This window comes from Amia ocellicauda, chromosome 14 (assembly GCF_036373705.1).
Source record: "Amia ocellicauda isolate fAmiCal2 chromosome 14, fAmiCal2.hap1, whole genome shotgun sequence".
Taxonomy (NCBI): domain Eukaryota; kingdom Metazoa; phylum Chordata; class Actinopteri; order Amiiformes; family Amiidae; genus Amia; species Amia ocellicauda.
Genome location: NC_089863.1, coordinates 34,033,286 through 34,105,374, shown reverse-complemented (window position 1 = coordinate 34,105,374; position 72,089 = coordinate 34,033,286). Strand labels below are relative to the sequence as shown.

Sequence of the window (72,089 nt, the reverse complement as noted above, 5' to 3'; positions counted from 1 at the left end):
AGCATGCACCTGTCCTACATCCTGTGGCTCTGGAGCGTCCTTAATTGCCTTTACCTTTTTTTGAGAGGCTGTAGGTCCCTCACGGACAACTTGTGAACCAGATTCTCCACCAGCTACCTGGAAAACACACTTGGACTGCTTTAGTCTCAGTCTGGCATTTTCTAACCGAGAGAAGACAGCTTCCAGGTTTTTGAAGTGCTCCTCTTCAATGACACCAGTCACGAGGATGTCATCAAGGTAGATAGCAACATGGTCAATGCCAGGCAATAGTTCCTCCATGGCCCTCTGGAAAATAGCACAAGCAGAAGAGATTCCGAAGGGCAAACGAGTGTACTGGAACAAGCCTTTGTGTGTATTAATGGTAACTACACTGCAAGACTCTTCAGCCAACACCAACTGTTGATAAGCATGTGACATGTCGAGTTTGGAGAAACCGGTACCACCCGAGAGCTTAGTAAACTGCTCATCAATCCACGGAAGGGGATATTGCTCCAGACAAGATGTTACATTTGCAGTCAGTTTATAATCTCCACAAATCCTGATTGTGCCATCACTTTTCAGTACTGGCACAATGGGTGCATCCTACTCTGGATAAGAGACAGGCTTTATAATGCCTGCTGCCTGCAGTCTTTGCAGCTCGGCTTCCAGCTTTTTCTGCATGGCCATGGGCACAGGTCTCGCCTTGTCTTGTATGTGAACTTCTGTCCCTTGGAGCTCACCCAGCTCATCGCAGAACACAGCAGCATGTTTTTCAAGAATGTGGGATAGTCTGCTCTCGGAGACCTTATGGATGCTGTTGAACAACTCCTGCCAGTCAAGCTTCAACTCTTTCATCCAATCTCATCCCAGCAAGTTGGGACCATGACCCGGGACAATCAGAAGCTTGTGGCAGCTCAGGCTATTGTACAAAACTTGCACCTGGAGTGAGCCCATGAAGACTCTGTGTAGGAAAGTTGAAGAAAGTGTTTTGTGATAATTATATAATGTTTTATACTGATGTTAGCATTAGAAATTGTTTGTATACAGACTGAGCAAATTAGCTTTATCTAGCCTAGCAAAGCCAACGAGGTGGTGGTTAAAGATGCATCCTATTGAAATTATTTTCTCTGCTTCCAGTTCTGTTTAATCTATGATTAGGGAAATGGTCTGAATGTATCGCCCATGGGTATGTCCGTTTGTGGATTTCCTGTTTCTCCTCTCTAAGCTCAAGATGTTACCAAATTGTTAAGAAAACGACAAGATCGTACAGTTTGTATGCTGTAACAGGAACAGACATCTGCCTCCATGATGGCCTCCTCCCTTGGGAAGGGCAGCCTACAAACTTTCCAGAGCTTGCATCTTTTGAAGCTTCTTTTTGGATGAATGGCCACAAGATTTCACATAATTTTTCCTATAAAGATGCATTCATGTTTCCAAGCCAGCTTGATTAAAGTTCTATTTGTTTTATCTCAATGACTTTTCCAGTTATTTCAGAGACGGGTTCTACAGTGCTTGACAGAAATATGTTCACCTGTATAAGCTCTGAGGATTGTAGAGGAGGGTCCTAGTTGCAGCCCAGGGTTTCTGTCCTGCAGTTCAGTAAAGGTCTTATGACCAATCACAGTACAAGAGGCCCCAGTGTCCACTTCAAATTGAACCTGGCAGTTGAATCCCAAGATTTAGCTCTACCATGACTAGTAAAGGCTTGGGAGACTGCACTTTCACAGTTGTACCGTTACGTGTGGGGGGGTGTATTTTGATAAGAGCAATTTAGCTCTGATCTGAAGCACTGATCTAAAGAAGACATCTCCCCCAAAGTTATCAGATTTCCTTGGCTCATCAACATGTGAACTGATGGCAGTCTTGGGAGGATGGCACCGAGAATGGGCCAAATTGCTTGGAATCCCTGCTGTGAGATATCTGGGGAAGGGGGCCTGTAGGTAATAAAAACTCTTTGAAATGGACGAGAGCCAAAATCCCGACACAGAGCTACGAACCCGGGCAAACCGGCATTTCCAAAAGATGGCATAGATTGACATCAGTCATAAATCAAGCCCCCCTCCAATAGGACACTGGGAGCTGAAACCGAAATCCAATCTCACAAACTCAAGAACCAGTCATTTATTGATCTGACAGGCATATAAAGGGTAGCGCACGGCATATATATCTCTCTCTCTCGCTCTCTCTCTCTCTCTCTCTCTCTCTCTCACCTGAACCAGTAACTCGCTGCCTCAGTTCAACCTGTAGCTCTGTTGCCAGAACCAGAACCAGAAACCAACCAAGTCTTTGCCAGTAACAGAAGCGTTAAACTGGGAGAAGGAGATTGAGCCATACGAATAATTCTTTAAAGAACTTTATTCAGTTAAAGAACTTTACAGACTGCGCATGCCCGCCTGTGCCCACCTGATCAGTGGAGTTTTACAGCTGGACAATTGACTAAGTCGACTGTATATGCAAGTGCTCAGTCATTTAAATAGCTATTTGAGTCTTAAGAAACTTGACCCTTAGAACGAACAGGGCCCTGCTTTCCTCAAAGACTTTGTCTTCAACTAATTACGGTGGAAACCCTGCTTGCAAAGAAGATTTTGTGCACAACCTTGGAGCCTTCAAACCAGTGGAAAATCTGTTTGGAAAAGACTCTGTTTCGCAAAACCCCAACTTCCAGGTGCATCGACTGAGGGGAAGTTCTTGGACAAAGCCGAACCGGACTGCCTTTGTTCCAAACCACACGGACCTCGTGCCGTGTGCTGTTATCTGAGCCCGAAGCCAGAGAGGCCTCTCTGCGACGAAGTTCAGATAAGTTTAACAGTTTGGAGTTTATGATTCATGACATTTGAGAAATCAATTAGACATGTTAATCTGTGATTCATAGAATGTGTAATATCATTTAGTTTTGCTTAAATATAAATGTGTGTTGAATTAAACTGTTTTGTTTGACAATTTTAGGAATAAAACCTGTCAACACCGAGAAATATCTTCTCATTCCTGTTTAACTGTTTTAGTCTGAAATTAACGCACGTTAATAGACATTAGATTATTGGTGGCACTGCCTATCCTTAATCATTGACTAATAATCAGTTAAGGGAAACTGTGGTAACAAGTAATGATAGGATCTTTCTCTGCACCTAAACGTAAATTAGACTGATATATATATATATATATATATATATATAACGAGAAGTTACCTGACATAAATACTAACCTGCGTAGTTATTTGATGTCCGACTAACAATACTAATGAGAGACTCACCTTCGTCTTACTAACCGGTATTGTAGTCAATGTGTTTATAACCTTTTTTGTTTAACAATTTGTGTGATATCATATGCGATCCCATGGTCTTTGATTTGGTCACGGAAATGATTTGTCTTTGATTTGTTGATTTGGAGTTGAATTTTAATTAGTTTTTCCCTTTTGTATAATTAGTGTAGTGCTACATTTAGTCTTTGTTTTTAATAAATTTGACAATTTATATCTTTGGAATTGGTGTCTGCGTCCAATTATTACAGAAATTGAGTTCTACAAGATTCCAGGATTTGTGATAAGGTGATACTATAAATTCACTTCTTTAATTGAAATTTGTAAGTGTACCTTACGCTACACAGTGAACAGAGAATATACTGCCTCCGCCTGTTCCTCTTCCCCAGGAGGAGATTCCTTTGTCTCTGTAACTCTGTGTGCCCTGAATCCAGCCATCTGCTTGACCAAGAGTGGCTTGCCATTCTCCTGTGATTTCTTGCGGCACGCACATGCTAAATGACCAAGTTTTTTGCAATAATGACACTCCACTTCTTCGAAACAGCAGGCATCTACTGTGTGGTCTTTGCCACACTGGTAGCATTGCAGCATCCAAGCTGAGTGCTTAACCCTATGCTTCACCCACTCGTGTGGGAGTGTCAATGCAACCTTGTTGACAGTTTTCGTACATTGTAGGTCTCCTTTTCTGACTTTTCCATAGCAACTGTAGTCTCCCTAGCCTTCAACCAAGTCAGGTCTGGCAGCAAAACAGCAACCAGCTCAGCAAAAGACACCGCTGATGGCTCTTGTGGGGATATCAAATTTCTCAGCCATATAGAAAGCCATATATATCGCTGCCACAGGAACATAGAATAATGGCTCTTTTCTTCTTATCTTCAGTAACCCCATTAGTTTCACAGTAGAAATCCAGCCTCTCTACATATCTACTCCAGGGCTCAAGATTAGAGTCATAAACATCAATCTTCCCAAAATGTGCCATTTTGTGCGCCTAAGTCCTTTTTTCTTTTTTTTTATTATTATTATTATTGTGATTATGTGTAGGCACCCTCTTGACCATGGGGTGGCAGTGGCGCTGTTTCGCTAACTCTTGTTGCTCTGGGTTTGCTGGTATCTCCTCGAACAGCAGGGGGAAATGTCACTGACCTAAGCAGTGCACAGCATCGACAACGCAGGGCAATTCACAACAGGGGCCAGTCACATAAGCTTGGAAACAACCTGTTTATGTTCTGGGGGCTTTGTTTAACCTCTGGGGAGTCTTCATAAGGTTTACCTCATCGCCAAAATGTTATAAGGGCGGTAAACTCTCCCTGCAAAGTAAGAGCATTGTCTTGTTGTCTTATCTAGGGGGCTCAGTCACCCCTTGTCCCCACATAACTCAAACCCAGACAAACATTAAGGGTATGTCTGATTTAGAAATATGCCATAACATGAATTCTATGCATGGGTTTCCTCCGGGCACTCCGGTTTCCTACCACCATCCAAAGACATGCAGGTTAGGTTATTTGGCCATGCTAAATTGCCCTGTGAGTAGGTTACCCAGCGATGGCATGGCATCCCGTCCTGGGTGTGTGCCTGCCTTGTGCCCTATGCTTGCCAGGATCGGCTCCGGCATCCCCGTGACCCTCACCAGGATAAGCGTTTTTGAAAATGGATGGATGGAAATTAAAGATTTAAATAAAAAATATTTTCCCATCGTGGTTACACTCTACATTAAGTGTCCGTAATTACTGTGTAATTAGGCATAAATGTAAAGTGTTACCTGGGGACAAGATGTTCATTGCTGAACTGTAGCCAAGCTGTGTTCTATACCTTTGTACGATATTTTAGTTTGGGGATTTGGGCAGTTGTTTCAACAGTCATTTCGTTTGTAATGTGATATTCTTGAATGATGGAATAAATTGTAAGATAATTGGAATCAAGCATCTATGTTATATAAACAATATACAACAATATATACAGGCCATTTTGTTGGGGATTTGTGTGTATTTTCTATTTGTTCTGCCCTCACCTTCCCATAATATCCTGTACATTATTATCCCTTGTATCACCGGTACCTGTAGTGACTGCACAAGTTTAGCCAATTTGGTAGATCAGGTGTTCCTGGTACTTTTTCAACAAATATCAGGCTACTGTTTACTAACAAGAGTCCTTAAAACTCACTAAGCTTCGCTGCACTGGAGCTCTAAAATGGTGCTGGTGCTGTGACGTCATGTTGTTGATACATGTCTACACTACCGGTCAAAATTTTTAGAACACCTAATTTTTTCCAGTTTTTATTAAAATGTATGCAGTTTAATGTCTCAATGTACTCTGAAATGAAAGCATAGAACAAATTACAATTAGAGATAAAAATAAATCATGGAATCGTTTTGTTCAACAAAATGTAACCCCTTAAGCTGACAAACCCCTCTGGTACCCTTAAAAGGGTGCCAAATCCATTTACACCCCTGAAATGGGGGGTGGGGAGGATACTTGGTCTGAGTAGGAAAACATAAATTCAGAAAATATTGACAATTATGACATATTCTGGAACCAGTTTTCTTCAAATGTGCTGGTAGCCAAGAGAATAAGCTTTCAAACGATGTGCGTATTGTAGGAATAGAGTGTAACTTCTATGCACAGGAGCTGTGCATAACACTGCCAAATTATGCTTAAGAGGGTGTAGTAACAGTTTATAACTCTGAAATGTACATTATGTTTTAGTTTTTGTTAACCTAAACTTTTTTCTTAACCTCTGGCAATTTACCACTTACCTTTGTACCTTTTCAGGTTATTCACTGGACTGGAAAATTGGGGGTGTTCTAAAATGAAATACCTTTTTAGTTTACAATGTTATACTTTATAATAAAAAACGATTTTTTGAAATACTAAAAACAATGAATACAATAAAATCCAAATAAACAAAAATAAAATACTGAAACACAAATACAAATAATACACAATACATTGGAACTTGTATGAAAATAATAAACAATACACTGAAATGCAAATGAAAATAATACACTAAAACGCAATAATAATAAACAATGAACAGTAATGACTCAGAACAATGACCCAGTCACTATCAAAACCTGTGACATCACCCGCTTTCTCTGTGCTATTTATTGAAATGTTCAATATAACAAGCTTGGAAGAAGCTTGCATTGCACAGCATTTTGATGGATCTGTTGCTGCGATTCAGCACTGTTTTCTCATCACAGCACTGTATAGCTTTTGCTACCAACTACATAAACTACAACTTAACAAGTATAACTAACAATAGAACTAGCAATAATAATATAATACTATGTATATATGTATATACTATGTAAAAGATGACTGGATTGTCGCAATATATATATGAGACTTCTAGATGCGCAAAGGTACAGTGGAAGCTCTAAATGACATGTGATTCTATAAAAATGTGTCATTATCACCCCCTACAAAACACATTGTCCTGGGAAAGAAACCTGAAACTGAATTTATCCCACAATGAGATTGCTGAAACGTGATTTTCTACACACCATATCTTCATATATTATTATTATTATTATTATTATTATTATTATTATTATGTATTTTATTAGCAGATTTGCATTTGATATAGCTCTCATCTGCATGTCCTGATTGGCTCAGCAAGTTTCTAATGTTCCTTTGGAATTCAATGTTGCAAACCCATGTCTCTGGATCAATGCTTTGATCAGTCACCTGTTTGATCATGAATGCTAATTCTGTTGTATGAGAGCACTATACTGCATTTTCTGCATTGATACACAGCTGTAACAGACGGAACCATTTCAAAGCGCTTTCAGGTTACATAATATGTCATATTTCAGTTTTATGCTATTGTGACTGGTTACTTATGTTTTATAATTGTATGCATCTGCTAAGATATGTGATTACTGATTTATATACCAGTTTACACAGTTTAGTGCAAAAAGTTAACTTTATTATTAGTTTTTTCTTTATATAAATGCGCTCCTTTTGAAAAAAATAAGAAACACTTACATTTTCAATGTAAATGCAGCATTTCTGCCCTGAAAATGTAATAAATGTGATGTTCATATGTAAAACTATTAAGTTTTATCCAACTCTTTGTTTTTCATTTTTTTAACACAGCTGTTTTATAAAGGAGCCGCACATTATGTGGTGCAGCGGTTGAATGTAGTATGAATTGTCAGCAGTTCTAGGCTTAATAGGGTGTTCAATTATGAAAAGTTTTGAACATGTATGTGCATTGTACTTACCTATATTTCCAAGTGTGGTTGTTGATTGGTTTTCATTTACAATCACATTTGCTAGCCATGGAAGTTTTCGGAACATGAAATCTCTGGTATGTTATATTATGTTTATTGAAAAAAAACAATGAAGACCTTTTTAAGACTTTCAACAGGAAATCGTTCATATTTAAGACCTTTCAAGTCCTTAAAAATCGAAAAACTATTTAAAGGAACCCTTTATAGGCTAATAAATAGCATATACAGTACACATCCACTTACAAATTACATAAAACCCCAATAGAACTATAAATAAATAATAAATAAGAGATACAGTACGCGTTCAATTCAGTAAATAAAACCTTGTCACTTTGTGTCTCATTTGATTTAGATAGACTACTTCTTAATTTCCAACAATGACTCAAAAACAGTCTTTTATTAAATCCTACAGTCACCCACTGCAGATGAAGTCTGTTTTTCATCTCACCCCTTTTTATTGATAACTCCGGCTATATGCCTAAAACATCTAAGCAGACTTCATACAGAAAACTACCATGACCTAAATGCATCTGCACAGAATACATCCATTCAGTCAATGAATGCTCCAACTTTCGTGTCGCACCACATGTAAATAAGCTGACAGAGTGATGCATTCTGGGCATGGTAGTTTTCTGTAGGAAGTGGCATGTGTGCTGCATTCAGTGTGAAGGTTATAGGTTGTGGCTTAAGCTGACCCGCTTTTGAGATAATACAATACAAAAAATAAATACAAATTTAAAAAATATATGTTTTAATTCTCCCATGCTACTTGTAAAATTCCAGACTTTATGAAGACTTTCAGGATGGAGGCATTCTTTTTCAAGCATTTTTAAGCTCTGGAAATCAGTTTTCAGCATTGCATTATCCAGACTTCCAGACTAGCATATGAACCCTGTATTCCAAGCCATACTGTTTAACAAATTGAACATAACCAACCAACTCAATAGCAGTCAGTTATTTACATATATTGTTTAGAGATGCTTGTATGCTGTATTTATTGAATGATAAGCATGTGCATAAAGATTCACTCCCTGAGTCATGCAAAGCATTTTACAATGTACTTCTCAAAGGGTTAAATGTATATAAAACGATAACAAAGACACAGGATTATTTTTCAGTGAAACTGTGAATACTGACGGTACCAGAAGAGACTAACATAATCACTGCTTGAGGAGTAAGAGCATCTCAGTGTCACCGAATCCCCTTCTTTCTTCAGGATGTCTGTCTCTTCAGATGTGACAGAGTCCTGTGCTGCAACCACTGCACATATTAACGAAGTAGAAGTAAATATTGTGCAATGAGAAACAATTATTTTCTACATAATTTAATATATCAGAATATTAAATTATGTGTGACAAAAGAGACCAAAGTGGAACGTTTTGGTCTAAATGCCAAGTGTTACAGGAATAAAGGCAAAATGAAGCAGAGTACAGGGAAATAGTAAATCTTGTAAATTCACTAAATAGTAAATATTGTTTGAGTCTGCTAAAGACTTAAAACTTGAGCAAAAATTCTACTTTCAGCAGAAAATGTATCCAACACATTAGGTCGTGCACATCATTTTAGTGCCTCTATTCCCAATTGATTAGCAATGTCAGTATATAAACTAGAAACATCCAGTGTTACAAGTCAATCATTGTCTGAAATCAAAGGAAGATTACTTATTTTCAGTTTTTCAGCGAACTGAAGCAGACTCTCTTCCAGTATTTCCCTGTACATTTGCTCAATCCATTCTTCCTTCAATTTTAACAAGATGCCCAGTCCCTGGTATAAAAACTATAGTTCTTAAGAAATGACATATAGTCTATAGGCTGTGACTGTTTATTTCATTTAATTTCATTTATATTTACTGTATATTTCATGATATGCTAAGTGGTGACACAGGACATATTTAAACACACGTGCACTATGTAATAATGCAACGCAGTTTAATTATCCCCCAGAGAAATAATAGGGGGAAATATCTAGGATACTTAAGTTAAGCTATATGGTCAATGTTAATCATATCATGATACACAGACAATTAATACTTATTAATTATTTATATTTTAAAAGTGCTGCTCAAAGAAATAAACTAGATGATATGGGAGCAGATATGTCAAAATTAACACTTTACAAATAATACCATATTTTTTAAATTTGTTTTATAAATGTTTTTTTCAATATGTCCCGGTTCCTACTTGTGAATGTCTGGTCACCCTATAAGACTGTCTTTTAGATATTGCAATAATGTTTCAGTCCAAAGTTTATTGCACATTTAATGTTTAAGGTATTTCAGCCTCCAGTTTTTGAACACTAAATCCCAGAATGTCAAGTGTCCCAGAATCCATTTTGACCTTTCATGTCTCACATTCACTTCCTAGGAAAGCTGTACTAATGAAAATGAATGGAAACTCTGGCAGCAAATTTTAGGTGTACGGTTACAGCATGGCCACACGGAGGTGCACCTAAACAGGGCCAGTGGAAATGGGGTGTAATTCATTTTGAGTTTCGGTGTTATAAAATAAAATATCAAACAGAAACAAATGTAATTGTACCATTCGTAATATGAAAAAAAAATACTTGAAGTAATATCCTTGAGGACAATTATAATAAGCAATTTATAATTTTTTAAACTTTTGGTGTGTGTGTATTAATGTGTTTTTTGTATTTGTAGACTTGTAGACTTTTCTATTATTTCTGCCCCCACCTTCCCATAATATCCTGTACATTATTCTCATCTGTATTAAGACATTGAAAGTTTGATCTTAATAATAAAAATGCCCGTCGTCTAAAACTGCCCCCTCTGTCTTGCTCTCCCTGTTACACCATTGTATTGGTGTGTGGGGGAGTTGCATGCACTCTGTGTTCATCCTTCCTGTTTGCAAGTTATGACTTGAGAGCATACCTTGTGTCTGAACCCGGGGGGCATGCAGTGTCCCTCAGGGTGACCATTATGCACCCCACCTGGTGTGCAACATTGAGCTTAACATATTCAGGAGGTATTGCTGTGAGAAGATTGCCATAAAAGAGACTGACAGAATATTGTGTACTGTCTACAATAAGAAATAGAGGTTGTTAGAATGTGTTATGTTTGTCAAATGGTGTATAAAAAAGACTCATTAAAAGGTTTTGAAATATAATAATTTATATTATCATTCTAGTTATAATTGCACAATGTTTTGTTTAGTAATTAATAGATTATAGTTATTATTATTACTATTACTTCTATTAGAACAATAACATTTTCATCACAAACAGAATTAGTAGCAAAGCATGGGGGTTGATGACATTTTCAGGACACTTTCAATCATATACTTGCTCTTGAAATAAAGTATAGTAAAATCTGTCTGAATCTGTGACATATTTAACTTCAGAGAGTTCAACTGAGTTTATTGTGAACAGCTGCACTCTGTTTTGCATCACTGTGGTACTCAAGGCACAGTAGTAAACTGCAGAGTCAGTCAGCTGTGTGTTTGAGATTGACACATAAGTGATCTTTAATGAAGTGTTCAAATATCCTGTAAATCGTCCATCAAATTCTTCAGATCCTTGAAAGCTGGTTGTACTGCCTGCTTTGTACTGCTGGAGAATATATATTGGATTGTTCTGTGCTTTTTGCTGATACCAGTATAGATATTCAGAGTATAGATTGTTTGTCAGAGAATAATTACAGTAGATTCTGGTCTCCTGGGTCTCCAAAGATGTTTGAACATGCTTCCATGGATGCACCTCATCTCCAAGACTCAGCCCTGGAAGCAAAAATATAAATTGTTTGCTGGAAATATGATAATTAATTTTTCTGTGATAAAATAATGGAAATTATATAGTAGATACTATCACTATTACAATATATTAACCAGATGAAAGATAACAAAATACTTTAAATGAATAATTACCAAAGTAAAATACAACCAAAGAGATTAAAATTATTGGACACATTTTTTTCCTCAGACTGGAAAGCAGTTGAAGGATGTATATAGTCTGTGGGTCTCTGCAGAGGAAATGATGAAAATGCTCACGACAGTGCTTTTATAGATTCATATAGAAAAGCCCTCCCATATTCCAGTTATTACATACTGAGATGTCATCAGAAGGCAGAAGTGCCTTAAAAAGTAAAAAGTAAAAAGTAAAAGTTTTAAAAAATAATTTAATTACATTTGATTAATTTAGCATACAGTAGTCTCCAACAAACTTCTCATTCTTTCTAAAAACATAACCTTTAAAGTTTTGTAATCTTAGAGACCTCTTCATCTGCAAGATGGAAGTATTTTTAATGTTTAAACAAACTAAAAACAGTGAAATAGCACTTTATAATATTTTTACCTCAGCAGCCAACCAGCTTGGTGTTTTTTTTCTTTGTTTTGTTTTGTCTGTTTGCTAGTGGGTTGTGCAGTTAGTAATCTCAAATGTATCTAAATTGTCTCTTCTCCCAAGTATTCATTTGTATAGTGTGCTCCCTGGTGGCTAGGGGTGTTCACTACCATTAACATTAGAGAGAAAAATGGGTAAAACAAATGTGTAAACCATGCCAAATAATATCAAACAATATGCCAAACAAGAGCCCCCCTCCTTCCAGAGTTTGAAGTCAGGAAATGAGAGAGAGAGAGAGAGAGAGAGAGAGGCAAGCTGTCTTTGCAGGCTGAACGTGGCAGCATCAGCATCACAGAGTCAGAAAAGAGCACGCAAGTCTGCAGAACTGTAACAGATGTTAGAAGAAGCAGACATTGGATTAGATGGAATTTAGATGGAGGCAGTAAAGAGATTATAGACTTCTGCAAAACCTGCAGCAGAAAGCCTGGCTTACACCCATATGAATGCTTCAAGAAGTATCACACATGGCAAAAATGCAGATCGACCATTGAGCATTGTAACACAATTGCACATTGTATGTAGTATTTAGGTGATTGTTCTGTTTTTGCATATTTTTTGTTTTCAAACCTCGCCACATGTAAATAGTTGTAAATATTGATGGAAAACGTGTATTCTTATGTTTTTTTTAGCTGGTTATCTTTGTAAGAGGTATGTGAAGTGCTGTAAAAAAGTAAAAAAGTGCACAATCCCTGACCACCACCCATCAATCTGTTCAGAATATACCTGTAATACAGCAGCCAAATCTTGTGGGCTGTTCAGCACTCTTGCTCTTATTCACATTATTGTTTAACAATGCTCCCTCATGCTCCTGATTACTTATCATTTGAATGTAGCATCTATCCCTACTCCACCATTTAGCACATGCATGGGACTTAATTGTATTATGTCTGCACTTGTTTTCTCACTTGTACTAGGATTATTATTATTATTATTATTATTATTATTATTATTATTATTATTATTATTATTAAATTATTTTTATTTCTTGGCAGACGCCCTTATCTAGGGTGACTTACAACATACAGTGAGGGAAAAAAGTATTTGATCCCCTGCTGATTTTGTACGTTTTCCCACTGACAAAGAAATTATCAGTCTATCATTTTAATGGTAGGTGTATTTTAACAGTGAGAGACAGAATAACAACAAAAAAATCCAGAAAAACGCATTTCAAAAAAGTTATAAATTGATTTGCATGTTAATGAGGGAAATAAGTATTTGACCCCTTCGACTTAGTACTTGGTGGCAAACCCCTTGTTGGCAATCACAGAAGTCAGACGTTTCTTGTAGTTGACCACCAGGTTTGCACACATCTCAGGAGGGATTTTGTCCTCTTTGCAGATCCTCTCCAAGTAAATAAGGTCTCGAGGCTAACGTTTGGCAACTTAAACCTTCAGCTCCCTCCACAGATTTTCTATGGGATTAAGGTCTGGAGACTGGCTAGGCCACAGCTAGACCTTAATGTGCTGCTTCTTGAGCCACTCCTTTGTTGCCTTGGCTGTGTGTTTGGGTCATTGTCATGCTGGAATACCCATCCATGACCCATTTTCAGTGCCCTGGCTGAGGGAAGGAGGTTCTCACCCAAGATTTGACAGTACATGGCCCCGTCCATCGTCCCTTTGATGCGGTGCAGTTGTCCTGTCCCCTTAGCAGAAAAACACCCCCAAAGCATAATGTTTCCACCTCCATGTTTGACGGTGGGGATGGTGTTCTTGGGGTCATTCCTTCTCCTCCAAACACGGCGAGTTGAGTTGATGCCAAAGAGCTTGATTTTGGTCTCATCTGACCACAACACTTTCACCCAGTTCTCCTCTGAATCATTCAGATGTTCATTGGCAAACTTCAGATGGGCCTGTACATGTGCTTTCTTGAGCAGGGGGGCCTTGCGGGCGCTGCAGGATTTCAGTCCTTCATGGCGTAGTGTGTTACCAATTGTTTTCTTGGTGACTATGGTCCCAGCTGCCTTGAGATCATTAACAAGATCCTCCCGTGTAGTTCTGGGCTGATTCGTCACCGTTCTCATGATCATTGAAACTCCACGAGGTGAGATCTTGCATGGAGCCCCAGTCCGAGGGAGACTGACAGTTATTTTGTGTTTCTTCCATTTGCTAATAATCGCACCAACTGTTGTCACCTTCTCACCAAGCTGCTTGGCGATGGTCTTGTAGCCCATTCCAGCCTTGTGTAGGTCTACAATCTTGTCCCTGACATCCTTGGACAGCTCTTTGGTCTTGGCCATGGTGGAGAGTTTGGAATCTGATTGATTGATTGCTTCTGTGGACAGGTGTCTTTTATACAGGTAACGAGCTGAGATTAGGAGCACTCCCTTTAAGAGAGTGCTCTTAATCTCAGCTCGTTACCTGTATAAAAGACACCTGGGAGCCATAAATCTTGCTGATTGATAGGGGATCAAATACTTATTTCCCTCATTAACATGCAAATCAATTCATATCTTTTTTGAAATGCGTTGTTCTGGATTTCTTTGTTGTTATTCTGTCTCTGACTGTTAAAATACACATACCATTAAAATTAGAGACTGATAATTTCTTTGTCAGTGGGCAAACATACAAAATCAGCAGGGGATCAAATACTTTTTTCCCTCACTGTAAGTGCAAAACAAAGTGCAAAATTACAGTTAAGTACAGGGCATCAATCATTACAAATTCAATTAAACTAAAACATAGCAATTCAAAATACATTTTACAAATTCCAATTTACAATTTAAACAGGCAAGTACAAGTGAGCGGCAGGTAGTAGATGCAGGCAGGCTGGCCAGGAGGGAGTTGCAGTAGTCCAGGCGTGAGAGGACCAGGGACTGGACGAGCAGCTGAGTCGAGTAGTGGGTGAGGAAGAGACAGACAGAGTATGTTGCTCAGGAAGAATGTACAGGTGATGTGCTGGGTGTAGGAGAGCGCAGGATAGAGGGTGACTCCTAGATTTTTAGTGGAAGAAGAAGGAGGGAGTGTGGTGGATTCCAAGGGGATCGAGATGGGGAGGTCAGCAGAAGGTGAGGAAGAGTGGGGGATAAACAGGAGATCCCATTTGGAGAGGTTGAGCTTGAGGTGGTGCGAGTGTATCCAGGCGGAAATAGCAGACATGCAGCAAGAGATGCGAGAGGGGATGAGACGGTCGGAAGAAGGAAAAGACAGGAAGATCTGGGCATCATCAGCATAGAAGTGGTAGGAGAAACCATGGGAAGCGATGATGGGGCCTAGGGAGCGAGTGTAGAGAGAGAACAGGAGCGGGCCCAGGACGAAGCCTTGGGGAACGCCTGTGAGGAGAGGTTGGGGGGTGGATGAGGAGCCTCGCCAAGTCACTTGGTAGCACCGGTCGCTGAGGTAGGAGGAGAACCAGGTGAGAGCAGTCCCAGAGATTCCAAGCTCATGCAAGGCAGGAGAGGAGGATGGAGTAATCAAAGGTGTCAAATGCTGCGGAGAGGTAAAGGAGGATGAGGACTGAGGAGAGGGAGGCGCCCGAGCACAGCTGAGGGAGTCAGTGACTGGCAGGAGAGCCGTCTCAGTGGAGTGAGCTGTGCGGAAGCTGGATTGCAGAGGATCAAGGAGTGTGTGTTGGGACAAAGTCAGAGAGCTGACGGTGGACCGCCCCCTCGAGAGTCTTTGAGAGGAAGGGGAGTAGGGAGACAGGGTGGTAGTTCTGAGGAGAGGTGTCATCAAGGGTTGGTTTCTTGAGCAGTGGGATGACAGCAGCTTGTTTAAATGCAAAGGGGAAACAGCCAGAGAGGAGTGAGGAGTTGAGGAGGGAGGAGATGAAGGGGAGAAGATCAGGAGCGGTTGCTTGGAAGAGGCGAGAAGGGAGAGGGTCCAGTGCACACGTTGTAGGTTTGTGACGTAGGAGGAGAGCAGAAACTTCAGCCTCTGAGAGAGTTGAGAATGAGGAAAAGGAAGCTTGATCGGAGGGAGGTTTGGGTGTGATGGGAGAGGGGGGTGGAGTATTGAAGAGCCTGCGGATGTCTGCAATCTTGAAGAGGAAGAAGGAGGTGAAATCATCAGCAGTGAGAAATGAGGGAGGAGGAGGGGGAGCAGGGTCAAGGAGGGAGGAGAAAGTGGAGAAGAGTTTGCGGGGGTTGTTGACAGTGGATTCGAAGAGAGATTGGAAGTAAGACTTCTTGGCTGAGGTGAGTGAGGAGGAGAATGTGGACAGTAGAGAGCGGTAGAGTTCGAGGGCAGCTGGGAGTTTGGACCTTTTCCACTTCTGTTCGGCGGCATGCAGACTAGTTCGGGATGAATGGAGAACAGCAGAGAGCATAGGCTGAGGAGGGGAGGGACAGACAGGACGAGACGTGAGAGGACAGAGAGAGTCAAGGGAAGAGGTGAGGGAGGAGAACAAAGAGGAGGTAGCACAGTTGACAGATAGATGGGAAAAACAGTCAATGGAAAGTAAGAGGGTGAGGGCAGTGGAGGCAAGGGTGGAGGGGGAGACAGAGCAGAGATTATGGAGAGTATGGAGATTATGGAGATTATGAAGTGGTGGTCTGAGATGTCCATGGGTCTCACAGAGAGTGTCGAAGGGGAGCAGCCTCTGGAGAAGATGAGGTCTAGCTGGCAGCCAGCCCTGTAAGTGGGGGGAGACGGGGATAGAAAGAAGTTAAAGGAGTGAAGGAGAGGAAAAATCCAGCACAGTGGGAAGGGTTGGAGAGGTGGATGTTGAAGTCTCCCAGGAGGATGGTAGGTGAGGACAGCAAGGGGAGGGAGGAGAGAAGAAAGTCGAGTTCATCCAGGAAGGAGGCGAGTGGACCGGGGGGACGCTAGAGAACTAGAAGGAAAAGGTGAGAGGGAGAGGTGATTTCCACTGCATGGAATTCAAAGCTGTGGGTTGAGACAGAGGAGAGAGAGGGGATGACAGAGAAGAGGAGAGAAGGGGAGAGCAGGAGCCCTGTTCCTCCTCCCTGCCCGGTAAGACGAGGGGAGTGGGACAGGATGAACAGAGAGGATAATGCAGAAGGGGTGGTAGAGTTGTCTGGGGAGATCCATATCTCTGTGAGAGCGAGGAAATCCAGAGACTGGTGGGAGGCGAAGGCGGAGATGAAGTCGGCCTTGTTGGAAGCTGAGTGGCAGTTCCACAGGCCCCCAGAGAGTGGAGTAGCGGGGAGGGAGGAGGAGGGGGGGAGAGGCAAAGAGATGAGGTTGGAGGGATTAGATGCAGGTGCACGCAGAGAGGAAGGAGAGAGCAGGACAGGAATCGGAGAGATCGTCATGGTTGCCTGTTGTTGCTGTGCGGTGTCTCCTCGCAGTCTTCTCCTCACCAGAGTCCTCGTAGCTCAAGTCCCTGCCCTTTGGAAATGGGGCCCTTCAGAAGGGGGGCACTGAAGGCTGCTGGCGCTGAGGTGTGCGAGGCGGTTAAATACGACACCTGTAACCTGTATGCTTATTGCACTAGTGGTTTACAAATTTAAAGCATTTGTAAACCATCTGTAAAGATTAATTTTACAAATTGTTTACAACCTTTGCACACTTCTGAAACTATGTGTCACGGTCTCTTAGGGAGTACCACAGGGCATAGGAGTTAAGATCCCAGGTGCAGCGCTCATAGAGGCGGCTGACAGGACAAAAGAGCTAGGCAAGGACGTGGTCGAGGTCACTGGCAATGGTCAAGATCAAGAAGGCTGAGTGAGACACAGGACTGGGAGTGAGTGAGAGAGAGAGAGAGAGAGAGAGACAGGACTGGGAGTGAGTGAGAGAGAGAGAGAGAGAGAGAGAGAGAGAGAGAGAGAGACAGGAGTGGGAGCGAGCGCGAGAGAGAGGTGCACAAGGAGCAAGGCTTGGTGACGCAGGTTACACTGATGACACTTCACACCGGGTGAAGGCAGAGAGGGGTTTAAGAAGGGTAGCAGAAACTGGGAAGGCAGGTGCGGGGGCAATGGCAGAAGAGGTAAGGAACAAGCATGCACATGGGTGTGAGGAATGTTAATGGGAAGAGTGAGAGATGAAAGCAGTGAGAAGAGAAAGAAAAGGCAGGGGAACAGTGGCGGCCTCTAGTGGGGATAAAAGGTCAAGGCTAAGGAACCCTGACAGTAGCCCCCCCCCCACCTCCGTACTCAGCATAGTCGAACTGGGCTGGAAACGGTGGGGATGGCCAGGGGGCCGAGGAGGCCTCAGGAGGTGGAGCCACTGGAGGCAGAGCCATGGAAGCCTCGGAAGGTGGAGCCGTGGAAGCCCTGTCTTACAAACCACAAGGACAGAGATACAAATGTCCTGCTATTTTACCTGTCTTTCATGGAGCTGTCCATGGATGGACAAAACCAAGAATAGACTCCTGAGGAGGTTTTACTGGCCAGGCATACATGCAGATGTGACAGAACATTGCAGCTCATGTCCTGAATGTCAACTACATGCACCTAAACTAGCATTCAGAAGCCCACTGGTCCCCTTGCCCATCATAGAGACCCCCTTTGCTAGGATAGCTATGGATCTGGTGGGACCTCTCCCTAAATCAGCCAGAGGACATCAGTATATACTGGTTATTTTGGATTATGCCACCAGGTACCCAGAAGCCATCCTACTGCGGACCATGGATTCAAAAGGTATTGCATGTTGATGTGTAGTAGGGTGGAGATACCGAGGGAGATATTAACAGACCAGGGCACACCCTTTATGTCTAAGGTTATGACAGATCTGTGTAAATTGTTACAGGTTAAGCAGCTGAGAACATCAGTCTACCACCCTCAAACAGATGGATTGGTTGAGAGATTTAATAGGACCCTGAAGTCAATGCTAAGAAAAATTGGGACTTCATGCTGCCCTACTTAATGTTTGCCATTAGGGAAGTCCCACAGGCTTCCCTTGGCTTTTCACCTTTTGAACTGTTATATGGGAGGCACCCCAGGGAGATATTAGACATAGACCGTGAAACGTGGAAACATGAGTCCACTCCTTTCCAGAGTGTAGTCAAGCACATCATTGCTATGCAGGAGAGAATAGCCACAGTCACTTCCATTGTGAGAGAGCACCTAAGGCAGGCACAGGAACACCAACAATTTGCCTGTAATCGTCAGGCTACACTGAGAGTGTTCCAGCCTGGTGACAGGGTGTTGGTGTTGGTTCCCACTGAATGTCAACTTAATAAAAGCCTGGAAGGATGGGGAAGCGTTGATGTTGACTTACCCCCCTCGGCCACTAGGGGCACCAAAGGTGCAAGTTGTAGCCACCCGGTCACCTGACCAGTTGAATGAGGTGAATGACTTGGAATACATAATAGGGAGGTTTTCTCAGGTATACCGAGGCATACCCATTTAGTCTCTCACATTGTATCTCTCCCAGGAAGGAAGGTAAACATGAGGCCTTACAGGGTACCAGAAGCTTACAGGAACACCATTAGAAAAGAGGTTGAGGAAATGCTGGAGGCAGAGTTATATGAAGAATCCCATAGTGAGTGGTCCAGCCCTATAGTCATGGTTTCCATACTTGATGGCTCCTGGAAATTCTGTAATGATTTCAGATCAATGAAATTTCAAAGTTTGCTGCATACCCAATGCCCTGAGAAGATGAATTGTTAGAAAATATTGGGAATGCTCACTATGTTTCTACTCTAGACTTAGCCAAGGGCTACTGGCAGATTCCCTTGACCCAGGGTGCCAAAGAAAAAACAGCCTTTGCCACCCCAGATGGTTGGGCGATACAGTAGGGAGGGGTGAAACCCCAAATATCCAAGGTTAAAGTCATAAAATCTTGGCCTAGGCCTTTCAATTAAAAGCAGGTTAGGGCATTTTTGGGGATAACTGGGTACTACCAGAGGTTTATTCTCAACTATGCTACATTAGCGGCCCCTTTGACTGATATGACTAGGGCTAGAGAACCCAATATGTTTAGGTGGGGTGATACAGCAGACCAGGCTTTTCGGAGCCTACAGAAGGTGCTCTGCAGCAGGACCACTGTGTGGTCCTTTTATCATAGATAGGAATTTCTAACAAACATTGCTAGCCTGATAGATTCAATTTGCTCAGTCTGTGTACAGGCTATTATTTCTAATGCTAGTATTAATATAAAACAGTGGTTTTCAAACCGGTCCTGGAGTACCCCCTGCCCTGCTGGTTTTTGTTCCAACCAAGGTCTTAATTGCTTAATTGAATCCTTAACTGACCTAACAAAGGAATTTACCATTCAATTAAGTAATTAAGACCTAGGTTGGAACAAAAACCAGCAGGGCAGGGTGTACTCCAGGACTGGTTTGAAAACCCCTGATATAAAACAGTATACAGTTACTACAAAAAACTTATACTGGTTCTTCAAGGAGTAATGCACTGTGCCAAAGAAAATGGTCAAGAAGAGAAACCATGGCAATGTAAAATCTGCAAAGTGTGTGATTAATCCTGGATATAAACTTTTTGGGGATAAAAACAAGCAGGTGAAAATGGTCCGGAGTGGAGAGGGTTAAAGCTCATGAGATCATGAATATACAGTGCAGACAGGATAGCATATTATCTAACAATAATCTAACCACAAACATAAACTGTTTTCTCAAAAAAAAAAAAATCTAGCAATTAATTTATATTGTGCATTAATCACATTAATAACCAGCTGTGTATAACAACATAACATTTGAAATGGTGAATTTGGTGTTATTGCTGCTTGTAGTGGAACTAATATAACTTTTAGCATAGATGGCAATATGAGCTCAATGTCACTGATTCATTCTGTACTCATGACCCCTTTACAGAGAAAATAAGAAGTTTCATGTCAGATCAATGTATCTTTCAAAAGATGTACAAACAGTTTTTCCTGTAATTGAAACAAGTCATCAATTATGACCCTTTTATATCAAAACCCCCTTTTTCCCTGCAATATAGTGTTCCTTGATGATGATGATGAATATTTATTCATTCATTCATTATTAATAACCGATTCATCCAGTACAGGGTTATACTGAGCCAGAATCTAATCCACCAAGCATAAGGTACAATCCAGTTCACACACAAACAGGCTGGCTGGCAATTTAGTGCAGTCAATCAAGCTACATAGCATGTCTGTGTGATGTGGAGGACACTAAAGCACTCCACATAGGCAGACACCCAAAACAATGATTAAATTATAAACCATGAAAAAGAAAAACAGGAGGTATAAATGATTTGATATCTTAACCACATCCTCTATAACCTCCAAAAAAAATGTACCTTAGCAATCACTTGCTATCATCTTGTTTTTGTACAGCTTCTAAATATGTTTCCTCACTGTGCTGCGCTCAGAGCACAGTAATAAATGGCTGTGTCACTCAGAGTAAGACCTGAAATTCTAAGTGTGGTGGAGTCCGTGTCTGCTGTAGATGTAAACCGTTGTTGAAAAATGACAGCAGTATTAGATAGCCGGCTATTAGAGCGGGCTCCTTTATAAAGGATGTATTCTGGTGCCTGGGCTGAATACTGACGGTACCAGTAGAGAAGAATATATTGACTGCTTGAAGAGTAAGAGCATCTCAGTGTCACTAAATCCCCTTCTTTCTTGGACATCTCTGTCTCTTCAGATTTGATGGAGTCCTGTGCTGCCACAGCTAAAAATCAGAAAACATAATAATAATAATGAATTATCATAATCATCATCATCCATATAATCATTATCTTTGTAGTGTTTATTAAAGTTTTAGTTACCTGGAATTATTGCAAATGCTATAAATATTATTAGTAATGTTCCCATAATTAAACTGTAATAATAATCTGAAAGCGTGTGTGAGAACAGAATGGGACTGCTGCTCTGCTGTGTTTTGTCTTTATGATTATACCTCTCTGACTGTGTGGTCTGAAATGTCAACTTCCTGTAAGACTGAACGACAGAGGGAGTGTGAATTTGCAACTAGTTATGAGTGAGTGTTTGCCTGCATAACATAATCTTTATAGTTTAGTATCAGAATCCAAACCACAGGTTGAGGATATTGGATTTGTATTACTTGCACTATAATTCGGAGCACAAATAGCCAGATGATTTAACGATAACAAAGTATAAATAAAATAAATAAATTCACTTTTCAAATCAATATGTGTAGTTTTCTGTATCTACACTACAAGTAAATGTCTTCAATTCTAACTGAGATGTAAAGATGTACATTTTTTAAATTATTAGTATTATTTACATCTCCATTTTCCATGTGTAACCAGTATGTAAAGTTCATGCAAGTCACTAAGAGTTTTCATTCAGTGCTGTGCTAGTCAATATATGTCTTAATATGTCACTGACAACTGTCTAAACAATAATAATACCTTTAAATAATAATTACTCCTCATAAGGCAATTACCCCCATGTTTGGAACCACTACTCTACTTCAGGCCCGGTTCTTGCCAGCTATGGAAGGGTGGGCTGGCAGATATCCTGGGTGGGCAATTGTGGGGATAAATTTAGATGCTTTTTTTTTTTTTTATACAGATCACGATTCTCCCATTATTCTGAATAGACAACTAAACAAAACATGTCATTTACTAGAGTTTCTGACAAAATATTAATTGCTGCAGTCTATTTAAGAATATTTCATTAATTTGATTTTTTTTAATCGGTTTGAATGAATGATTCAATGACTCTCTCATAAAGACTTCACCGATTTCTGAGCAAATCCCTTGAATGAATATTTCAATGACAAATACATTTTTAACAGTCACTTGTTTAACAGTTACTGGTGAAACAATGTAATTGATACAATCGTTATTTGAATCTTCAAGTTACTTCCAAGAGATTTACTCTATTTTGATCACTACTGTAGACATCAGTGTTTATATCCGAACTATAAACTTTTATCCCTGGACTTCTGTCATAATTTGAATTATTGTAACACAGAAATAATGATACTGTGTGGTTGAAAAGACTACTCTGGATTTGTGGGAGCGCCAACACAGATTTGAATATTCAATGTGATTGTAATCGTACTTATAGATAGATAGGTAGATAGATAGATAGATTTTTTTAAAGATTTTTTTAGATTTTAGTTTTTCTTTTTTTTCTTTTTATAGATTATTATTGCACGCAAATACTTCTGCTTGTTAATGTTATCGCTTGTGTCGCTACTGAAGGCAAGTCGTGAGTGTGGGGTGCAGTTGCTTTCAGTCAATAAAAACATAGAAATATACTGCAATTTTCTGGTGTTATTTTTTGATTGGTTGGGGGCAGTCTACAGCCCTCCCTCAGACTTCTCAACACAAAGCCTGCCCCAGATTGCTTTTAACCAATGCAAAAATCGTAAAAAATAAAATATTAATGCTGTCTTTGCCTAAATTCTGATTGGGTGGGCAAGACAGATGTTTGGGTGAGCTCTGCCCACCTCTGCCCATGCCTAGATCCAGCCCTGCTCTACATAGTATCAACCTCACAGTATAAATAAAATGGCAAATAATTATAGTATAACATCACTGGGTAGAGAGAATTCAACAATGAGTTATATTGGTAATTAGGACTTGGACTAGGAGTTGCTAGTGTCCGCCCTCTTTTTGGTGAAAGAGGGAACCTATTTACAAAATAGGGTTTTATTCTAATTAGCTCCTTACTTCATAATTTTTCTGGGTAGGGATTTTACTAGTTTTGCCCCTTTTTATTAAAGGCAATTTTTAGTAATAGATTTTATATATTTAGCTTCCCCATTTCCCTTTTGTATTGTTTCCCCTGCTGTGATACAGTTGTCTTGCCCTGTCCGAGTATTGTATGAAAATAAACTTACATTTGCAAACTTACTATCTGTGTGGTGGTTTTCTGGGGTCTGGTTGAGCCTGTCCGGGGAGAGAGACAGAGTGGGTGAATGAGGTCCTCTCTCGTCTTTAAAAAAGAGGTGGCATGGTCATGCAGTGCATCGCCCCTAAGACCAGCTAGGGTGTGATAGATCAATGGAGTTCAATAAGTGCTTCATTGATTGGATTCTTTCAGTGAGATCTTAAGACATAATATCATTTTCATCATCTGTGATCAGTAATAAATAAAATTAATTACATGAATTGGCTCCTGATTTAATATTAAATGATATCAATGGAATGTAAGAACTATCGAGCCCTGGAAGGGAAATGAGATACAAAATAATTATGCTGTGGGAATGTTTTTTGTAATTCATAGTTGTTTTAGCTAGATATTATAAATAAAGCAACATAATGGAAACAATACTTCAAGTCAGGCTGAATCATAATTAAATGAATGAATAAAAGGTGGCTGTGCTGTGTTAAAGACTGGACTGTTGACTAGAATATAAAAATGCACATTTCTCTATTTTTTTGGGACCAACGACACACACAGAATTCTCCTGGTGGTGTGTATGAATGGTTTGTATGAATAGGCAAATGCACAGTAATGTATGTTAAAAAAGTATATGTAATTATGTTACGTAAAAATCTTAAACTCTCCCTTGATTGTTTTTCTGTCCTACCGAGGGCTCTCCATTTTTGTGATAGCACCACCCAGAGCACAGATCCCCTGAAAAAATAAGAAAAAATCCAGTTTGGGTTTTATCATCTATACTGCCGATACCACCAACCTGATCCATGATATTGATCTTGGATTCTCTGGCTCTGTAGCCTTTTGAACCTACACCTCCAATAAGACCACATGCTGTACAATGATAATTGGTACATCAGTCCTACCCTTTTTGAGTGTTTGTACATAAAGAAACACTTGGGCATATGGCACCCTGCTCTCAAACAGAAAGGGAATGCCTTTTTGTTTTAATAGATAAAGGTAGAGTTCAGATTCTGCATATTGACAAGCTGCTTGCCATGAAGAGGTGTGATATGGGATATTCATATTCTGACATCCACACTCCTGCGATAGAAAGACAAAAAATTATAGAACCACAGGGGGAACAAAATGTAATGTGTGCTGGACTACAACCACCTACTTGATATGGCTGTGTTTAAAGCCATCATTATTCAGCATTCATCTACATAAATTCAGGCACAATTTGAGTAGCTAATTGAAAAGTATCACACTCCATGAAAAAATCAACCCAACCCTGTACAAGAACTGGACAAGCATTCTGTGGATTGGATACAACAAAAGTATGAATGCTAATGTATAATTTATTGAAAGTGAACATAATCATTTTCTCTCTGTCTTTACAGTTTCATCGTCATGTGTAGCTGGTGCGGTTGGAACTCCCTGCTCACCACCATCTGTTTTGCCACCAACTGCACCCCACGCGCAGGCTTGGACCAGGACTCCAGAACACCACAATAGACAGAGGTAATGGTAAATGTACAATATGTAAAAACTTAAATTGCCTTTATTAAATGGCCAATAAATGAAGCTAAATCCCTAACCAAATACTAAAGAAAAAATACATGTAAAGAAAAAAATAAATGCATTAAAACAATAGCAATACTCCACATTGTTTCTCAAAAGTGCTAATAATATCGTACTGTTTTTCACAGGCAGAGGGAATCAAGTACACAATCACACTGCACACTTCTGTAGGAACCCGATCGAAAACATCACTCTATCAAAGCTGCCATTGGCCCCTGCGCTCGTCACTCAGAACAGGTTCCTTCCCACTTCCTGTTCTATAAAACAGTTTGTCCTCTTTTGCCATTTCGCTGGACCCGAGAACGTGAGATTTCTGTGTCTGTGTGTTGCATTAGACCTTAAAAGCTGCGTATTTCGGCTGGCTTCACTAATAGTGTTGTTCACCATGGTTTCACTACATCTCTGTCTGTATTCTGTGTTTTATTAGTTATATTTATAGCTCATTTCAATCCTGTCCGTCCACGCACCGGAGCTCCGGCTGTGCTTTCGGTTTCAGTTTCGGTTCACAAATAGAGCATTTAAAAATAATAATCGCGTTAATATTAGGGAGGTCGAATGTTCCCTAACAGTGTTTATCACAAAGTGTAGAAGCTCTCTGTGAAGAGGTTACAAGCATTTACATACGCCGTTTTCAAATTACTAGTAAATTTAAAATTGTTGAACCACCCCATCCAAATACTACATAGATTAGTAATACAAAACCTATCAAATACGTAAACATAAAACTGTGTGTTAAAACTAAAGGCTTTTTTCTCTGCACACCACTGTGAAAAGCCAGCCTCTCCTGTTGAGTGACAGGGAGCAGCACCTCTCAGGGAGCAGCGCCCAGGGCCCAGCGGCACCAATATTTTCGGTCCCTCCCCTTTCAAGCCCAAATGGTGGTTTCACGCACACCCCCAATGAAGGTGTCATTTGATGGGTTACATCCCCACCAATAGCATTAGCATATTAAGAGCCTTTTTGTACCCAAAGTCAGGAAGTTAGAAAAAAATAGGTTTGTTTACCTTAACAAGTGTGCTGCTAGTCTGAACATATGTACATTTGTATTATTGTCCATATTATGATGAAAAATGCAATCATGTATATGACAGACAGGAAACTAATAAACTGAATCCTAGTTGTGGATTTGTCTTTCTTTCATTGTAATATCTGTTTTGTTAACAACCAAAGCCAATGGCGCAGGTGTATAACTGATACGGGTGGTTGCTGTGAGATATTAAAGTATTGAAAGACATTGGATCAAAGTATAGAAAGACGACATTCAGTAGAAGAGCAGAATTAGAGGTGGCAGGATTCACAGTGCCGTTTGCAAGAATCGTGCATGAATCGGGAGATGGGTAGGAAAGGAAGCCCAGAGAACCATTTGCTTAATTTGCAAAATGTGGATTCTGTAGTTGACGGGATACGAAAAGAGATGAGGAAAGTAAACTGCTTGACCTCAGAATGTAAAGCTCTGGCAGATTAAAGAGACCGCCCGATCCAAATACTGACCGAATAGACACAGAGAGGAAAGAGAGGGAGGTTCGGTTTTTTGAGGCTTGGGTAAAGATAGTTAAACTGAAATTTTTTTTTAGAACAGTTTCAGACAAATTAGCCTGGACGAATGTTAGAAATTTGAATAAAAGGATTAGACGTAGAGATGACAAAAATCAAGAAATGTAGAGAGAGGCATCAGGCTCTGCTCAGTGTACTGTCAGAGAAATGGTTCAGAACATAGTCAGAAGTGGGTTGTGTGACTTGAATGTACATTTTTTTAGTGCAATTATCACAACAGTTACACATTTTGTGGGGGACAGGAGATTTTGTATCAGTACAGATCAGATATTCTTCCAGAGATTGTGGCAGACTTTGAACAGCACAGTGAGGCTGATAAGACTAAACTTAAGACTTGTAAATTAGCTTTTCTGTGGATTGCATTTAGTTTATGGTTTGGCCTAACAGGCTGATGTAACACTTCTATCTGAGAGAGATTCATTTTGGTGGAGACAAAGTAGTTAGTTTGTGCTTACATTGGGTACACAAAACAGTAGGGGAAAGCGGGACAGATTTATCAGAACTGTATGCAAGGGAGTGCAGGATAGAGGCTGTGAAAAAACAAATTGGTGGAAGCTGTTTTTGCTGATCTAAATGTTAGACAGTACTTAGCAGGATGTAGGGCACTTGGATTAATTTGTAAAATTGTGACAGAGCCTCTTTTGAGAGTTTTGTCAAGGAAAGGAGCATGTTCTTGAGATGAATGACAGATATCAGGAACTTGTCCCCAAACTGAAGTCCGCAAACTACCAGTCAGACGGCCAGAGTTTTGTTAGAGGAGATGTTCAATTGTTTAATGATGTAGAAGTGAGTGTGTAGCCTGTCCTTCAGAAACTTACAGAGGATCAACTGCAGATTTTGAGAGCATGACTGTGCAATTATTATAATTATTATTATTATTATTTTTTCCCTTGGCAGACACCCTTATCCAGGGCGACTTACACATAAGTGCAAAATAAAGTGCAAAAATACAGTTAGGTAAAGGCATCAATCATTACAAATTCAATTTACATAAAACATAGCAATTCAAACAGGTAGTGGAGTTAATGCTAGCTAGTCTTGTTAATGTGTGCTACAGGATGTTAGCTGATCACCTAGAGCAGGGGTTCCCAAGGTGTGGCCCTCGAGGATGTTTGGTGTGGCCCCCCATAGCAAAACTTCAACCGCCCCTTTTCTGAACCTTTACTATATTTTTACACTTTCTGAACATTTTCTGTTACAAAATGCACATGTAATTTGGGGAAAATAATAAAACAGCAATTGCAATTGAATAAATGTTCCACCAAAATATAGGAAATAAAAAGGGACATATTTAGTTGTCATTGGTGGTTAATTTTCTACTGCGCCCCCCCATCACATGCAACATCTGGAAATTGGCCCTCCATCACCAGACATTGGGAACCCCTGACCTAGAATATGGTCGGTATGCTGAGGTATCAGCAGAGCTGCACAGTAAGCTGCAGTGCGCTCCCAAAACCAAGGCCAGTTGTGAGAGGGATTTGGGGATTTTTTACCGGTTGTTAGGTAGAGCTACATTAACTTTAACAAATGTGGTTTGTTATTCTTCTTTCAGAAAACTTGAAATAAAGTGTTAATTAAATTAAAAGTTTCTATGGTTGATTTTTATTTTCTGGGAAGAATTCCCTGCTGTTTTTAATGTATGTATTTGTGTTTAATATTATTTTCTGAACTGTTTGCAATTACATTGTAAGCTATTTACAATCAATGTGGTATTTATAAAACACTGATATAATTGTTTTGAAAACAGCCTTTCATTGTGCCTGCAGTTATTTTTCTTGGTACTTGATCACGTTACAGTAATGTGCTGCAAACATATTGCAGTTCTTCTGGAAATAGATATGCAGATTTAACAGGACACGATGATGACCAATAGTAAACTAATGTATTGATCAGTTCCAAAAATGAACTTGTGTTGCAGTTCACACTACTTAACTGAAAATAAATATGCACTGAATATAATATTACATTATATTGTACTTTATCATCTAATTTAATTACTATACTGTAGGAACTTTTTATTGTATTATATAAATCAGTATTTGTGTTGCAATACTAACAACACTGCAAATCAATGTTAAAGTCCATGCTTATAGCTGTATGGTGCCGATGCGCACACAGCGCACAGCCACAGCTCAGCACAGCTCAGCACAGCTCAGCACTGCTCAGTCTGGGTGAATGGCGGCGGGAGGCTCTGGCAGTGGAATGCAGAGGCGTCAGTGTGTCCACTCTGCTGTGACATTCCAATCTGAACACTCGGATCGGCTGCGTGTAGCTGCTTTTCAGTGCCGTTTCTTGCTCTTTCTCGCACCATTTGACAATGTTTTGAGGTGTAGTTCACACAAATCAATAAAAATGTATTACAAAAATGTACTATCACATCCAAACATTAGACAAGGGTCTTGAGATGGCGGATTTGATTAAAAAAATACATTTTGGTGCGTAAAAATACATATTTATTAGGATTAAAGTCACAATTTCGGCTTTTTGGTATTGCACATATCTAAGTTAAGGCATAATCTAACAATTTAAGTGTATAACATCTTTAATTAATTATGTTTTTAAAATCGATCGACCACCCTATTAATATAGTGCCATATATTATCCGATTTTTTGTCCACAGGGCTCTTTCCTCCACAGCAGGAATGCTAGCAGCGGCAGTAAAATCAGAGGCCTGGCTGCCTGGCCTGAGCCTGGGTCTGTCAAACGAGATCTAGCCTGTGAGAGGTGCTCCTCCTCCGGCTTGCGCACGCACTACAGCCCGCAGCTGCGGCTGTAGGAGATCTCGCTCTCTCAGCTCTGCTGCGCTCCACTGTCTGTGGGTGCCGCCTCGGTTTTAGGCCCTGCTTCAGGTGGTGGCCTACTACCCTTGACCCCCAGACCCTGGACTCCGCGACACCCGGTGTCCCTGGAGACCACGGTACACACGGTGTGGTTAAGCATATGGGCCTATGCGGCACTTGTATCCTGCACCTGGTGTTTGGAATATACATCGTTCTGTCCGGCAACAACAAGGTTGCGTCTGGTTGGTGTTGCAGTGCCCCTGTGTCAATAAACGAAAGGCTAGGCTAGGCGCTCCACTTGTCGCTGCGACATTTCAGTTGTTGTGTGCCCCCTGGTGCAAACACTGACTGGTGCCCCCACTGCACGTTTCCCTGGTCACATGCGTGTGCGCTTCGTGATGAGCTCCTCTCAGCCCCGCCATTGCGCTGCTTGCGACCGACTCACCTTGCCCGCCTGGAGTGGTGAGGTCCTCTGCCCCGTCTGTCTGGGCACCAACAGCGGGCGCAATTGCCCGTGACTTGCCCCAGCCTCACACCGCAAATGCCGCAGCGCTCTGCAATCTCCCACTCCGGCGAGTGATGGTAGGGGTTCGGTGGCTCTGGAACTCTGGAAATGTACATGGAACATTTAAAAGAATAAACAACAAATGTCTGATCTTGCTTCTCAGTGACTGAGTTCCTCAACTGAACTGCACGGAATCCTCTGGACACATCTTGGGAAAAAATAACTGTAAACTACAAGGCATTCAATAAGTACAAGCCATGTTCAATTTTATAACTATAATCTTTATTTACCACTTTTTAAATAGTGAATTTATTAACACACGTTAGGGCAGGGAGGTCAAATGAGGACACTTGTGGTGGAATGCGGGTGGACCCAGGTGAGAATGGCGTGGCGGTGATTCGCTCAAAGGAAAATTATAAAGCAAACAATAATAATATAAGTGATAATTAGTAAATAAAAAACGAAAACCAAGGTGAAAAAAAATCAAATCACAAAATAAAGGAAATATAATTCTCAAAAACACAGACAACCACAGGTCAATGTGAACAAGTCAAAGTAATTAAATAACCTAATTGATTATTTAGGAGCTAATTAACACATTATTATTCATTAATTAATGTATATATGCATGTATGGTACATAAACTGGTAATGGTTAGATATTTAATTAGTAGTTATTTAAGTGTAATAAACTAGTGGTGGGGGAAAAAAATCAATACAGTTGAGTATTATGATATTTTGGTTCATGATTCTGTACTGATTCTCTGATGCCTAGAATCACCATTTTTTGTGTTTGCATTTCATGCTTCTGAAAATAATATTTGAAAATATATTCATGGAGTAAATTTGGTAACGAAACAGCATTACTACTACTACTCCTGTACTGTAGGGGCTGCTGTGATGGAGGAAGTTATTTTTGTGATAGAGTTGTGCCAGCAGCCAGTAACCCAATGACAGCAGTAGCCATTGTCAGATCCTCTACATGAACCTTTCCAGCAGACGTTACCCTTGCTTCATCCTTTTCCACTTTTCTCCTCTGCATCTCTCATCTCTTCTTTATTCAATCAACGACCTCACCTGACCCTCATCTCCCTCTTCATTAGCCCTTGTATTTATGTGAAGTCTTGATTATGTTACTGTGTCATTTCTGAGCCTTGTATCCTTGTTTTGCCCTTGGTTTGCAGAATGATTGCCTTCCAGGATGAACTCATCCATGAAGATTTATTCTGTGAATGTTGTCAGCATGTTGAGATCAAAGTCCATGACCTTGAGGCGCACCTTGTTGATCTGCGCTGTATTAGTGATATGGAAGAATTGGTCAATCAGCCCATGAGAGAGATCATGTGTATGCCAAAACCTAGGAGAGTTGAGCCCTTAGAGCAGGAAAGTGTAGAGAACTGCTGGGTTACAGTAGGTCGTAATTGCAGAAAAGGCTGTGCACACACCTTTGAAATGACACAAGAGCTAGAAATGCCCAACAGGTTCCAACTGCTAGACACTAAAGTGTAGAACCTCCACAGTAGTTTTCTCCGAAACACTAATGGTACCACGAGCCAGGCCAGGGAGACAGGCAGAGATTAGAAAGTTCAACACATGGTTCAATTCCTGGTGTAGGAAAGAGGGCTTTAGATTTATGGGACATTGGTCTTTCTTCTGGGATAGATGGGACCTGTACAAACTGGACGGTCTACATCTAGAGACCTAATAGAGGCCCTGGAGAAACTGAAGGAATTTCCTGACGTGGTGCTTCCAAGCTACCTTTATATCAATAACTTTTCCAATTATTTCCAAGAAGGGTTCAACAGCCCAGATGTCATTTCCAACAGTAGAAATTATTTATAGACCACAAACTAAAATATTCCAATTGACACTTAGAACAGGGGATGTGCCAACTGATTGGAAAACTGCAAATGTCATACCTATCAACAAAAAAGGGGACAAAACTGAGCCAGGAAATTACAGACCAATAAGTCTCACCTGTATTACATAGAAAATAGAGGAGCATCTTAATGAAAACCATATTCTTGGAAATAGTCAACATGGGTTTCGACAAGGCAGATCATGTCTTACTAATTTATTAGAGTTTTTTGAACATCCAACTGCAGCTGTAGATCATGTGAAAGCATATGATATGATATACTTAGATTTTCAGAAAGCTTTTGACAAGGTTATGTACCAAAGACTGATCCAAAAATTGGAAACTAGGTATTCAGGATAATGTAAGTAGATGGATTATGAACTGGTTGATGTATAGGAAACAGAGGGTGTGGATAAGAGGAGTTGCTTCTAACTGGAGTGAGGTTGTTAGTGGAGGTCCACAGGGATCAGTACTAGGGCCTGTGCATTTTCTAATCAATATTAATGATCTGGACTCTGGGATAGTTAGCAAACTTGTCAAATTTGCAGATGATACTAAAATAGGTGGCTCAGCAGATACAATCTCGGCAGCACAGGCTATTCAAAGGGATAATATTCAGGTGTGGCCTGACATCCAAACAATGTTGGGGAAGCAATAAAAAAGGCAATATTGTCAAAAGTGTAGAATTTAAAACAAGGGAAGTAATGTTCAGACTGTACAATGCGCTAGTTAGACCTCATCTGGAATACTGTGTACAGTTCTGGGCTCCTCACTTCAAGAAATATATCGCTGCTCTAGAGGCAGTTCAGAGGAGAGCAACCAGACTTATTCCAGGTCTGAAGGGAATGACCTACTGAGAGACTGAGGGATCTTAAACTTTTCACCCTGGAACAGAGTAGACTTTGTGGGGACTTGAATCAAGTCTTCAAAATCATGAAAGGCATTGACCACATCAAACCAGAGGAGCTTTTCCATATCCGACCCGGGGACACAAGTGGAAATTAGGCTGCAAGGCATTTAAGACAGAAAACAGGAGACACTTCTTCACACAGAGAGGTGTCACAAACTGGAACAAACTCCCCAGCAATGTGGTTGAAGCTGAAAATTTAGGAACATTCAAAAACAGACTGGATAGGATCCTTAGATCACTTAGTTATTGATGGACACTAAATTACCACAATGGGTCGAATGTTCTCCTGTAATTTGTAAACATTCTTATGTTTCTTATGTTTCTTATATTAGTGTTTTGACTAGTGCCTGTTTCTCCGACCTTTAATATCTGGATTCTGTACTCTTGAATGTTTGCTTGATCAATCAACCTCTTACCTGTTCTCCTGAATACAATTCCTGGATCTTCCTTTAACTAGTACACCAGCTCCCTGTTCCTGATCCTATTTTCCCTTCCTTCCCTATTAGCCCCGCACCTAGATCCGTACTCCTGTCCCTCTCCATCATCTGTCCTCGGGCGGCCTCCTTCTCCTCAGTCCTCATCCTCCTTGACCTCTCCACAGCATTTGACACCGTTGATCACTCCATCCTCCTCTCCTGCCTCGCTGACCTTGGAATCTCTGGGACTGCTCTCACCTGGTTCTCCTCCTACCTCAGTGACTGGTCCTCCCAAGTGACATGGCGAGGCTCCTCATCCACCCCCCAACCTCTCCTCACAGGCGTTCCCCAAGGCTCCGTCCTGGGCCCGCTCCTGTTCTCTCTCTACACTCGCTCCCTGGTCCCCCTCATCGCATCCCATGGTTTCTCTTACCACTTCTACACTAATGATCTTCCTGTCTTTTCCCTCTGCTGACCCTCTCATACCCTCTCGCATCTCTTCCTGCTTGTCTGCTATTTCCGCCTAGATGCACTTGCACCACCTCAAGCTCAACCTCTCCAAATGGGATCTCCTGTTTTTCCCCCACTCTTCCTCACCTTCTGCTGACCTCCCCATCTCGATCCCCTTGGAATCCACCACACTCTCTCCTTCTTCTTCTGCTAAAAATCTAGGAGTCACCCTTGATCCTGCACTCTCATACACCCAGCACATCACCACGCTGACATGAACCTGTAGATTCTTCCTGAGCATCATACACCGGATCCGTCCCTTCCTCACCGACTACTCGACTCAGCTACTCGTTCAGTTACTGGTCCTCTCCCGTCTGGACTACTGCAACTCCCTCCTGGCCAGCCTGCCTACATCTACTACCCACCGCTCCAGCTCATCCAGAACTCTGCGGCTCGTCTGGTATTCTCTCTGCCCCGATTCGCACACGCTACTCCACTGCTCCGCTCCCTCCACTGGATCCCGATACTGGCACGCATTCAGTTCAAGACACTGACCCTCACCTACCGCTGTCTCGACCACACTGTACCAAGCTACATTCAGACACTTGTCTCTCCATACATCCCCTCCAGACCACTGCGCTCCTCCAGTGCCAGAAGACTAACTCTACCTCCTCTCCACTCTCCTTCCTCCAGAGCCGCTCCTTCTCATCCCTGGCCCCTAAATGGTGGAACGACCTGCCCACCGAAGTCAAAACCGCAGAGTCCTTGACCTCATTCCGGCGCTTACTCAAGACGCATCTTTTCCAACAGTACTTGTAATATTAGTCATTTTCTCCCTGCTAGATAGCACTTCACAGTTTTATTATGCTTCTTGCGTTTTTGATTGTTTTCCTCCTTGCTCCCTTTCCCATAGCCCTTGTCTGTGACCCTACATCTTGACAGCACTTAGCTTTCACCGTCCAGGATGTAGGACCTCACTACACTGTACGTGGAATTTGTAAGAATTTGTATATTGAATTACTATGTTTTAGTTAAATTGAATTTGTAATGATTGATGCCTTGTACTTAACTGTATTTTTGCACTTTGTTTTGCACTTATGTTGTAAGTCACCCTGGATAAGGGCATCTGCTAAGAAATAAAAATAATAATAATAATAATAATAATAATAATAATAATAATAATAATAATAATCATGATAGACGTGACAACCATGGCCACAGTCAAATTACAGAATTAGAGACCAGCAAGTACTCTACATGACTCATGCTATTTGGGAATTATGCTAAACAAAAATGTAATATTTGGGGAACACATGAAACATGAGTTCACTTGAAACAACACCATCCTGAAGTGAAAATACAAGTTGCTGCTGCTAAACCTGCATCAGAGACTAGTTCATGTCAGCTGGATGCACTTTACTCAACAAAACTACCCTGCAAATCAGAGCATGCTCAAAGTGTGTAAGGATCTACATCCGTACAACATTGTAGAAAATGGCAGCTTCTGTTATATGCTGAATACATTATATCCCAATTAAATCCATCTGGTGGTCATTTTATCTTATCTTGCGATCCCTGGCAAGTTCCACCCCTATAAACATAAATGTTGTGTGAGTTCAATACACTTAGGGTTCTTACACTTTTTCAGACTTCCATTAGATTATCCCAGACTTGATATACTATTTCTCAATTGTCCTCTATTCAGTCTGCTGGTGTCACGGTCACTGGAACCACAGGGCACAGGAACTAGGGGACCCAAGTGCAGTACTTGTAGAGGTGGCTGATAAGGGCAATAAAGGGCTAGGCAAAGACATAGTTGAGGTCACAGGCAAAGGTCCAGTCGCACCAGTCGCACCAGTCGCACCAGTCGCACCAGTCGCACCAGTCGCACCAGTCGCACCAGTCGCACCAGTCGCACCAGTCGCACCAGTCGCACCAGTCGCACCAGTCGCACCAGTCGCACCAGTCGCACCAGTCGCACCAGTCGCACCAGTCGCACCAGTCGCACCAGTCGCACCAGTCGCACCAGTCGCACCAGTCGCACCAGTCTTCATGAAGCAGGCAGGACTGACAACACTTCACCCCAAGTGAGCGCAGTGAGGAGTTTAAGAAGGGGATCAGAAACCAGGATGGGAGGTGCAGGGCCAATGGGAGCAGAGGGAGAGAACAAGAGTGCACATGGAGTAGAAGAATGTTAATGGGATGATTGACAGATGAAAGCAGTGAGAAGAGAAAGAAAAGGCAGGGGAACAGTGGCGGCTTCTAGTGGGGATAGAGGGTCAGGGCTTGGGAACCATGACAGCTATTTGTTTGATTTACTCTGTCCTGTAAAGTTCACTGTTGCATGACTGAATTCGGTATAGTGATGAGGTTGTTACACTGTAGTGTTGTTTTTATAGTACATTGTAGGGCTGCTGCTATAGATTATTATTCTATACATAAAATGATTGATTATTCAAATAATCACAACAACAAAAAACATTGCTTTATTATCAATGCATTCTTACGTGGTCCTGGTGCCAACATGACATCCTATACTTGAGTTCACCGAACTCTGTAAATACACGGCTGTGATTACAGAAAAAAAAAAAAAACTCACAGGGGAGGCTTGCCTGACGAGGACTAGAAATTTTACATTACACTAAACCACTTCAACGCCAGATGAAAAAATGTAAACTCTACCCCAGGTACCAGATTTTGAAAATAATTATGTTTTAACACCTGAAATTGCTATAAAAATTTAAATATATAATGAATGAAATACAAAAAAAAATAAGCCAAATGTGTTTTTCATTAACCCTTTTATGGTTCTCTGACGTCTACTACATATCCATGTTCAGTAAAGCGATAAAAGATTGTTGAAAAAAAACAGAAACTAAGAAAACAATGCAAATGCAATAAATACATTTTTAGTTTACAATGTTATACTTTAAAATTAATAACACACTTTTGTAATAATACAAACAATAAATACACTAAAATGCAAATAAACAAAATAAAAACACTGAATCACAAACACAAATAATACGCAATACACTGGAACTCGTATGAAAATAATAAACAATACACTGAAATGTTATAATAATAAACAATGAACAGTAATTTTCAACTAAAACTTAGTCACTATCGAAACCTGTGCAATCACCCACTTGCTCTGTACCATTTATTGAAATGTTTAATACAACAAGCTTGGAAGGCTGCACTACAAATATGCTGCTTTGCGTAGCATTCTGATGGATCTGGCTGTCGCAGACGCTGCTTCATTTCCTTCTATTCAGCACTGTTTTCTCAATGTATTTCGTCACAGCACTGTATAGCGTTTGCTAAAAACTACATAAAGTACAACTAAACAAGTACAACTAACAATAGAACTAACAATAATAATATAAAACTCTTTATATATATTGTACAGTATCAACACTGCCTTAGGGAAAGAAACCTGAAACCTGAATTTCTCCTGCATATCTGTCTGTATAAGTAACTAGATTGCTGAAACGTGATTTTCTACACATATATTATTATTATTATTATTATTATTATTATTATTATTATTATTATTATTTGCACTTGATATAGCTCTCGTCTGCCTGTCCTGATTGACTAAGCAAGTTTCTGATGTTCCTTTGGAATTCAATCTTGATCATGTTGCAAACCCAGGTCTCTGGATCAATGGTTTGATCAGTTACCTGTCTGATCATGAATGCTAATTCTGTTGTATGAGGTGAAGGGCACTAGAGTATGAGGCGCTGTTAGGGACATTATCACTGAAAAACACTTGCGCTCTCTACACTGGACACACTTGCGCTCTCTACACTGGACACACTTGCACTCTCTACACTGGACACACTTGCGCTCTCTACACTGAACACGCTTGTGCTCTCTACACTGAACACACTTGCAATGTCTACACTGAACACACTTGCAATGTCTACACTGAACACACTTGCAATGTCTACACTGAACACACTTTCGCTCTCTACACTGGACACACTTTGCTCTCTACACTGGACACACTTGCGCTCTCTACACTGGACACACTTGCAATGTCTACACTGAACACACTTTCGCTCTCTACACTGAACACACTTGTGCTCTCTACACTGGACACACTTGCAATGTCTACACTGAACACACTTTCGCTCTCTACACTGGACACACTTCGCTCTCTACACTGGACACACTTGCGCTCTCTACACTGGACACACTTGCAATGTCTACACTGAACACACTTTCGCTCTCTACACTGGACACACTTGCGCTCTCTACACTGGACACACTTGCAATGTCTACACTGAACACACTTTCGCTCACTACACTGAACACACTTGCGCTCTCTACACTGGACACACTTGCGCTCTCTACACTGGACACACTTGCAATGTCTACATTGAACACACTTCCGCTCTCTACACTGGACACACTTGCAATGTCTACACTGAACACACTTGCGCTCTCTACACTGAACACACTTGCGCTCTCTACACTGGACACACTTTCACTCTCTACACTGGACACACTTGCGCTCTCTACACTGAACACACTTTCGCTCTCTACACTGAACACACTTTCGCTCTCTACACTGGACACACTTGCGCTCTCTACACTGGACACACTTGCAATGTCTACACTGAACACACTTCCGCTCTCTACACTGGACACACTTGCGCTCTCTACACTGGACACACTTGCGCTCTCTACACTGGACACACTTGCAATGTCTACACTGAACACACTTCCGCTCACTACACTGGACACACTTGCAATGTCTACACTGAACACACTTTTGCTCTCTACACTGAACACACTTGCGCTCTCTACACTGGACACACTTGCACTCACTACACTGAACACACTTTCGCTGTCTACACTGGACACACTTGCGCTCTCTACACTGGACACACTTGCGCTCTTTACACTGAACACACTTTCGCTCTCTACACTGAACACACTTTCGCTCTCTACACTGAACACACTTTCGCTCTCTACACTGGACACACTTGCGCTCTCTACACTGGACACACTTGCAATGTCTACACTGAACACACTTCCGCTCTCTACACTGGACACACTTGCAATGTCTACACTGAACACACTTCCGCTCTCTACACTGGACACACTTTGCGCTCTCTACACTGGACACACTTGCAATGTCTACACTGAACACACTTCCGCTCTCTACACTGGACACACTTGCAATGTCTACACTGAACACACTTTCGCTCTCTACACCGAACACACTTGCAATGTCTACACTGAACACACTTGCGCTCTCTACACTGGACACACTTTTGCTCTCTACACTGGACACACTTGCTCTCTCTACACTGGACACACTTGCAATGTCTACACTGAACACACTTCCGCTCTCTACACTGGACACACTTGCAATGTCTACACTGAACACACTTGCGCTCTCTACACTGGACACACTTGCGCTCTCTACACTGGACACACTTTCACTCTCTACACTGGACAGACTTGCGCTCTCTACACTGAACACACTTTCGCTCTCTACACTGGACACACTTGCGCTCTCTACACTGGACACACTTGCAATGTCTACACTGAACACACTTGCGCTCTCTACACTGGACACACTTGCGCTCTCTACACTGGACACACTTGCAATGTCTACACTGAACACACTTGCGCTCTCTACACTGGACACACTTGCGCTCTCTACACTTGACACACTTGCGCTCTCTACACTGGACACACTTGCAATGTCTAAACTGAACACACTTCCGCTCTCTACACTGGACACACTTGCAATGTCTACACTGAACACACTTCCGCTCTCTACACTGGACACACGTGCGCTCTCTACACTGGACACACATTGCGCTCTTTACACTGGACACACTTGCGCTCTCTACACTGGACACACTTGCGCTCTCTACACTGGACACACTTTCATTCTCTACACTGGACACACTTGCACTCTCTACACTGAACACACTTTCGCTCTCTACACTGAACACACTTTTGCTCTCTACACTGGACACACTTGCGCTCTCTACACTGAACACACTTTCGCTCTCTACACTGGACACACTTGCGCTCTCTACACTGAACACACTTTCGCTCTCTACACTGGACACACTTTCACTCTCTACACTGGACACACTTTCGCTCTCTACACTGAATACACTTTCACTCTCTAAACTGAACACATTTGTGCTCTCTACACTGGACACACTTGCGTTCTCTACACTGAAATCGAGACCAGATGAGTGATGTCAAAATATAAATACTCCTGCGCAGCCCAAGTTTTAACAGGAATGGAGGAAAGAAGTCGAGCTGCCGCTGTACTTTTAGTAGAAAAACTACTGTCACCGGAAACAATATATTCGGTCTCAAATATTGTGGAGAGGAGAGCAACACAAAGTCTGACACACAGCAGTGTAAATGGGGAACTCTGTAGCCTATTTCAATCTACTGGTGGTAGGCCCACAAACGAGTTTAGAAACCCAACAGGTATGTCAACAAGGTATCAGACAAGACAGAACTTTGGTCACTGGAATACGAGGTCAAGGAAAAGGTATTGTATATTGTTTAAAAAAAATAAAATGCTCTGTAACTAACCTGTCTAATACAGATTAAGCACAAAGCGCTGGTTTGTCAAGCATTTGCTTGCTATACGTATGTGTGGCTATGTACTGTCTGTAGCCTATGTATATACACTTAATGTAGTTGCATAAACGTGTTGTTAGGCTATAGATTAACAGCCAGCTGAAGCACAAGTCAATAATCCAATCTTGTGTCATTATATATATATATATACATTTCACTATCATTATGGCGTGAAGTTGGCGGAGGTGTTGTGTGCAGCAGTTAGTTAAGTTAATGAAACTTTCAAACTACCTCAAACTGGACGCATATACCTAAAATGGTATCCATGGGTAGGAAATGTGGCTAAAATGCCAAAATACCGAAGTATCCCTCTGTAGTATACCATGCATATTTTTCCAAAGTAGACAGGATGAATGAAAATCAGTCGGCACCTTGATACATCGTCAGAAGTGCATAATAGTTTAGTTTGGATAGTTGTATAATTACATCTGTTTTGATTAAATGCTTAGTGAGAAGTTGTGATCAGTTTTTCGGATCAATGTAAACAGTAGACACCTTCAGCTTCCTGCAGTAGTATCGGAGCACAAGGTGTCTACTGTTTACATTTTGCTAGCAGGATGAGATTTTGTCAGAACATGATGTTTGCACAGATCCTGAAGATTCAAAGGATACCATTGAAGAGGAACCTAAAGCTCCGATACTACTGCAGGAAGCTGAAGAACAGCAAGACATTGAAATACTGGGTGATGACATTGAAAATCTTTGCCCTGGAGCAATTGTTCTTGCACAATTAGAAGAGGTTCCTGCACAGGAACATATACAAGAACCATCAACTCAGTACAATACTTACCTGAGCCTGATTACTACCATGGATGACGGAGATTCTGATTTGTCTGAAGACTTAAATTAAGCGATTAGAGCTAGCATTGAAGATCAACAGATGTAAGTAATATACTATTTCTGTAAACTATCAATGTGTCTTTGATCCTCTGTGGTGTGTGCCATGCAACACACATTAATATTCTTCTCTGTATTCTTTTAAACAGAACTTCAGACACCACTCATTTACCTGCAAAATACATTTTGTTAGAGTTTGCTTCTAAAATACAACCCAACGTGGTCTCCAACTTCAACATCAATCGTGCCAATGTTTTGGATGGAGCCATAAGAGGGTTTCGAAGACCTACATACTATCCACAAAACAGGATGTCTGTAAAGTTCTCAGATGACAAATGGAGGAGGCAGTGGATTTAGGGGGTCCCCGCCGAGAGTTCCTGTGTTTGTTAATGCATAGCCTTGAGCAGTCAGAATTAGGAGCTGGAGCTGTCAGGAGCTGAAGGGAGGAAAAATCTAGTGCTTGATTCAAAAGGTAAGTTATGTCTTTAGTGTTAATTGTTGATCCCTTTTATAGGGCCTGACCAAATTGTAATACAAAGCAGGCTGAGCAAAAATTAACCCCAGTTTCTGGTTGTGATATGCTTACTGGGGCATGCAAAAGCTGAAGTGTGGTGAGATTTATTTTTTATATATTTATGTATATTATATATTGTAAATTGTCTTTTTCAGCTGTGAGGGAGGATATGTACTATGAAGCTGGGAGGATTGTAGCTGTGTGTATGGTGCATGGAGGACCTGCTCCAGGATTCTTTTCTACAACCCTGTTTGATTGCCTTGTCAGTGGCCCAGAAACAGCCAAACCAGTCATTGAAGATATTGCCGACTGTGAATTATTTGAAAACATAAAAAGGTAATTAGTTTATTGTCCTGTTAATATGTGTTGGTAATGTTACATTAATGACTGTTTACCTAAAAATGTGGATGGAGCTTAATATGACACCAACCTTAAATGCACTTTAACTTGCACTTATCCACTCTCCAGCTTGCTGCCATACCCTTAATCTTGATCATATCTGTATTTCAATCAGGCTTTTTGATTCTTTGATTTCAGACTCGACATCCCTTCAAGACCTTCAAGTATGTACTGATGCATGTGTTGACTACCTGGCAAATGCAGGCTGCCTGAGGCCAATTAAACATTTGCGAGAAAAGGACATTCTGGTCCTGGATGTGTTGATGTTTCAAATTGTCAATCGTGTCCGTGGACCTTTCGAAAGGTTTGAGTAATGGTCATTTTTATTTTGTTATTGGATGTAATGTACTTTAACGAAACCGAAGGTTAAGATATTAATATATGAGTTATATGTTAGTAAATATTACATATTTGTTTTCCCTTTGTGCAGGCTTAAGGAGGGTATGAAAACACTTTTGGAGAAGATTAAACAGTACCTGGAATCATTCCGTCCTCTGCTGTGTTATAGACCCCTTACACTCACTGCTGATATCTTGGATGACCTCTTCCATATTAGGTTTGCTCCAACTGGAAGTAACCAAAGACTTACAGAAAGCAGAGTGGTGGCATTTTGGAGAGATTTCTCACAAGATGCAGAAGGCAGGTCACACATTTTATTATTTTTTCATATATAGAAATTTGTATTGTCATTGAATTGTTTATTCTGACCAATACATACATAGTGCTTATATTACCTTTTCATTGGCTGTGCTATCTGTGTATACATGTGGTGTATCTAGTGCAGAGCTGTCAGTGTCTTATTCTTTGTGTAAATCTTTCTTTATGATAGACCTGTCATTCAGTTCAGTAAAGATCTGCAAAGGTTTAATACAGATGCTTGCAAAACTAAAAACATGTCTTGGTGGAGCTCTCACCAGTAGCCTTTATATAAAGCTGATGTTGTTTTTTTAAATATTTTTTTTAAACAAAAATATTTTTCTCTCCAGAAGGGAACACTAAAGCAAAGATGGACAGCATCCTCGATTTTGCAACTGGATCCAGTGTAGTTCCACCAGTTGGATATTGTCCCAAGCCATCTGTGGAGTTCCTTCATGGACAAGACATTGATGTGGTCACTCTACCCAAGTTTCCCATTGCAAACACCTGTGTGAACTGCCTGCATTTGCCTCTTCTTGACAGATATGAAGATTTTAAAGCCAACATGGACTTTGGTCTCTGCAACACCCAAGGCTTTGGATTGGAGTAGTGACATTGCATTGGGAATCTTGTTTTCAGTTAATGTTTATCAATCCAGAGTTTCCTTACATAAACTCAGTACTCGGGCAGTGTTACTTTCATGGTTATGATTTGACTAAGGAAAACTGACTTCTGCGAAACCTTGCTGCGGGGAAAAAACTGTTTAAAGAAACCTTCATGCTGAAAATAACGTAAACCCATTTTTTATCCAGGTTTGCTTGCTGTTCCTAATTTTCAAATAGGTTTTCAATGTAAGATTTGTATCAGAACATTTAATTGTTCTCATAAGAACATACTGAGACAAGCAGTTTATGAGATAAAGTAAAATGTAACGGAAAAAAGAAGCATAATTCTGTTGTCAAAAAAGCAATAAATGTTACTGTTTAACTCAATGCTTCCTTAGTTTATTTTCTGAAGTATTTACTTTTTTGCATGCAATGATGAAAATAAAAATAAAAAACCTTTTGGGGGGGAAGCAACTAAAAGTCTTTATGAAGAATTAATTCATTTTTTACAGATTTGTCTTCAAAAACAGCGACTGGCACCATTACTTATTGATTTCAATGATCACTGTCCTCTTAATACATGCACCACCCAGTCAATGCAATTGCTGATCTCAAAACATTTTGCACAATTGCTGATATCAAAAACTGAATTGTTGATATCACTAATTTGATTAAATGTTAAAACTGCAGTTAAAAATTAGTTTTTACTATTTTAAAGATTGTATACCAACAAAGTATATTCATTGTGGATGTGCTCTTTCAAGAAAACTGCATAGTGTTCTGAATAATTCAGTCCCATGGTTACCATCATTGGTCATAGGATCAATTAACTGTTGGATATCATTAGTCATGTTTTCATTTACATTCAGGCTATTTTCTGGAATCACCACATTAGTATTTGTCTGGAGATCAGGTAGTGGGCCATCTTCATCTATACCAAATGCATCTCTGTCCTCATCAAAAATTCCACCAATAACAGTGTGGTTAGAGCCCAGCTGCTCCAGAATACCTCTATGCCACACCTGAAGGGGTGAATATCCTCCTTGTGTGGAAAGGCCGTGGTTGTTCCACTGCGATACAAATTCTGCTGCTGCCCTTTGAATTTGAGGTAAGTAAATGTAATGAAGACTAAACAAATGCAGCTCATTAAGAGAGTCAAGTATGTTGTGCTCTTCCATGAACACAAATAAGCTGATGAAGTGGGACGAAACTTCTCTGTTAAGCTCAGTCCAGTCTTTCAATTCTCTGGTTGTGTATGCTGCGACCAGTTATGAAGCTTCCACGATTTAGGCCTCTACTTTCTAACATATATCTTGCTACTTCAATATTTTCCATTACATGGTCACTGCGCACCCTTGATGGCATTCCTAAATTGCGAACTCCATTACTGAATAGAGATAGGATGGTAGATGCTCTGTTGTTATCAAGGCTATTAAGATATATAATAGTTCGACTGAACCCATCTACGCATCCATGAAATATCATCCTCCATCTTACAAGCTTATGGTTGCTGTCTATGTGCCTAAAACATAAGTAAAAAAAGAAAAATACTTCTGTTAATTGAACACATGATAATTAAAAAACCTGCAAAATTATGATACTACTACTACTGTAACTTTTATCATGGAAGTATCATGTAAGTAAGTGGTCCTGGAGGACCCCCTAACTTGCTGTTTTTTGTTCTAACCGAGCTCTCAATTACTTAATTGAACCGTAATCAAAGCATTTTAATTATTTGAAATAGTTGGGGTTTCAAGTTAAGTATAAAACTTGAATTCTCCAATTTTACAGTCACACAATTTAAAAAACTGAAATGTATGTCCCCTCATGGGATTAAATTTGATCACAAAAACACAACAGAAATTTGAATTGAAGCATTTTAAAAGTCTACATACCACAGCTGGTTAGGACTTTGGACATTATAAATCCGTCTTCGTCTGAAAGCTCTTCCAACAGGATCAACAATTTGAATACTCTGCCTTACATGCCAACGTTGAACACGTAGATTACGTCCTCTTAGACTTCCCAGCACATATATTTCTCCAGCGTTGGGTGTATTTTGTAAAATGTCAATTATCTCTCTATTCAAGTCATTGTCAGAAATTGTTGAAAATGATCGTGGTTCAATTCCCAAAAGGTGTCTGTGTCTATAAAGAGTATGTCGATGTATTCCAAAGCATCTGGCAATAGATTGCCATCTAAATCCAAGTGATACACAATGTTGAATTGTAAAACAGCATTTTATTGCTCCCCATGTAAATAAGCCAACAGAGTGATGCGTTCTGGGAATGGTAGTTTTCTGTAGGTAGTAGCATGCGTGCTGCATTCAGTGTGAAGGTTATAGTTGCAGCTTGAGCTGACCCACTTTTGAGATCATTTTGGAATAAAAAATAAATACAAATTAAAAAATTGAAAAAATATATATTTTCTTTCTCCCATATTACTTGTGAAATTCCAGACTTTTTCAAGACTTTCATTATGGAGGCATTATTTTTCAAGTATTTTCAAGCCCTGGAAATCAGTTTGCATTTTCCAGATTTTTTCTAACTTCCAGATTAGCGTACGAACCCCGTATACCATTCCATACTGTTTAACATAACGAAACAAAACCAATCAAGTCAATTCAGATCTTTACACTCATTTACATACATTGTTTAGAGATGCTTGTATGCTGTATTTATTGAATGATAAGCATGTGCATAAAGATTCACTCCCTGAGTCATGCAAAGCATTTTACAATATACTTCTCAAGGGGTTAAATGTATATAAAAAGAAAACAAAAACACAGGATGATTTCTCAGTGAAACTTGCCTGATACTTATCTTAACCACATCCCCTACTCTAATGTGTAATGTTGCATATCATAGTTACTTGTGACAGAACAAAAAGCCTTAAAATCATAATCACATTTTATAATTTGATGAGTTTTTGTACAGCCTCTCTGTAATTTCTCTAACTGTGCTACTCTTAGAGCACATAAATATATGGCTGTGTCACTCAGGGTAAGTTCTGAAATGGTGAGTGTGGTGGACTTTCTTTCTGCTGTAGAACTAAACCGGTGTTGTGCAAAGCCAGCAGTATCAGAATACTGGCTTCTAGACCGGGCTCCTTTATAGAGGATGTATTCTGGTGCCTTGGCTGAATACTGACGGTACCAGTAGAGATACACATATTCACTGCTTGAGGAGTAAGAGCATGTCAGTGTCACTGAATCCCCTTCTTTCTTCAGGACGTTTGCCTCTTGAGATGTGATAGAGTCCTGTGCTGCCACCACTGTAAATATTAAAGAAGTAGAAGTCAGTCTTGTGTAATGAAAAACAACTATTTTCTACATAATTTTATATTCTGTAAATATATATAAAATTAGACAAATGGCAAATATAAGTAATATATATATTTGTCTAATTTTACATAAATTAAGACACACAAATATATTATATTGTTGACATGACCTGAATTTCCAATAAAAAGAAAGATTATTACAATTCTGTCCATAATAAAGTTATGCACTTTGTTCGGTGTCGGAATATATATACATTGTAAATAATTATTATTATTGCCATTCATCTTACTTTAAATACGCAATTAAACTTTAGAAATGTATTATAGTGTTGGTATTACCTGAAATTCCAATTAAAAGAAAGACAATCACAAATGTGTCCATAATAAAGCTATAGAAATGTTCATCTGAGAATTAAAATGGACTGTTGTTCTGCAGCATTCCCTCTTGAGGATTATATCTGTCTCACCATGTGACCTGAAGCGTCATGTTCATGCTGTGAGCTGAAGATTGAAGATACAGCTAGTGCTCTGACACAAATTATTACTTTGAAAGAGCTACAGAGATCAATGGCTGGGATGGGAAAAAATGTGCATCAGTCAACAATAACCAGATCACTTCACAAAATTAATCTGTATTGGAGGCAGGAAAATAAAACCATCTCAAAGCACCTGAGTGATTCTGCAAAGTGTGGCAAAAGGTATAGTGTTCAAATGAGACCAAAGTGGAACTTTTTGGTCTAAATGCCAAGTTTTACAGGAATAAAGGCAAAATGGAGCACAGTACAGTGAAATACTAGAGGACTATACTAGAATACCTGTTTCAGTCTGCTAAAGACTTAAAACTGGAGCAAAAATTCTACTTTCAGCAGAAAATGTATCTAACGCATTAGGCCAGAGTTACATTGGAGTAGCTTAATAATTCAAAACTGAATGTCTTTGAGTGGCCCAGTCCTGACTACAATCGTAGTCTGTGCAAGCTGTGGAAAACTGCTGTCCATAACCATTCCTCTACATCTCAAGATATCTCCCTCAAATTCCTAGTTTTCACCAAAAGATTAAATATATGTATATGTGTTTAAAACTCCAGTTACGATGCTGTTATGTGTTGTTATTCATCATGTGTAATAGTTAATACATATGTTATAAACAACTGCCCATCCTTATAAAGTTTTCTGAATAATCATAATGGAACATAAGAAACCATTTGTGACACATTTTTGCTTTATTTCTGAAAACAAATTTAATTTCACTTTGTCCTTTAGGGACACTATACATCTATGTTTTAAAATGTATATATTTGTATAATAATAATAATAATAATAATAATAATAATAATATTATTATTATTATTATTATTATTATTATTATTATTATTATTATTATTATTATTATATAATATATAATATAATTATATAATATAATAATAATTAATAATAATAATAATCCATGAATCCATGATACAAGTTCTTTAGAGAAGAATGTATATATACGTACATAGAGTGTCTTGGAGAAGTATTTAGACAGCTGACTAATTCTCTCATATTACTGAATCACAAATGGAACATTGAAATTTCACTGTTTGATATTTAATTTTTAACTCATTAGACCCAGGCAAAAACGAACAAATATGTTTCAACCAAATTGCCATCCTCAGCGTTTCTCAGTTTCAAGACCAACTGCACTCAATTTATTTAGCCAATAACCAGTTAAGGTAATCAGCTTATCTAATGATCAATTAAACAAATGTAATCATTAATAACATTTCACAGTATTTGCAGTTACCATATGCATAAAATTCTTAACAAACAGAAATGATACATAAAAATATCACATTTCTATAAAAGTTACAACAGTCCCTTGTTATAATTAGATCATTTTGATGGTTTTAATTCAGTACAGTCTAAACAATGATATACTAAATGATTGAATTATAAGACTGGATACATTTAATTTACAACATATAATGGAATGTGACATTCAAAATAAAAATGAAAATAGAAATAATCAATTGGTTACCCAGAATTACATTCATGTATCTTTAATATTTAAGAATTTATGACAATCTCTCCCTCTTCTCCCAGTAAGGACCTATGAGTAACCCTCGATCTGGCACTCTCGTACACTTAGCACATCACCACACTGACACGCACCTGCCGATTCTTATTGAGCAACATACGCTGAATCACTGACTACTCGACTCAGCGGCTCGTCCAGTCCCTGGTCCTCTCTTGCCTGGACTATTGCAACTCCCTCCTTGCCGGCCTGCCTGCAAATTCTACCTGCCGCTCCAGCTCATTCAGACCTCTGCGGCTCGTCTGGTATTCTCTCTGCCCCGATTCACACACGCTACTCCACTGCTCCGCTCCCTCCACTGGCTCCCGATCCTGGCAAGCATCCAGTTCAAGACATTGACCCTCACCTACCATTGTCTCGACCAGACTGCACCAAGCTACCTTCAGACCCTGACCTCTCTGTACATCTCCTGTCTTCTGCCTTCCTCCAGAGCCGATCCTTTTCATTCCTGGCCCCTAAGTGGTGGAATGACCTTCCCACTGAAGTCAGGACAGCAGAGTCCCTTACCAACTTCCAGCGACATCTTTTCAGATTGTACCTGTACAAGTCATCTTACCCATATAACCTATACCACAGTCCTTCGGACCAAAGTGCTAAATTGACCTTTTTCCTTAAAAAAAATTTACATCCAAAAAATTTTCCCTCTCTTTACTCTTATTACAAATTAATTTCAGTGAATTGATTCTACTATGTAAAAAGTCAACAAAACTTTCAAAATCGATTTCATTACCAGACCAAATCATTAAACATCATCTATATATCATCCCCAATATTTAACAAAATCTTTAAAATTATTATTATCAATATAATCTCTCTCAAAGTTTCTCATGAAAAAACAAATCATAATTTGGAGCAATGGTTGAATGCATCATCATGCCTTTGAATCTGTAAATAATAATAATTTTCAAACTTTTTTTTTTTTGTCAAAAACTATTTGGAAATGTCTGTTTTTTTTCTTCCCATTCATCAAGGCAGTTTTTTAGTGCCTCTATTCCCAGTTCATTATCAATGTCAGTATATAATCTAGAAACATCCAGAGTTACAAGTCAATCATTGTCCGAAATCAAAGGAAGATTACTTATTTTCCTTAACACATCAGTTGTGTCCTTTAGATAAGAAGGTGGTTTTTTACCAATGGAACTATATGAAAATCCACATACTTTGACAAATTCAGTCAATGAACCAATAGATGCCACAGACTACCAGGGGGGTTAATCAAGCTCTTATGTATATTGGGAAGAGTATAGAAAACAGGTCTGATTGGACAAATATTAACCACAAAATCTAATTCCTGTTTTGTTAATAACTTGTCATCCAAATTGTTTTGTAAAAATAATTTGAGCCTCGGATTCTGGTTAATGTGGGAGTATCTTATCATACATCCATCCATTTTTAAAACCACTTATCCTGGTGAGGGTTTTGGGGAAGCTGGAGCCAATCCTGGCAGGCATAGAGCACAAGGCAGGAACACACCGAGGATAGGACACCAGGCAATCGCTGGGCAACACACACACACACACACAGCAATTTAGCATAGGGAATTAACCTAACCCACATGTCTTTGGATGGTGAGAGGAAAGCAGAGTGCCTGGAGGAAACCCACACAGACACAGGGAGAACATGCAAACTCCACACAGGCAGCCCCCCCCGCGCCAGAACTCAAACCTCAGACCCCTGGAGCTGTGAGGCAGCAGTGTTAACCACCGCACCACTGTGCCACCATCTTATCATACACTTGTTTAATAATGTATTCCCTATATACATTTCTTGGAGCACAACAGCACCCCCCTTGTCTCCAGGTTTAATTACTATAGTGTTGTCATCCATTTGCCCTTTAATGCCAAATACTTATCTTTTGACAGATAATTGTGTATTTTGTACCCTCTTGTATTGGTCTTTAAATAATACATATACATCTCTTTCAACCAAACAACATAATGTATTAATGGAGGAATTCATTACTGGGTGTAAATTTACTTTAAGATCTAAAAACAGACATCTTACTTTGTTCTTACTTACAATCTTTGTTATCAGACAAACCATAAAAACATTTACATTTTATATTCCAGAAGAATTACAAAAATTATATTTTTGTCATAAAAGGGTCTGTTTTTGTTGTTGGTACAAATGACAATCCTTTACACTGAAGATTCAGTTTCAGAAAGATACCTTACCAGTTAAACTGTACACTAAAGTCTCTGTTGCACAGTACTTCTTAATGTTCTTCTGCCACGAGTAGAGGAAAAAGAGGAGGAAGGCAGTTGCTCTTGTGTTGTTGAGCCTAGAAAAGGAGCCCTTCAAAAATACTTGTCAGTCTTTTTGAACGTAGTTGTCCAGATGAATCCGAGCTGACATCAGATAACGATAATTCCTCCGCCATAGGTTTTCGCTGTCCTTTAGGACAATATGCTGTGAACGATCTTCCAGATAACCAGGGGAACACCATATTATTTTTACAGTCCATTGTGTCCCTTTGAACTTATTTAATTTGTACTTTTGCAGTTCTTTACTAAAGGATTCAATTTGACTTTGCACTAAATCCTCTAAATTAGATATTTTCTGTATCATTTGTGACATGTTATGAATGATTACATTTGTTGAATTGTTTAATTGATCATTAAGATAGCTGATTACTTTAATTGGTTCTTGGTTAAATAAATGTGCAGTTGGCCTTGAAGCTGAGAAATGCTGCCATTTGGTCAAAACATGTTTTGATAACCTCTACAATTGAAATGTTGAAATTAGATCTATCTGATTCTTTTTTGCTTGAGTGCGGACAGCTAATGAGTTAAAGATATTGTGATAAACCGCCTTGGTTGTGCACTTGTGCGGGTCCTCTCTGTGATCTTCTTAGGAGTAGAGACAAGTCACGACCCAGGGAGGAGGTTTCAAAACAGGGCAGTGCCTGTAAGTTTACTTCAAAACAAAAACAAATCAGAAAACAAAACTCCTACTGGAGTTGTAACTAATCTTACCTAATCCATCAATTTGAATCAAAGTCTGGAATAAACACGTCTTGGCTTTGTCCTTATGAACTACCTCTGTTTTCCAGATCACCCACCCCTTTCTGTTCTGTTCTCTCTTTCAGGCACACCTTATATAGCTGGTGGATAATTGAGGAAGTAACACCAGGTGAACTCATTAAGTGGTGGAATGGCTGCCTGAGGGTTTCTGGGAAATGTAGTTTTCTAAGGTCGGTATTCTACCCTAGAGTACAGACCTTGCAGCAGACCTGGCCTGACATATCTGCCATGTATAACCCTTCCCCTCGGTTTTTCACACATCCTCCCCCCCTGCTGCGACCCCATAGGTCGAGCAACAGCCACAAAGAAAGCATGCACCCGGGATAACCCATCAACATTTCCCATGTCCTTCCCTGGTCTGTGTTGCAGGGTGAAATGAAAAGGTTGGAGAGTCAAAAACCACTGCATCACACAGGCATTCCTGTCTTTCGAACGATGCATCCAAGAGAGGGGGGCATGGTCACTGATCAGGGTGAAGTGCCTGCCCAATTAATAATATTGAAGACTGTCCAAAACGCCCACTTCACTGCCAAGCATTATTTTTCAATTACTGAATAATTCCTTTCATTGGTGATCACCCATCCTTTGGGACAGAACCACTCTTATCCTAGCAAAGGGGGTCTCTATGATGGGCAAAGGGACAAGTGGGCTTCTGAATGCTGGTTTAGGAGCATGTAGTTGACATTCAGGACATGAGCTACAATGTTCTGACACGTCTGCATGTATGCCTGGCCAGTAAATCCTTGATTTTGTCCATCCCCAGATGTCCCCCCAGGATATGCCCATGTGCCAGATTGAGAACTGTCCATCTGAACGGGGTGGGAACTAGCAATTGCTCCACAATGTCTACCCCTATCTTATTTACACAGTACAGTAGGTCTTTTTGTACCATAAAATAAGGATAAGCTGTTGGCAGGTCTGTAGTATTCATAGGGGTCCCATTTACTACCTTCACATTTTCTTTAGCATAGTGTAGAGTGCCTGTGCACTGCCAAATTGAGTGGGGAGTCCCTCTAAGACTGACACTTCTATATTGTCAGCTTCAGGGGTCTCTAAGAATGGATTCTCACCCACCCTGCTAATACTGGGTTCCTCACCATCCATGGGGTCATCTACGTCACTACGTTACACCCCTATCTTTTCAGTTTCATTTTCCCCAACCAAAACCTTCACTGTCGGCTTGACTGGAACCATGTCTACTTTAAGCTCTAGTCATGGGATCGAGGTAACTTCCTGCTCACAGTTTTCAGTGCGCATTTCCAATTTACTTTGTTTTCTACCTAGTTTTCCAAAATTAGGAAAATATCGTCCCAGTATCACATCATATGGCATGTTGGGTACCACACCAACTTCTTAATACCCTGGCCTCTGTCTGTATGTTTACAAGGGCTGTGGGATAGGGGCGTGTGTCGCCATGTATGCATGTGATACGGAGCTCCTGATGTCTATCCAACTTATTGGTCGCTACCAATTTTTCTGTTACCAATGTAACCATACTGCCAGAGTTGAGTAGCACATCCACTTCTTTCCCATCGACTATCACTGTACACATGTGTTTTGGATTAGGTACTCCGCCTATGGAAACAGCCGTAACAACAGGGCAGGCATAAAATACCGATTTCTCTTTCCCCTTATCACATACGTTACATTCCTTTGGTTCCTCTCTACCTGGGCAGTGGGCCGCAATATGTCCTACTTTGTTACAATTGTAACAGACAATTGGTTGTGATGGTGACCCCCTATAGCCCTTAGTCTCGGCTTTAGGTGCCCCCTTTGCCCCCCAGTCTTTTTTTCCATATCCCAGCGCATCATGTTTCCCAGAGTACTTTGGAAACATCTTAGCCGGTCCGCTGGTTCATCATGGCCTGGGGAACAAGTTTTTAACCTCCTGTCCAGCTCTGCTGCTCCGGCTGTATAGAACCGCTCTACAATGGCCACCAAGGTGTCAGCGGACAGCACCTAATTCTGGCCAACCCAGAGTCGATCCTCCTTGGGCAAACAGCGTTGGTAGTGGTCAAGGACTATGGCGTCCTGTATGGCATCCACGTCATCCTGTTTTGTCATTTTCTGCAGAAAGTGATTGGTGTGGGGAGTGGGATGGGTTGCCGCCCCCTGTGGCCCAATCCTGGTTGCAAGTGCTTCAACACTCTCTTTTAGTTCTTTAGTCACCTTTTCCTGCTCTTCTCTAAACATTTTATTTGTATCATGCTGGACCTGCATGATGGGAGCAGATATGTCGAAATTAACACTTAATTTAACATAACAAAGTGATGTAATTTGTTTTATAAATATTTTTTTCAGTATGTACCGTTTTTCTACTTTTGAATACCTGGTCACCCTATAAGACTATCTGTTAGATATCGCAATTACATTTTAGTCCAAAGTGTATTGCATGTTTAAGGTATTTCAACCTCCAGTTTTTGAACACTAAATCCCAGAATGTCGAGTGTCCCAGAATGTGTTTTGACCCTTCATGTCTCACATTCACTTCCTAGGGAAGCTGTACTAATGAAAATAAATGGAAATGCTGGCAGCAAATTTTAGGTGTACGGTTACAGCATGGCCACATGGAGGTGCACCTAAACATGGCCAGTGGAAATGGGGTATAATTCATTTTGAGTTTCGGTGTTAAAATAAAATATCAAACAGAACAAAGTTAATTGTACCATTCGTAATATGAGAAAAATAATTTTAAGGAATATCCTTGAGGACAATTTTGCCTAATTTATTAAAGACAATTTAACAACTTTTGTTGTGTGTGTATTAATGTGTTTTTTGTATTTGTAGACTTGGAGAAACATTTCTATTTTTTCTGCACCCAGCTTCCCATAATATCATGTACATTATTCTCACCTCTATTAAGAAATTGAAAGTTTAATCTTAGTTGCATTCCATGATGTTGTCCTGGGAGATCTTATGTTTCTTGCTGGGGAATTAATTATGTGGTAGCTGATAAGTCACCGTCTCTCAAAAAAGGGTGGCATAGTCAGGGTCCAGGGTTAGTGTCAGTTACACAGTGACATTGACACAGTCACATATGTTTGATAGTAAAGGCACCTAAATAAAACACACACTACAATCTTCAGATGTAAGTATTCGCCACGTAAGTAAGTTATAGTTATATTATGGAAAAATACGGTAAAAAAGTCTAATGACTGCCACAGTCCTTGTCAGCCCTCAGAGGAAGGGTGCCTCTTCTTTGCAAGATACCTCCAATCATATATATATATATATATATATATATATATATATATATATATATATATATATATATATATATATATATATATATACATACAATATTATATTTAAAATTAAATATGGTTCTTGATATTACTCAATTGATATACAGTTGATTGTTTTAACAGTTATTTTGTTTACAGAAAATCAATTTATTATACATAGTATGATAGAGAGGGAGCACTGAGATTATTGTATGGCACTCAGTGCAGTTTCTCTTGCTGTGTGCTGCAGTGCACAAAAGTAAACAGCACAGGCTGATAGATGCACAGAACTAATTTGAAGATGAAATGTTTTTCCTTTCTTGTCATGATCTTCAGAAATCCGATTTTGGAACTCTGTTGGGACATTTTCACCACCAATCACCTCATTGTATATAATATGTGGGGCTTTGCTGAGAGTTTGCCTGTACCAGAACATTGTGAAAGATAAAGGAGCATCATTATAAGAACAGAGTAAAACTATTTTCCTCTAGTTTTACTCTGATCAGGCTTCCAGACTGATTCACATACTGCCCATATGTATATGCTGAAAAGAGAAATTAAAATTAAAATTATATAAAATTATCACATAGTTAAATAAATAAACAAATAATGTAGATACCTATGAAACTGTTGACTATTATAATAGTGGATGCAAACAAGTATAACTTGCTTTCTTGCATGGTTTCAGCTATCTATTCTTTGTATGTTCTCTAGCTTAATAGGTGTATCTTGCTCTAGTTCACACCTTTTTAAAATAATATCCCTTACAGGAAGAGAACACCCACACATCCAAATGTTTAAACCCAGCAGTGTAGGCACTGAGATATAATTTGTACTATTATCATGTCATCTATCAACCATAACATTTTTACCACTGACAGGTGAAGTGAATAACACTGATAATCTTGTTACCATGGCACCTGTCAGTGGGTGGGATATATTTGGCAGCAAATGAACATTTTGTCCTCAAAGTTGATGTGTTAGAAGCAGGAAAAATGGGCAAGCGTAATGATCTGAGCAACTTTGACAAGGGCCAAATTGTGATGGCTAGACGACTGGGTCTGTGCATCTCCAAAACTGCAGCTCTTGTGGGGTGTTCCCAGTCTGCAGTGGTCAGTACCTATCAAAAGTGGTCCAAGGAAGGAAAAGCAGTGAACCGGCGACAGGGTCATGGGCGGCTAAGGCTCACTGATACACGTGGGGAGCGAAGACTAGCCCGTGTTGTCCGATCCAACAGATGAGCTACTGTAGCTCAAATTGCTGAAAAAGTGAATGCTGGTTCTGATAGAAAGGTGTCAGAACACACAGTGCATCGCAGTTTGTTGTGTATGGGGCTGTGTAGCCGCAAACGGCCTCTTTCAGCAGGATAATGCACCATGCCACAAAGCAAAAATGGTTCAGGAATGGTTTGAGGAACACAACAATGAGTTCACAACAAGGTGTTGACTTGGCCTCCAAATTCCCCAGAATTCAATTGAATCAAGCATTTGTGGGATGTGCTGGACAAACAAGTCCGATCCATGGAGGCCCCACCTCACAACTTACAGGACTAAAAGGATCTGCTGCTAACGTCTTGGTGCCAGACACCACAGCACACCTTCACAGGTCTAGTGAAGTCCATGCCTCGACGGGTCAGGGCTGTTTTGGTGGCAAAAGGGGGACCTACACAATATTAGGCAGGTGGTCATAATGTTATGGCTGATTGGTGTATGCCTACAAAATCCCTGACTTTTTGCAAGTGTACCTAGAAGAATTGATGCTGTTTTGAAGGCAAAGGGTGGTCACACCAAAATGGATTTGATTTAGATTTATTTTCTGTTCACTCACTTTACATTTAGTTAATTGATAAATATAATCTATCAACATGTCTATTTCTGAAAGCATTCTGCCTAAAACTTCTGCACAGTACAGTAGATGTGTTCATTTGCATATATAATGAATGGCATTTACAGGAACTAGGAACACTTAGTCTGATCAACTCTTATCTGGTTAGTATGAACATCATTATCATGTCTCAAAGAGCTTCAAACAACAATGAAAATAATAACTCACACCATGTGCTGATCATGCTCTCACTGCATGTCAGTGATATGCATGACACAAGATTTGAAAGTCTTATATTGTGGAATAGAACCTAAGCATTTAATGTAATACCCATATTTTTTTTTAAATGAAAATATATACGGTATTGCTGATTTGGACTTGATCTTGCCTTAGTAAGCGCAGTTTTCAGGGATGCTGATAGAGCACATGAGGAGCTAGCTCTGTGTCTGCAGCTGATCAGTCTGTCTGCTCCAAAGTCACTGACAGAGTCCCCCTACCACCCCTGATGTTGTGTGACACTTTAAATTATTACCCCAGACAAACATGAACTCTGTAAATACTTCCATCTATTAAATGTGCATAGGTGGAATTGGTGCATTTAACTGGGGTCAAAATTATTTCGATACATTGGTATTTTTAAAAAGCACATATTCAAGCAGAAACAAAGAACAGTTATATGAAGTTAGTAGAAACAAGTTGATAATGATAAAATAAAGCACCTCTGAGATATGACAATAAATATATATTTTTCTTTTTTTTTGGGGGGGGGGGTGCTTCGTGCACCGCAGGTTGCGCACCTCTGATGTACACAGCTGTAATAAAATCTAAAATCAATAAAAGAGCATGACTATCATTATTTTTCAGAAAAGGCAAATAAAGGGCCTATGTTTAACTTTTTCGGTGGAGAGCTCTAAAACTGTACCCAGGGGAGTGAGGGTTTATTTTTTCTACCCCTGTGTATACATTGAATTTACTGTTTATCAAATACAGGTGATCAGTAAGTAATTATAAGGGCTTATATTAACCTATGTTTGCAAAATTATCTGATATGAAGTTTTAATTTCTCTTTAATCATGACTTAAAGTTGCAGAATGTACTGGTACGTCTTTACTCCCTGAGGACAATGTACCAGTACATTCTTATTGCTCAAAGGGTTAAGTGCTGTACTAAGGTATCAATATTTTACAGTTAGATGTAAACATTACACTCTTATTTTAGATCCATACCTCAAAATATTACAGAACACATATTAATTATAGAAGTCTCTCTCCTCCTATAGAACTGTATCTTTTCTCTTATATAATAGCATTATAGGTTTGATCTGTGGGTTTCTCTTTTTGTCATTTCTTTTCTCAACCACACAGGCCCACAGAAATAAAATACAGACAGGATCTTACTTGTTAACATAATCTAACCACAACCACCAAGCCAATCTTCATCACATATGTGCATAACTGATAATGTGTGCTGGGTTTTCACTCTTGGAATACAGCAAGTTTTTGTACAGCTTTTACAAGCTTTTACATGTCTTTGTCATAATGTGCTACCCCCAAAAGGGTAGAAAAAAGGGAAAGTTAAACATAAATACATCAGAATTACGTTCAAGCTCCTTTTCTCTCTCTTGGCTAAAATAAGACAATTTCTAGGTGATATTAAGAACAATATACCTATAAGAACAATAACAATCAGGATAAAAGTGATTTATCCATTAAGAGGTTTAGGTTATTTGGTGGACAGATTTGAAAGATGCTTCTGTTTTCCTCTTCTATGTTTCTGTAGTATCTTGCTTTAAATGCGCATGTTTAAAGTACCATCACCACATGTGAAATGTCACATGCGCTATGTTACCTCTCACCTTCAAAGGAGTTTGTTTCCTGTTTCACTCTTCTTAACAAGTTGATTGTACTCATTGATATCAATTCTGAATCTAGAAACACCTTTTTATTACCAGGCAACAACAATTTTAACACAAACTAGTGTGACAAGGTTTATAGGGTTATTTGGTTGATTAGGCCACCCTCTAATTTTGCTAGGAGTAAAGGGAACCCTGAATGAGTAGATCTCTCCTAATGTAATGTCACTTAAATCTCTTTCAGCTGAATGGAATAATACATGTACATACAGTCCCAGCCTTGCCCCAAAAAAGCAAGGTGCAATCTTTATTCAAAATATAGATGTTATAATGAAAATAAAGAAAAAATATTCAATTACATGTGCATAGGCACTAACTAGTAGTTATTGTATGCTACAGTTAATTTTCTATGGGGTGCCAAACAGGCCAGGTTTGTGTGTGCAGTTTGTATGCATACTATGTTGGTTATGCAAGCTTTGTCCTCAACAAGACTGATGTAGTGATTGGTAGGTGTATTTTCTAAATTTAATTCAGAATTTCATGATCACTGTCCCTAATTAATTATATATTATATATTAATAAAGGACCCATTTATTGAAATGAATTTTCATTTTGTAAAATATTGTGATTTTAGGGAGGTTGAAAAGATTAAAGTGAAATCCTCAAATATTGGTCACTTAAGCAGTCGTTAGTAAAATACAATTCATATTTATGGTTAATGAACACATGGTATATGGTCTGTATACACAATTTCACACACATTATGTATGCATTATTTTTTATGATGGTTAAACATCCACAAAATGTGTAAAATTAATGAACAATTAGTTAATCACACAGCATCTGATCTTTCACATGTATATATTTTTCTATTATATTACTGTACTCTTACAAAAAGTGTCAATAACAACGATTAGTGGACAGAGCTCCATATCAACACTGCACCAGAGAAGTGTAAGAGGCAAGGTTTCGGCTTTCTTTCTTTCAAGTTTTTTTTTTTTAAGAACTGTCCAAAATTTGAAAAATGTACAGACATTACAGTGAGGGAACAAAGTATTTGAGCCCCTGCTGATTTTGTACATTTGCCCACTGACAAAGAAATGATCAGTCTATAATTTTAATGGTAGGCGTATTTTAACAGTGAGAGACAGAATAAGAACAAAAAAATCCAGAAAAACGCATTTCAGAAAAGTTATAAATTGATTTGTATGTTAATGATTAAATAAGTATTGGATCCCCTATCAATCAACAAGATTTCTGGCTCCCAGGTGTCTTTTATACAGGTAACGAGCTGAGATTACCTCAGCTCGTTACCTGTATAAAAGACACCTGTCCACAGAAGCAATCAATCAATCAGATTCCAAACTCTCCACCATGGCCAAGACCAAAGAGCTGTCCAAGGATGTCAGGGACAAGATTGTAGACCTACACAAGGCTGGAATGGGCTACAAGACCATCGCCAAGCAGCTTGGTGAGAAGGTGACAACAGTTGGTGCGATTATTCGCAAATGGAAGAAACACAAAATAACTGTCATTTTCCCTCGGTCTGGGGCTCCATGCAAGATCTCACTTCGTGGAGTTTCAATGATCATGAGAACGGTGAGGAATCAGCCCAGAACTACACGGGAGGATCTTGTTAATGATCTCAAGGCAGCTGGGACCATAGTCACCAAGATAACAATTGGTAACACACTACACCATGAAGGACTGAAATCCTGCAGCGCCCGCAAGGTCCCCCTGCTCAAGAAAGCACATGTACAGGCCCGTCTGAAGTTTGCCAATGATCATCTGAATGATTCAGAGTAGAACTGGGTGAAAGTGTTGTGGTCAGATGAGACCAAAATCAAGCTCTTTGGCATCAACTCAACTTGGAGAGGATCTGCAAAGAGGAGTGGGACAAAATCCCACCTGAGATGTGTGCAAACCTTGTGGCCACCTACAAGAAACGTCTGACCTCTGTGATTGCCAACAAGGGTTTTGCCACCAAGTACTAAGTCGAAGGGGTCAAATACTTATTTCCCTCATTAACATGCAAATCAATGTATAACTTTTTTTAAATGCATTTTTCTGGATTTTTTTGTTGTTATTCTGTCTCTCACTGTTAAAATACACCTACCATTAAAATTATAGACTGAACTTTTCTTTTGTCAGTGGGCAAACATACAAAATCAGCAGGGGATCAAATACTTTTTTCCCTCACTGTATATACCTCACAAGCAAACCAATATAATAGGCATGCAAACCAATATAGTAAATATGCAAACCAATACAGTATTCATAGGAACCAATACAGTATGCATGCAAAGTTGTGAACCAATCCAATGTATTATGGCCTTTTTGCCCCCCTATAATTTTCCCAAAAAGGAAAATGCCAGAACTGAATTAATGCATCCTTTATTTATTTACAATTTCTATAAAGAAGTTAGAGTCCCTAGCCTAATACAGGAAGTCCTCATTACTTAACCTAAAAGTCACATGTTAAGTGTGGTACAGGCAGATACAAAGTAGAAATAATAAATGTGTTACCATATATGTGTAACGGACTCAGTAACCAGGAGAGGTAGACCTAAGCATGGTGATCACAAATCCAAGAGAGAAGTCTATTAAACGGGTGTGGGGTCAGAAGCCTGCAAACAGAGATATGAAGACAATATGAGTCAAGGCCAAGGAAATCAAGCAAGAAGTCAGAACCACGACAGGGAATCTAAGAATCTGAGGACATGGGTACAGACACAGGTTGAAACACAGGAAGGCAATACTAAAGGTTTAAATACTTAGAATGCTCCTTGGAAAGCAGAGAAGACATAGCAGTGAATGAGGGAAACAGAGGGATATATATACACAGGGCTGAGGGAGCAGACAGCGGAACAGAGGAGTGCTGGACAAATGGGAGGAAGAGGGTCAATTAATCTAAATGTTCATTGGGCTTATGAATGTAGTGACAGAGACAGGACTAGAACTCAGGCGATGATGACCTCTGGTGATGAATTGTGGAAGTGCAAGGTGAGAACCTCACAATATGATTCACAAAGCAGCAACTTGAAGACCTTCATTCAGATGAGAAAAATCAATCATTATTCATTATTGTCTTGAGTAAAATACACACACACACACACACACACACACACACACACACAAACATGCCTATGCACATGCTGATCTTAATATTTGTCTTTTCTGAATATATAACGTATTCTTCACATAACAAGAGTTCCAATGGGTCCTTTCTAAGGTTTTTGTTCAGCCTGCATTGGTACTGAACAGCTGTGGGCCTCACTGCACAGATGTAGGAAGCACTGTCTCTCAAATCAACCTTCTGTATTGCAAGTGTTGTTTTCCTTCCTTTGTCGCTTATCTCCATTGTGAAACGTGCACTTTTATCTTTTTTATTATATGAATGAACTAGGATCTGAGGTGATTTATTAGGTTGCTGTATATACCAAAACAGTGGTTGCTCAGTGGTAATATTTTGACTGCATAACAGTTTTGTGTCGCTACCCTCAGAGATGGCAATGCTTTGATCCTGAAATACCTGAGATTCAGAGAAATGACCTGAAATAGAAAACAAACAATAACAAAAATAGATATTGAAACTAATTGAAGAAGAAGAAGAAGAAGAAGAAGAAGAAGAAGAAGAAAGAAAATGGAAGAAATGTACTTACATATTAAATATAAGCAAAATATTGATTGTACTTTCATTTTGTCTGATTTGTGGCACCAGCTAATGTGATACTTGTGTCTGAAGGCTTATAAGTGGATATGTATGCAATGGGAGGAGCAAAAGTGCTTTGCATTCTACACAGTCTACACATAATATATAAATCACATAATTTCTCACTACTACTACTACTGTTACTACTAGTTATTACTACTACCACGTGCCATGATGCACCCTAGTAGTAAGAATAGTAGTAGAAATAATAATACATTATTAATAATATTATTATTTATTATAATTTATTTTTGAGCACACAATGTTTATTGTGAAAACTGTAAGTTGGCCTTGGTATGGGCTATGCAGGGCAGCTTACAGTTTTCACAGTAAATATTGCAGAATACAATACGCATACTTCCTATAACAAGTGCAAATATAAGCAAGTTATGTCCCCAGTAGTTGCTAAAGGGTGGGGTAGGCACAGTAGTTGTAACAGTAATATTATAGAAATCCTAACAATACATAAGTAATCAGTAATATGAGGGAGGGAGCATAGTTTAAAAAGAAAATGAATAAGAGCATGCTGAACAGCCCATGATATGTGCCATAGACATAGGTTTAAGGGGGGACAGAGGGGACGCATCCCCCCAATGTTGAGAGAAATTTTAATAGTCCCCCAATAATGTGTGCCCGGCATAGTGGACACATCCCCACCAATTCTGAAACCAAACCTATGCCACTGGTCTGAACAGATGTGTCTTCAGAAGATGCCAGAAGGTGGTTAAGGGTCTGTGAAGTCCTGATGTCTGTGGGTAGGTTGTTCCACTACAAGGGTGGAAAAGGAGGAATAGGAGAAGAGAGGGGCTACAATGAATCCTCTAGTGCTCGAGTGGTCTGGAGGGATTATAAAAAGAGATGAGTTTATAGGAGGAAATTTTGTAGGATTCAATATTTAGATCAGAATCAGATAGATTGCTTCTATGTTAATTAAGAATTCAGTGTATCCTAGGAATATAAGAAGCAAAGACATATTTTGCACCAAATAATATTAACATTTAAGGAATCTCAATATGTATATATTTAGTCCCCAAACAGTAATTGTAATATTTGCCTGCATGTGTAAACTTCATGAATTCAGCATTTATGGAATCAATTCTGTACATAAAATAACACAACAGTGCCTCTTTGTGGACACATTTAGAAAAATAACATGGTGTAGATCAATCTGAAAGCAAATGAACTTGCAGAAGTGCTGATAGTGTAAAGTATTGTCCACAGGGGTCAGATTCAGATGCCACATATCAGAGTAAGAGTAGCAGTGACAGTGGCAGCAAGAGTTCAGTTGAGGGCCATACATTCTTGCTAGCTCTCCAGGTCAGAGGGAGAGAGAGAGGTACAGGCACCGTAAAATGTACAGGAAGTGTCACGAGCGGTGCGTGACAGCATAATCACTAATTGATTTATATTGATTTATATATCTTATCTATACTGCTGTTGCACTTACTCACTTATTATTTTTATTTTGCTCTACTATCTGCAGTTATTGGATGTTGTGTGGTGGTTTGATTGTGTTTATTTTTATTTAATTACAGTATTATTGGGTTGATGAGTTTATTAGTAAATTACCAGGCACACACCGCCAGCTGACATTCCCACGTGGATTACCCTGTGTCATACAAATTGATCACCTTCATCTGTCCCCTTTACCCAGTGGATCAGCTATAAAAGCCTGAGAGCAGCAGCAACCCACAAAGACCAGGGCAGGAGGGAAAGGCAGAGGGTGAAGAACGGTGATCCAGCTTTTGTGAAATATGTCCTATACTGTGGATTACAAATTGTTAAAGATAAATCGGACAGTACACGAGGATCCAGGACAGAAGCAGCTGGCAGAGTGAGCAAATGGCAAAAGGCTCCTGGAAAGGCTGATTACTGGAAACTGAGGCAATAAATGCATTGCAGTATTAAATGCAAGCCTAAACATAGTTGTGAGAAAAAAGCTTTACTGAGTGACAATTTTATCTGCGGCCGTGAGGGGCCCAGTGAAAAGTCGAAGAAATCCGGAGAGAGATCTATGTTTCCAATCAAGGGTTTTTAATACATGCAGCTGCAAGGAAGAGGTTCAAGAGGAAATCTTAAGAACATTCTTAGAGAAGTTACAAACTACAGGCACTTTTATGCAGACCAGACAGGAGAGAAAGATAACAGGACCCACATGTCTGTCCTGTGATGAGTGTAAGTTCGTTTTCTGCCTGAAAACTCATTAGGAAAACCCATATATGGTTAAACCGGGGAAAATGAAAGCATATGTAATGTTTAATATAAGGAGGGTTTGTATGATGTATCAAGCCCAAATTGCTGGAGAAAACTGGTTCTTATCAGACTCTGTTCCTCTGGGTATCAGGGTTGGACTATGGCACAGTACCGTAGCACAGCAAGGCCACGAGACAGTGACCTTGTTTACACAGACACACAGGGAAAGAAATGCAGTTAATCACCCAGCGACAATGAAGAAGAGGAGGAGGAGGCCCGGGGGCTCTGCTCCGTCGGTCTCGCTCTCTTGCCTGTGAGGGGGCGTGTGCACCTGGAGCAGCAGGTGCTGGGGGCATGGCTGCATCCGAGGCAGCGGGCCTGGAGGAGGAGACAGATGAGCTCAGGGAGAGGTGTAGGTTCAGACTTCTCAAGCCCCTACTGTTGCTCAGGGATCTCCAAACGTGGCAGCGGTTATGGTGGCATTCTGTCTGATTGCGCCCTGCTCTCAGAGCGAGGCACACAGTAACAAGGACGGCAAATGGATCACCTAGTGGGACTGGGCCGCTGTAAGTGTATCTCCACTTGGGGGCACAGCAACACCAACCCGCACAACCTTGTTGCCAGACAGAACATGAAGTAGTAGCCCAACAGCCTAAGCGGTGCCTAGAACCAGGCCCACATATGGACGATGAGGCATAGTAGAGCTCTATCACAGCAAGCTGAGAGAGCGAGACCTCAGACAGTCACACACTGGGCCGCCGGGAACGCCACAGCCGGGCCGGTGGACTCAGTCTGATTGCGCCTGCTGTTGGAGAGAGGCACACAGCAACTGGGACACCGCCGCAGCAAGTGGAACGCCAAGCGGGACTGGACTGCTGTAAGTGCGTCTCCACTTGGCAACGCTACTGGGAACACGGGGGCACTGCAACACCAACACCAACGCAACCTTGTTGACTGACAGAAGGCTGTAATGCGGGTGCAAGCCAGTGGAGGATCCCCTCTCACAGCCGAGGTCTCTTGCGACAGACCAAGGCTTAGGCTCGAGGCTTAGGCTTAGGCTTCGATCGGGTTCTAATGGAATTTCGCAGTGCTTCTGACTTCACATTTCCTTCCAGTGGAAAAAGGCATTGGTGGTGACTCACCACTCAACACACATGTCACAAGGATGGGGGAAACACCACTCACCACAGGATCTGGAGTCAGATCTGGAGAATCCTCCACAGACACCAATAATATTATGTATTTATTAATAATAATAATCGATATAAGAGGCTTAGTGAGGTGGGGTTTAAAAAAACAAAACCAGCACACACAACGACAGCTTCTCATGCACTTTTACACAGGCTGTCTTTACCATTTCATTCAACATGTTTTACACTGACACCCCCAGTTTTTGAAAAACGCTTATTTAACAGCAGAGCTAACATTTTGTACGCAAAGGATTTTTTGTGCAGTTTTTATAAAGAATTCAGAAATACATGTGTGTGCTTTTTGCCCTCATTAGTATTGACCCTGAATATTGGCACTGGCAACAGGATTCTAGTTGCAACTGACAATGTTTTTGTGTGGCTGTGCTATTCTGATGGTGGTGATTTGGTCTTTTCTACTCCCTCTAAGCCTAGCACCCAAATTAAAAATGTCTTCCCTGTCAGGTTAATGAGTTTGACGCGAGACAATAAATCAAGTAAACTGTTTTATTTTAATAAACTCCCAAGTGCACTACTTCTGTTTCAACGTGTTCTTACGTACTCTTCCTGTAACCTCTGACCTCTTACTAGCCACCTCATTTCCTGGTTACGTATTGTTAAAGGCACAGTAAACAATTACATGACATCTTCCTTTTTCTTTTTTTTCTTTTTTTTACAAATCTAAACGAACCACTTGTTTAACTACACGGCCCGACTGAATAACTGTAAGTCCATCTCAGGATGTAGAAGTCATGATAACCATGTTTGGGGTAACAATCCCAGGTGGTCTAGACGCACAGCCGGGTCATCGTGATACAGATCTGGATGGTGAGGCGAGCAGTCTGCTAGAGACCTTTGCAAGTGGCGATGGTTACGTCGGAACTGGGCTCCTTGTACTGTTTTGACCATGTAGGATCGTAGTTGTAGAGCTGCAACCAGTAACAACAGCAGGAGTTGTCCAGATTTTTTGTCCATCCAACTTCATGCAAACAGCATCCCCAGACTTCAGCGGAGGTAGGTGTCTTGCTGCATGGCGATGGTTAAAAAGAATGCTTGGTTTTGTTTGGCTTTTGCATCTCTATGTTGGACTTCCTTCAAATTCAGCCATCTGGGTTGAAGGTTTGTCTCTAGGGTTGGCAGCATCGTCCTAATTTTCCGTCCCATCAGAAGCTCAGCAGGGCTAACCCCTGTCACAGTGGAGGGTGTAGACCTGTAGCTCATCAGCGCAAGCAGTGGATCTTTTTGTTGTAGGATTCTCTTCTCTGTTTGCACAGCTCTCTCAGTTGTCCATCACAACTTCCTCTGGGATGCCAAAACATGCAAAGACAGCCTTTAATTTTATGACAACTTGCCCAATGGTGGTGGTTGGTAAGTGCAGTATTTCAATGAATCTTGAGAAATAGTCAGTGACTACTAAGTAGACTTGTCTGTTGTTTTCACAGAGGTCTAGTCCGATCCTCTTCCAGGGTCTCTCTGGCACCTCTGTGGGAATGAGTGGCTCTTTCTGCTGTGTTCTCTTTGTCACACATCAGAATTGACATGTTTGCACTTTGTTCCTTATTTCTGTTGTAATGTTCGGCCACCAAACTGACGTGTTGGCTCTCTCCCTACATTTTGTCAAGCCCTGATGTCCATCATATATTCTTTCTAGAATTTCTTCCCTCAGGTCCGAAGGAATGACAATGCGGTTTCCTTTTGTGATGAGGCCATTGATCTCAGATAGCTGACTTCTCTCAGGAAAGTATACTTTTGCATCAATTGGAACTTTCTCAGGCCATCCCTTCTTTATGAACTGTAGCACTGTCTGTAACTGGCCATCTGCTGCTGTAGTTGCTCATATGCACTCAAGCTTCTGTGGTGAAGCAGGGAAGCTGCATACTACTGCCGCAATGTGTGCTTCAACATCTTCATGGGTTTCCACATGTTCTGAGTCACTCAGGCTTCTGGATAAGGCATCTGCAACAGCCAGTGTCTTTCCAGGTGCATTAAGCACATGAGCAGTCTCTGACATCTTATTGGAACATTGTCCAGATCTTTACTATTTATTAAAGGCACAACTTGAAGTCCTACCAGCCATAGAGGTATTTACTAAATCTCTCGCATGCCCACACACTCGCAAGGCATTCTTTCTCAATTTGAGCATACCTGGTCTCAGCTTTTATAAGACATCTGGAACAATACTCCACCAATCCCGTAACTGCTGGCATCTACTGACACAGCTGTGGACTTTGTCACATCATAAAATGTTAGCACTGGTGAAGTGATTAACAGCTGTTTTAGACGTTGGAAGGCCTGTTCTTGTGGATGATCCCAGGTCCACATTGTGTCTGATTTCAGGAGTTCATAGAGTGGCTGACCAACAGTTGCTAGGTTGGGAATATACTTGGCCAAGTAGTTAATCATGTCGAGAACTCGTTTCAGCTCATGAACACTTTCTGGTGGAAGCAACTCTGCTATTGCCTTGACCTTCTCTGGATCAGGTCTGACTCCCTTCTCATCAATCAGGTGTCCTAGAATGCAAAGTTCTCTTTGTCTCAGCACACACTTCTCCCGATTCAGTTTCAGTCCAGCCGACTCAATGACTTGTAATGCTCTGTCCAGTCTTTTGTCATGTATACAGCAACCCCCTGTAGGCCATGTAGTGTCTCAGTCATTTTCCTCTGAAATATCTCTGGAGCACTTGTAATGCCAAAGGGCAAGCGACGGAAGCAGTATGTCCCAAAAGGGAGTTATAAATGTAGTTAGTCTACTACTATCACAGTGCAGGGGAACTTGCTAAAATCCACTAGCAGCATCTATTGAAGAGAAGACTGCCGCTCCTGACAGCTTGGACATGATTTCTTCTAAGGTAGGTAATATGAACCTTTCCCGCTTAACTGCTTCATTTAGCTTTTTCAGATCTACACAAATATGGACCTTTCCATTCTTTTTCATGACTGGCACCATGGGGCACACCACTCTGTTGGTTCAACTATTTTCTCAATTATGATGTTTTCTTCCATTCATTGTAGCTCTTCCTTAAATTTAGCCAACAAAGGTATAGGCACTCTGTGGGCTGTGTGGACTGTGTAGGGTTGTGCGCCTTCTTTTAAGGAGATTTTGACTGGTTCTGTTGAAAGCATGCCGCTCTCCCCAAACACACCACAAACTTCTCTACACGTCTCACTAATCCCATTTCCGCTGCTGTGGAATGACATAACAGGTTGTTGACGCTCTGTCCCAGAATGACAAACACTTGGAAAGAATAGGGTTGGTTTTTATATATGGTGCTCGCTTGAATCTGCCCTAAACAATTTAATTGACCTCCTGGCACAATCAGCACAATCTTTGTTTTCTGCATTTTTTTACTTTGGGAGAGTTTGGTGAAAGTCTCTTCACTTATCACAGTAGTATCTGCATCTGTATCAATTTTAAATTTTCCTGGGGTGTTTCCTATTTGTATTTCCACTGTCCAGTAGTCTTCACCATTAGTAACACTGTGGACTGAACCCAGGAAGTATGGGCTGCCTTCTTCTTTGACTTCTGTAATTTCTCTCACTACAAACATGCTCCCAGTGTCCCATTTTCTGGCATTTCCTACACACTGTTTTACTTGCTGGGCAGACTTCCTATTTTTTATGCTCATTTTTGCCACATCTGCTGCATTTTCTTTCAGTGTACTCTGGTTTAAGAGTCTTAGCATGTTGCCATTTGTCTCTCCCTCTTGTGAATGTTTTGTGTGCTATTTCTTGCACTAGGCCTGCAGCAACCTCTTCTGACTGCTGTACCATCTGTACTGTCTGTTCTAACGTCAATTCACTCATTAACTGCAGCTTTCTGGAGAGTTCTTTGTCTAATATCCTTACAACGATTTGGTCCCGTATGTGTTCGTTTTTACTGTCGCCGAACTCACAATGTTGTGTAAGCTCTCTAGTACAAACAAGCTCGCTCATGAATGAAATTCAAACTTTGTCAGGACTATCGCATAATCATCATTATCGCCTTCCCCTGTGAAAACGAAAGATCTGTAGATATTTTCAGTTTCACTGCCCATAGCATAGATAAGTGAACTGACCTGTACGTCCCCAGTTTCTTTGTCAAGCTTTGTTACCGTCCTGAATCTGGTGAAGCGCTGCTTATACTTTGGTCATTCTGCAGGTTTATTGAAACGAAATAAAGTCTCCAGGGGGTTAAATTTCGGTATGTTCTTCTCTTGTCTTCTTGTCGCTTATTTCTTCTACAAGTTATTTATTAGTTCCACACTTCTGACACCTAGTCACGTTAATGAGTTTGACGCGAGACAATAAATCAAGTTAACTATTTTATTTGTGCACAGTACAACTACTTCTGTTTCAACGTGTTCTTACGTACTCTTCCTGTAACCTCTGACCTCTTACTAGCCACCTCATTTCCTGGTTATGTATTGTTAAAGGCACAGTAAACAATAACAACAATTACATGACATTCAAACATTAGAAGACATAGCAGTAGCCTTAGACATTGTTCTCCTCCTATATAACAATTTTTTAAATATTTTTATATAAATATAACATTATATAAATTAGGGCTGCCCCCTGAAAGTCGATGAGTCGAATCATCAGTCGGAGACCCTTCAGTTGACTGATATTCTTCAAGTTGAGCAGTCGTTTTTTAAATTTTTAAATTTATTTTTTGTCAGTCAAATCGAAAGTTATTGGAGTATTACATAATTTTATCGTGTGAAATTTACGTTGTTTTGGCTTAATCTGAATACATTTCCGTTGTTTCTTACCAGATCGAAATTAATATGTTTTCAATTATTATTGTATTGAACACATGTGTTTTGAATAAAACCGCAGTATATTGAACTCTACATATACAGTACTCTGAATTGAAACTAGTTTTGACACTTTTGACGGTCAGCAGTGCTGTGTGGGGGATGGGTTCAGCCATGTGGCACAGTGTCTCTGCATTGGAATCCCTGTGTAAACAGACTGACTCCGTTAAAAATATCCACGAATTGACCGGCACGCCTCTTATTTTCACGCTCATAACTGCCAAGTCCCAACCGACTTGCCAAAAACAACTACAGATATGTAATATAGACAAGCAAATGAATATATCATGTAAGTGTTAGCTATGCGCTGATTGATTTACCTTTTTTTAAATAAACATGAGGTAAAGGTAATAAATGTATTTTTTATTTATTTCTATAGGGGCCATTTCTATAGTGCATTCAGACCCATATTGGTTAAACCCTCTACTTTAAATTGATATTGTGCTGCCTGTCCCATTATTCGGACAAATCCATATGGTAGCCCGACATTGTCGGCAATTCAAATAGACCGCAAATCAAATCTTGCATCATATGCAGCTGTCTTCTATTGATTTTTAAATGCCAAAAATATGTTCCCATGACTCTGTTGCATTTGCTTATGTTAATTAGGTCGAAATCATCACTGAAACTCATGCCGATGGATTTTCTGATTGCCAGATAGTCTATTATGAACAAAAAAGAAAAAAGGAATAGTCAAATTTCTGTATTGAACAGCCAAATCCGATTCAACTGACAAAATTCTAAGTCGGGTACAGCCCTAATATAAATACAATAAAATACAGATGGGATCTTACTTGTCATAATAAACCACAGAGACAAGAACTGTATCACATATGTGCATAACTGATTATGTGTGCTGGGTTCTTCAAACACTCTTGGAATACAGACAAGCAAGTTTTTGTACTGCTTTTACATGTCTTTGTCATAATGTGCTACCCTCAGAGCACAGTAATAAAGAGCTGTGTCTCCTGGAATGAGACTTGAAATGGTGAGTTTGGTGGATTCTTGATCTGTAGTAGAAGTGAGTAGTAAAGTCTGCAGTATGAGCGGGCTCCCTTTCATAGTATATATTGTGGCGGCTGATGTGAATAATGTTGATACCAGTAGAGATACACAGTTTGACTGCTTGTGGAGTAAGAACAGTTTAGATTGAGTAAATTGAGTAATAATAATAATAATAATAATAATAATAATAATAATAATAATAATAATTTAATGGAATAGCAAATAATATTATAAAATGAATTTTGTCTCTACACGTTTACAGAAGATTAACTTAAACTGCTAAATTCCACTTTTCTTTTACTTTAACTAAATGGGTCCTAAACCACTTGCACTGAAAATACATAACAAGCATGTTAAATATGACCTTATTAAAATTAAATCAAATTCAGGCTGTTCATTCAAATAATCTATATTTTTGATGTGAAACACAACTAACTCCTACTGAAGTTGAACTGGAATATTAATGAAGATAGATTTAAATTTAAATTTAAGCCCATTTGCCAAGTGGTCCCATTTGAGGTTTGATGGTCTGTGATGTGGCCCTGTCTAGATGCCAAATATATTCTCTTTATATTACAATTGCAAAACATTTTTGTAAATAATGTAAATTTTCTGTGAATTGTTCTGAGCAGGGACTAAAAAACTAAAAAGACCCAGTTGTGGTGCATGGTAGAGGTGCTCAGACAGGGGTGGGTTGAAAACTGGCAGGATAGGGCAAAGACGTGGTCATGGTCACGGGCAAGGGTTGGGCAATCAGGCAAACAGGGGAAGATCAAAGTCGTGATCTGGAGG

At 40.0% G+C, this 72,089-nt stretch overlaps 1 pseudogene; it reads left to right on the top strand.

Annotated features, from left to right (window-relative positions):
- The first annotated feature begins 40,944 nt into the window (after nucleotides 1-40,944).
- LOC136767386 (G2/M phase-specific E3 ubiquitin-protein ligase-like) lies at nucleotides 40,945-43,132 on the top strand (annotated as a pseudogene).
- The last annotated feature ends 28,957 nt before the right edge of the window (nucleotides 43,133-72,089 follow it).